We start from the raw sequence: 72,089 nt of genomic DNA, 5'->3' as shown, positions 1-72,089 counted from the left end.
AGAATAAAACTGATTTTCTTTGCAACGAGAATATATTTTTGACGAGCCGAAGGCGTACAATCGCTGGGTTAGAGTTATATGGTATGGTTAGGGTTAGCATTGGGTGTTTATAAAAGCATAATTAATACATAAAATGACAATTTTATCTGAGATGAGGGATTTTAGATCATGAAATCATGAGGACAAAAAAAGTTGGTCGAGCTGTCCCCCGAGGCACCCCACCCTGGACAACTCGATCGACCTGGTCGAGTTGTCCAGGGCTTAATTTGGGTCGGGTTGTGTAGAATTCCAAAATACTCCACATAGACATTACACTTAAACAAAAAATAGGATTCTCAAATCACATCTTGTCGTTAGAATATCGCCATGATCCCAACATCTGATTTAAACAAAGTTGTGACCTTAAGTGTAGAGAATTTTCTCAACGACAACATATTCGAAGCTGGCAAAAAATCGAGAAAAAATATTCAAGATATTGCTCAAACAAGACTGGAATGTAGAATGCAGATTTCAGAAAAAGTCACCTCCCATAGGCATAACTCACAAATTAAGAAAATTCTGACATGTCGCATCTAGTCAAAATTTGCACTATGATGACGTCATAAAAATGAAAAATGGTGAGATTTTGAGAAGGAGAGAGGGAGACGGGTAATTGTAGTCATGTAAAAATACATGAGCTGGACGGGGGATGAAAGAGGAATCAAAGAATGCATACACTTGAAAGGAGAGAGGATAGTGGAAACGGTAGGGGTGAAATAAAAAATACAAAGGGCAAAAGAAAGAGCTAGAGGAAATGAACGAACATCCTATAAGCAGGGCTCCCACTTAGCCGTGTTGGAGCCTCGAGTTGTGGCGAGCTGGCGCGAGCTTATATGGCAAGCCGTTTTAGCATTAAAACATATTTCTTGATTTCAAGAATTCAATTCTTGATATCAAGAAATAATTTTGCGTTGTAAAGCAATGGTAATTCTTGATATCAAGAATTTGATTTCGTGATATCAAGAATTGACTAAATCTTGCATATATCAAGAAATATGTTTTAATGATAAAACGGCTTGTCATAGGCTCGCGCCAGCTCGCCACAACTCGAGGCTCCAACACGGCTAAGTGGGAGCCCTGCTTAAGACATACAAAAGGGAGCCAAAGGCGGGAAAAGGAGAGGGTGAGAGCTAGAGTAGAGAAAGAGAGAGGCAGAGACAGAGGGAGACATGCAGAGCATGCAGAAGGAATTAGAGGGAGGCAGCTATATAAAGCAAGAGAGGGAGAGGGTGAAATAGTAGAGAGAGAGAGCTAGAGAGAGAAGTAGTAGTCGAAGAAGATGATACAATCAAATAAGAAACGTAAGCAAATTTTAAAAAAATTGACCCACCATGCAGGAATCGAACCTGGGTCACCGGAATGGAAGTCGAGTGCCTTTAACCAATATACCAAAATATGTCCCATGGAATACATGCAAAGCTGACAAACGGCCTTGGCGTAGTCGCTATTTCAACTTTCAATTGAAAATTTCGACATGATTTCAACATCTGATCAAACAACAAAAGGCTCACTCACGATAGTTCATAGTATCAGCTACAACATACTCAAAGCTCAGCGTAAACACAGATAACACGACGGAGATATTGCTCGCGTAAGACGAGAATATAGAATCCAGTTTTGAGAAAAAGTCATATACCATAGAGAATACACGCAAAATGTAAAAAATTGACATGCCTCCTTTAATCGCAAAAATACGCCATGATGCTTTTGTCAAAATGAAATATCGTGGTGACTGCATTTGTAGAGAATATTCTCAGGTAGAACATATCAAAATTTAAAAGAAAATTGATTAATATTTACAGAGATAAAATCAATTTTCCAAAAATCTGCTGACGTCATAATATGCAAATTGAAATTTTGAGTTCGGAGGCCATTATGATGACGTCATGAGTTAATTGAGGGTCAAATTACACATGAAATCATATCTCCAACTCATGCTTTTTCCAACCATGATATAAAAGTTGGGGTCATTGGACTATCTGAAGAGCTATTTTGATTTTTAAAATGGCATGTTTTTGATCAAATTTGCATTATATTGCCCATAGCAGCACGCGCGGATTTTGAACTTTGACGCGCGCTCACGGCCTTATGAAAGGTCAAGGGTGACTGAAATTAATGTAAATTGTCATTTACGGTAAGAGGAATCTAAATCATGTAAACAAAATTGAATTTGACCTTTTCCGCGCGTTGTGAGCGCGCGCAACGCGCGCGGGGACACGTACGGACGGAAAATTTTGAAATGCTTAAAATTACCTGATTCGTACTCTCATTTAATAGTTAAGTGATTTTGAGCATTTTAAAATTTTGACGCACGCGTACGCGCACGTCATGACCTTTATGTGACCTTTGATGACATGACCTGTTGACCCTTAACCTGAAGTATATGTGATATGAATATGAATGACCTTTGCTTATGCATCTTGAAGATATGATGGATAACGTGATTTCACAAAATGGCGTCTGGATGACGTCACGATAACCTAATGACCTTGAAAATGTTCCTGTCACGTCTCATGACAATGACCTATGACTGTGCCAAAATTAAAAGAAATTGATTCAACTGATCTTCAGTTATCCTCTGAACAAAAAAGGGGGAGAAATAAAAATAAAGAATAAATAAATAATAATAAAGAAGAAAGAAAATTCTGACGAAAACAATAGGTGATCTGTTTTCAACAGACCACCTAAAAAGAAAATCTTGACGAAATCAATAGGTGATACGTAGACTTCGTTACGTATCACCTAATGATACGTATCACTCAATGATTCCTTCAAAATTTGCAATTTCAACTTTCGATTGAAAATTCCGACATGATCCCAACATCTGATTAAAAAACAAAGTACACCGTTTTTATAGCCCATGGTCTCAGCTATAACATACCCCAATTTGGGAGAAAACAGAGCACACATAAGATAGATAGTGCTCATAGATGAATGCCATGTAGATTCATGATGTGAACGAAATTCACCTTCCATAGACATAACACGCAAATGACGAAAATTTTGACATGTGGCCTTTAATTGAATTTTGTACTATGATGACCTCATTAAAATGAAACTTAGTGAAAATTGACCTTGTAGAGAATTGCCTTATCTACAACATATCGACATTTCAAAGAGAATCGATGAATATTGAGAGAAATACACTACATTTTCCACAAATACAATGACGTCATAATATGCAATTTTGTATTTTTGACTTCCAAGGCCATTATGATGCCGTTAACATGTACTTAATGGCCAAATGAGATATGAAATCATACCTCCGACTCATACTCTATCTAAATATGAAAAAAAAAATTGGCAATCCCTATTCATCCCAATGGACTTTTTATAGGCATGTTTTTGCCCATATATGCTATGTATTGCAAAAATCGTGCGTACGGACGGTTATTTTGAACGGACGCTCATTCCGTTATTAATAGTGATCAAGAGATAAAAAGGGTATCAAATTGTTCGGAAAAATATGAGGAATATTCGGTCAAAAGCTTTTGCTGGGGGATTATTTTTCGTTCGGCCGTGACGAACGAAAACGTGCAAAAATGCGTGTTTTGCGTGATTTTTTATGAAATGCTTATAATGGCCTGAAACGTATGCAAAAAAAATTTAAGACGATTTTGAGCAATCTAAAATTTTACGCGCGCATTAACGCGCGCGCCTACGCGTACGCGCAATTTTGCGCGCATTTATTGACCTCAAATTGACCCGACGGATATTGATCTTAATCTTGATAAATATGAATGTAAAATTACTTTCCGTTATGAAGATATGATCATAAGTTGATTTTTACAAAATGGCGCCTGGATGACGTCACGATGACTTTGAGTCTTTGAAAAGTCACGCAGTTCTAAGTTAGACTAAGATCTATCATCATTGAAAGATTCATAACAATGGCTTTATTGAGTCTTGAGATATCCTGCGAACAAATTCGAGGAAGAATAATAATAAAAAACTAGACTTTAATTCGTCACTTAGACGAATTAGGTGATACGTATGATATTGGTTTACATAACAAAGAATGCATTACACGATATCATATTATTTTATAAAATGCTCCTCCCATAATGATCTATCCATATGTCAAGTTTAAATTATGTCGATCCCTTGATCATTATGGATCTAGGGAAGATAGATTGAGACAATATATGACCATTGACTCTGTGCAGTAACCAGTTACACCTTTGACTCTAATTTACATCATGAAGAACGCATTTTGACGATTTTTATCTTATTCATAGAAATGAAAATGTAATTGATAAATAAGAGCTTATGCCTGAATAATTAAAAATGAATAGTGTATGACGTCACGATGTCCCGGCGTAAATGAAAAGTCAAAATAAATGTGAGAATACATTAACGATCATTTTGAGTTGTCGATGTGAGATTCACTAGTTGCTTGAAAATAAAATCTTTAAATATCGGATGGATATATACTGTCACTGTATAAGGAATGTGGATTAGAGGGATATTGATCCGTCAGTCTTTCTTGAAGGCTTGTCAATCAAAGAAATACAAAGATTTGAATGTATTTCGCTCAAGAAATTACATACAGCATTGCCAGTAAATTTCACAGGATCAATGTTAAAATCTCCCATTATATAAACCTGTTTATGTTCAGTATGTGTTTTTTGTAAAACATTTTCAAAGACAGGGATGAAATCATTGATATTTGATTGGGGTTTCCTATATATGACACCTACAATAATATTATTATGTCTCGGCAAATTGCTTTCAATAAACAGTGATTCATAGTTGTATGATGGGTATAATATAAATATATCATTGCGTATTTCATATTCAAAATTGTCAGCGACCAATAGACCAACACCTCTACTCTTTTCTACTTGGCGATTAAAATGTATAAATGAATGACCAGACACATTGAATAATAGTGGCGTACTATCATTAACCCAAGTTTCTATACATAAGTACAGATGAAATTGGATAAAGCATTACAATGTATGTTTAAACTACGCGAATTAAAATGTAAAATACTAAAATGATAGTAAATGTTACTGAATTCAGTCGTAAAATCCTCATCAATATAATATTTACAGTTCAGAAACCTACTGAAATGAAACTCATATTCTTTTTCGGATAAATAGTTTAAATCATTGATATCAGTATAAGTATATGTAGTATTACTACCAAATATTGAATGAAGTTCGTCATTATTCAAGTCTTGAATAGGAAATGAACAATGAGAACAGAGTGGGTTATTAATGTAGCCGAATGCTCATGTTCTCTATAACGCTCATTTTACGTATTTTATTACCAGAGAAAAAAAGATGTCAGTCAGTCACTCAATAGTGTCTGAGAGTAAAGTCTAGAAAGTAAAAGGGTTTCCTTACATAATTTCAATACGAGGACACTGCTAACGTTTAAGTTTCACAAATAGGACATACGTGACATATTCATCATTTCAACATTCAACTGAAAATTGTGATATTATCTCATCATCTGATCAAAAAACTAAAAGCACCGTTTTTATAGCCCATGGTTTCAGCTATAACATACCCCAATTTGGGAGAAAACAGAGCACACATAAGATAGATAGTGCTCATAGATGAATGCCATGTAGATTCATGATGTGAACGAAATTCACCTTCCATAGACATAACACGCAAATGACGAAAATTTTGACATGTGGCCTTTAATTGAATTTTGTACTATGATGACCTCATTAAAATGAAACTTAGTGAAAATTGACCTTGTAGAGAATTGCCTTATCTACAACATATCGACATTTCAAAGAGAATCGATGAATATTGAGAGAAATACACTACATTTTCCACAAATACAATGACGTCATAATATGCAATTTTGTATTTTTGACTTCCAAGGCCATTATGATGCCGTTAACATGTACTTAATGGCCAAATGAGATATGAAATCATACCTCCGACTCATACTCTATCTAAATATGAAAAAAAAAATTGGCAATCCCTATTCATCCCAATGGACTTTTTATAGGCATGTTTTTGCCCATATATGCTATGTATTGCAAAAATCGTGCGTACGGACGGTTATTTTGAACGGACGCTCATTCCGTTATTAATAGTGATCAAGAGATAAAAAGGGTATCAAATTGTTCGGAAAAATATGAGGAATATTCGGTCAAAAGCTTTTGCTGGGGGATTATTTTTCGTTCGGCCGTGACGAACGAAAACGTGCAAAAATGCGTGTTTTGCGTGATTTTTTATGAAATGCTTATAATGGCCTGAAACGTATGCAAAAAAAATTTAAGACGATTTTGAGCAATCTAAAATTTTACGCGCGCATTAACGCGCGCGCCTACGCGTACGCGCAATTTTGCGCGCATTTATTGACCTCAAATTGACCCGACGGATATTGATCTTAATCTTGATAAATATGAATGTAAAATTACTTTCCGTTATGAAGATATGATCATAAGTTGATTTTTACAAAATGGCGCCTGGATGACGTCACGATGACTTTGAGTCTTTGAAAAGTCACGCAGTTCTAAGTTAGACTAAGATCTATCATCATTGAAAGATTCATAACAATGGCTTTATTGAGTCTTGAGATATCCTGCGAACAAATTCGAGGAAGAATAATAATAAAAAACTAGACTTTAATTCGTCACTTAGACGAATTAGGTGATACGTATGATATTGGTTTACATAACAAAGAATGCATTACACGATATCATATTATTTTATAAAATGCTCCTCCCATAATGATCTATCCATATGTCAAGTTTAAATTATGTCGATCCCTTGATCATTATGGATCTAGGGAAGATAGATTGAGACAATATATGACCATTGACTCTGTGCAGTAACCAGTTACACCTTTGACTCTAATTTACATCATGAAGAACGCATTTTGACGATTTTTATCTTATTCATAGAAATGAAAATGTAATTGATAAATAAGAGCTTATGCCTGAATAATTAAAAATGAATAGTGTATGACGTCACGATGTCCCGGCGTAAATGAAAAGTCAAAATAAATGTGAGAATACATTAACGATCATTTTGAGTTGTCGATGTGAGATTCACTAGTTGCTTGAAAATAAAATCTTTAAATATCGGATGGATATATACTGTCACTGTATAAGGAATGTGGATTAGAGGGATATTGATCCGTCAGTCTTTCTTGAAGGCTTGTCAATCAAAGAAATACAAAGATTTGAATGTATTTCGCTCAAGAAATTACATACAGCATTGCCAGTAAATTTCACAGGATCAATGTTAAAATCTCCCATTATATAAACCTGTTTATGTTCAGTATGTGTTTTTTGTAAAACATTTTCAAAGACAGGGATGAAATCATTGATATTTGATTGGGGTTTCCTATATATGACACCTACAATAATATTATTATGTCTCGGCAAATTGCTTTCAATAAACAGTGATTCATAGTTGTATGATGGGTATAATATAAATATATCATTGCGTATTTCATATTCAAAATTGTCAGCGACCAATAGACCAACACCTCTACTCTTTTCTACTTGGCGATTAAAATGTATAAATGAATGACCAGACACATTGAATAATAGTGGCGTACTATCATTAACCCAAGTTTCTATACATAAGTACAGATGAAATTGGATAAAGCATTACAATGTATGTTTAAACTACGCGAATTAAAATGTAAAATACTAAAATGATAGTAAATGTTACTGAATTCAGTCGTAAAATCCTCATCAATATAATATTTACAGTTCAGAAACCTACTGAAATGAAACTCATATTCTTTTTCGGATAAATAGTTTAAATCATTGATATCAGTATAAGTATATGTAGTATTACTACCAAATATTGAATGAAGTTCGTCATTATTCAAGTCTTGAATAGGAAATGAACAATGAGAACAGAGTGGGTTATTAATGTAGCCGAATGCTCATGTTCTCTATAACGCTCATTTTACGTATTTTATTACCAGAGAAAAAAAGATGTCAGTCAGTCACTCAATAGTGTCTGAGAGTAAAGTCTAGAAAGTAAAAGGGTTTCCTTACATAATTTCAATACGAGGACACTGCTAACGTTTAAGTTTCACAAATAGGACATACGTGACATATTCATCATTTCAACATTCAACTGAAAATTGTGATATTATCTCATCATCTGATCAAAAAACTAAAAGCACCGTTTTTATAGCCCATGGTTTCAGCTATAACATACCCCAATTTGGGAGAAAACAGAGCACACATAAGATAGATAGTGCTCATAGATGAATGCCATGTAGATTCATGATGTGAACGAAATTCACCTTCCATAGACATAACACGCAAATGACGAAAATTTTGACATGTGGCCTTTAATTGAATTTTGTACTATGATGACCTCATTAAAATGAAACTTAGTGAAAATTGACCTTGTAGAGAATTGCCTTATCTACAACATATCGACATTTCAAAGAGAATCGATGAATATTGAGAGAAATACACTACATTTTCCACAAATACAATGACGTCATAATATGCAATTTTGTATTTTTGACTTCCAAGGCCATTATGATGCCGTTAACATGTACTTAATGGCCAAATGAGATATGAAATCATACCTCCGACTCATACTCTATCTAAATATGAAAAAAAAAATTGGCAATCCCTATTCATCCCAATGGACTTTTTATAGGCATGTTTTTGCCCATATATGCTATGTATTGCAAAAATCGTGCGTACGGACGGTTATTTTGAACGGACGCTCATTCCGTTATTAATAGTGATCAAGAGATAAAAAGGGTATCAAATTGTTCGGAAAAATATGAGGAATATTCGGTCAAAAGCTTTTGCTGGGGGATTATTTTTCGTTCGGCCGTGACGAACGAAAACGTGCAAAAATGCGTGTTTTGCGTGATTTTTTATGAAATGCTTATAATGGCCTGAAACGTATGCAAAAAAAATTTAAGACGATTTTGAGCAATCTAAAATTTTACGCGCGCATTAACGCGCGCGCCTACGCGTACGCGCAATTTTGCGCGCATTTATTGACCTCAAATTGACCCGACGGATATTGATCTTAATCTTGATAAATATGAATGTAAAATTACTTTCCGTTATGAAGATATGATCATAAGTTGATTTTTACAAAATGGCGCCTGGATGACGTCACGATGACTTTGAGTCTTTGAAAAGTCACGCAGTTCTAAGTTAGACTAAGATCTATCATCATTGAAAGATTCATAACAATGGCTTTATTGAGTCTTGAGATATCCTGCGAACAAATTCGAGGAAGAATAATAATAAAAAACTAGACTTTAATTCGTCACTTAGACGAATTAGGTGATACGTATGATATTGGTTTACATAACAAAGAATGCATTACACGATATCATATTATTTTATAAAATGCTCCTCCCATAATGATCTATCCATATGTCAAGTTTAAATTATGTCGATCCCTTGATCATTATGGATCTAGGGAAGATAGATTGAGACAATATATGACCATTGACTCTGTGCAGTAACCAGTTACACCTTTGACTCTAATTTACATCATGAAGAACGCATTTTGACGATTTTTATCTTATTCATAGAAATGAAAATGTAATTGATAAATAAGAGCTTATGCCTGAATAATTAAAAATGAATAGTGTATGACGTCACGATGTCCCGGCGTAAATGAAAAGTCAAAATAAATGTGAGAATACATTAACGATCATTTTGAGTTGTCGATGTGAGATTCACTAGTTGCTTGAAAATAAAATCTTTAAATATCGGATGGATATATACTGTCACTGTATAAGGAATGTGGATTAGAGGGATATTGATCCGTCAGTCTTTCTTGAAGGCTTGTCAATCAAAGAAATACAAAGATTTGAATGTATTTCGCTCAAGAAATTACATACAGCATTGCCAGTAAATTTCACAGGATCAATGTTAAAATCTCCCATTATATAAACCTGTTTATGTTCAGTATGTGTTTTTTGTAAAACATTTTCAAAGACAGGGATGAAATCATTGATATTTGATTGGGGTTTCCTATATATGACACCTACAATAATATTATTATGTCTCGGCAAATTGCTTTCAATAAACAGTGATTCATAGTTGTATGATGGGTATAATATAAATATATCATTGCGTATTTCATATTCAAAATTGTCAGCGACCAATAGACCAACACCTCTACTCTTTTCTACTTGGCGATTAAAATGTATAAATGAATGACCAGACACATTGAATAATAGTGGCGTACTATCATTAACCCAAGTTTCTATACATAAGTACAGATGAAATTGGATAAAGCATTACAATGTATGTTTAAACTACGCGAATTAAAATGTAAAATACTAAAATGATAGTAAATGTTACTGAATTCAGTCGTAAAATCCTCATCAATATAATATTTACAGTTCAGAAACCTACTGAAATGAAACTCATATTCTTTTTCGGATAAATAGTTTAAATCATTGATATCAGTATAAGTATATGTAGTATTACTACCAAATATTGAATGAAGTTCGTCATTATTCAAGTCTTGAATAGGAAATGAACAATGAGAACAGAGTGGGTTATTAATTTAGCCGAATGCTCATGTTCTCTATAACGCTCATTTTATGTATTTTATTACCAGAGAAAAAAAGATGTCAGTCAGTCACTCAATAGTGTCTGAGAGTAAAGTCTAGAAAGTAGTTTCCTTACATAATTTCAATACGAGGACACTGCTAACGTTTAAGTTTCACAAATAGGACATACGTGACATATTCATCATTTCAACATTCAACTGAAAATTGTGATATTATCTCATCATCTGATCAAAAAACTAAAAGCACCGTTTTTATAGCCCATGGTTTCAGCTATAACATACCCCAATTTGGGAGAAAACAGAGCACACATAAGATAGATAGTGCTCATAGATGAATGCCATGTAGATTCATGATGTGAACGAAATTCACCTTCCATAGACATAACACGCAAATGACGAAAATTTTGACATGTGGCCTTTAATTGAATTTTGTACTATGATGACCTCATTAAAATGAAACTTAGTGAAAATTGACCTTGTAGAGAATTGCCTTATCTACAACATATCGACATTTCAAAGAGAATCGATGAATATTGAGAGAAATACACTACATTTTCCACAAATACAATGACGTCATAATATGCAATTTTGTATTTTTGACTTCCAAGGCCATTATGATGACGTTAAGATGTACTTAATGGCCAAATGAGATATGAAATCATACCTCTGACTCATACTCTATCTAAATATGAAGAAAAAAATTGGCAATCCCTATTCATCCCAATGGACTTTTTATAGGCATGTTTTTGCCCATATATGCAATGTATTACAAAAATCGCGCGTACGGACGGTTATCTTGAACAGACGCTCATTCCGTTTTTAATAGTGATAGAGAGCTAAACATGGTATCAAATTTTCCGGAAAATTATGAGGAATATCGTGTCAAAAGTTTTTGCGGAGGAATTATTTTTCGTTCGGCCGTGACGAACGAAAACGCGCAAAAATGCGTGTTTTGCGCGATTTTTTATGAATGCTTATAATGGCCTGAAACGTATGCAAAAAAAATTTAAGACGATTTTGAGCAATTTAAAATTTTACGCGCGCATTTTTGCGCGCGCCTACGCGTACGCGCATTTTTTGCGCGCATTTATTGAACTCAAATTAACCCGACGGATATTGATCTTAATCTTGATAAATATGAATGTAAAATTACTTTCCGTTATGAAGATATGATCATAAGTTGATTTTTACAAAATGGCGCCTGGATGACGTCACGATGACTTTGAGTCTTTGAAAAGTCACGCAGTTCTAAGTTAGACTAAGATCTATCATCATTGAAAGATTCATAACAATGGCTTCATTCAGTCTTGAGATATCCTGCGAACAAATTCGAGGAAGAATAATAATAAATAATAATAATAATAAATAACTAGACTTTAATTCGTCACTTAGACGAATTAGGTGATACGTATGATAATGGTTTACATAACGAATAATGCATTACACGATATATTATTTTGTAAAATGCTTCTCCCATTCATATGCTTCTCCCATTATGATCTATTCATATGTCAAGATTAAATTGTGTCTCCTTGATCATCATGGATCTAGGGAAGATAGATTGAAACAATATATGACTTTTGAACCAGTGCAGTAACCAGTTACACATTTGACTCTAATTTACATCATGAAGAACACCTTTTGACGATTTTATCTTATTCAAAGAAATGAAAATGTAATTGATAAATGATTATCATCATTATGATAATGATGATCATGAGCGCGATCATGACATCTTATTGTAAAAATGAGGGTTGATTTAGATAGCATATAGTCTCAGCTACAACATACTCAAAAATCAACAAAATCCAAGCCGAAATAACGGCGATATTGCTCGCAAAAGACAGGAATGTAGACTCCAGATTTGAGAAAAAGTCATCTCCCATAGGGATTACACGCAAAAAGTAATGGATTAAGTGAAAATAGGGTAATAATAAAGTAAAAAGGGTTATTTATGACATTATTTGCGAATCTACGTGTTTAAATAATCAAAGGAGATGGTACAGTGAAGGTCAAAAGGAAAAAAAAAGTGAAGCAAAAAATTGTTGGAGACACCCGGACTCGAACCAGTGATCTCGAGGTTGGAAGTCAAGTGCGTTACCGATATACCAAAACATCTCCCATAGCGATTACACGTAAACGGGAAATGGAATTCAGAAATCCTACTTTTCAAGTGAAATATGAGCATAATCCCGGCATCTGATCGAAATATAAAAGGCACACGTGTGATAGCTTATTGTCTCAGCTACAACATATTCGAAGCTCAGCGAAAACAAAGCTAAAATATGGGAGATTTCGCTCGCAAAAGACAGGAGTGTAGAATCCAGTTTTGAGAAAAAGTCATGTCCCATAGAGAATACACGCAAAATGTGAAAAAATGACATGCCTCCTTTAATCGCAAAAGTACGCCTTGATGCCTTAGTCAAAATGAAAAATTGTGGCAACTATACTTGTAGCAAATTGTCTCAGCTAGAACATTTCAAAATTTAAAAGAAAATTGATCAATATTTACAGAGATACAATTAATTTTCCAAAAATATGCTGACGTTATAATATGCAAATTGAAATTTTGAGTTTGGAGGCCATTATGATGACATCATGAGTTAATTGAGGGTCAAATGAGACATGAAATCATATCTCCAACTCATAATCTATCTAAATATGAAAACATATTGGGAGTTCCCATCCATTCTGAACAGTTACAATGAATTTTGTATAGGCATGTTTTTGCCAATGTATGGTGGATAAAGATAACGCAGATCTGCGCGTGCTGTCAACTTTGACGGACGCTCATTGCGTTATTAAAAGGTGAACAAGTTATCAAAATGCTTGGAAAAATGTATCAAATATAATGACAGAAAAAATTCGGCGATTCTATATTGCAAAATGCCAGTACGCGCGAAAATGCGCGCGCATGCGCGTGTGCGTAATTTTTTTATCAAATGCTCCATATGGCCTGAAACGGATGTAAAAAAAAATTGGGATGATTTGGAGCATTTTAATTTTTTTCGCGCGCGTAAACGCGCGGACATAAGCGTACGCGCATTTTTGCGCGCATTTATTGACTTGAAATTGACCGGACGGATATTGAGTTTAATCATGATAAATATGAATGAAAAATGGCTTTCCTTTATGAAGATATGATCATAAGTTGATTTTCACAAAATGGCGCCTGGATGACGTCACGATGACCTTGACTGTCTGAAAAGTCACACAGTTCTAAGTTAGACTAAGATCTATCATCATTGAAAGTTTCATGATAATGGCTTTATTCAGTCTTGAGATATCCTGCGAACAAATTCGAGGAAGAATAATAAAAATAAATAATAATAATAATAATAATAATAAAGAAAAATCTTGACGAAATCAAAAGGTGATACGTTGACTTCGTTACGTATCACCTAAATAACAATCTTGACGAAATCAAAAGGTGATACGTTGACTTCGTTACGTATCACCTAATGATTCCTTCAAAATTTGCAATTTCAACTTTCGATCGAAAATTTTAACATGATCCCAACATCTGATTAAAAAACAAAGTCATCGTTTTTTGTAGCCCATGGTCTCAGCTATAACATACCCCAATTTGGGAGAAAACAGAGCACACATAAGATAGATAGTGCTCATAGATGAATGCCATGTAGATTCATGATGTGAACGAAATTCACCTTCCATAGACATAACACGCAAATGACGAAAATTCTGACATGTGGCCTTTAATTGAATTTTGTACTATGATGACCTCATTAAAATGAAACTTAGTGAAAAGTGATCTTGTAGAGAATTGCCTTATCTACAACATATCGACATTTCAAAGAGAATCGATGAATATTGAGAGAAATACACTACATTTTTCATAAATACAATGACGTCATAATATGCAATTTTGTATTTTTGACTTCCAAGGCCATTATGATGACGTTAAGATGTACTTAATGGCCAAATGAGATATGAAATCATACCTCTGACTCATACTCTATCTAAATATGAAGAAAAAAATTGGCAATCCCTATTCATCCCAATGGACTTTTTATAGGCATGTTTTTGCCCATATATGCAATGTATTACAAAAATCGCGCGTACGGACGGTTATCTTGAACAGACGCTCATTCCGTTTTTAATAGTGATAGAGAGCTAAACATGGTATCAAATTTTCCGGAAAATTATGAGGAATATCGTGTCAAAAGTTTTTGCGGAGGAATTATTTTTCGTTCGGCCGTGACGAACGAAAACGCGCAAAAATGCGTGTTTTGCGCGATTTTTTATGAATGCTTATAATGGCCTGAAACGTATGCAAAAAAAATTTAAGACGATTTTGAGCAATTTAAAATTTTACGCGCGCATTTTTGCGCGCGCCTACGCGTACGCGCATTTTTTGCGCGCATTTATTGAACTCAAATTAACCCGACGGATATTGATCTTAATCTTGATAAATATGAATGTAAAATTACTTTCCGTTATGAAGATATGATCATAAGTTGATTTTTACAAAATGGCGCCTGGATGACGTCACGATGACTTTGAGTCTTTGAAAAGTCACGCAGTTCTAAGTTAGACTAAGATCTATCATCATTGAAAGATTCATAACAATGGCTTCATTCAGTCTTGAGATATCCTGCGAACAAATTCGAGGAAGAATAATAATAAATAATAATAATAATAAATAAATAACAATCTTGACGAAATCAAAAGGTGATACGTTGACTTCGTTACGTATCACCTAATGATTCCTTCAAAATTTGCAATTTCAACTTTCGATCGAAAATTTTAACATGATCCCAACATCTGATTAAAAAACAAAGTCATCGTTTTTTGTAGCCCATGGTCTCAGCTATAACATACCCCAATTTGGGAGAAAACAGAGCACACATAAGATAGATAGTGCTCATAGATGAATGCCATGTAGATTCATGATGTGAACGAAATTCACCTTCCATAGACATAACACGCAAATGACGAAAATTCTGACATGTGGCCTTTAATTGAATTTTGTACTATGATGACCTCATTAAAATGAAACTTAGTGAAAAGTGATCTTGTAGAGAATTGCCTTATCTACAACATATCGACATTTCAAAGAGAATCGATGAATATTGAGAGAAATACACTACATTTTTCATAAATACAATGACGTCATAATATGCAATTTTGTATTTTTGACTTCCAAGGCCATTATGATGACGTTAAGATGTACTTAATGGCCAAATGAGATATGAAATCATACCTCTGACTCATACTCTATCTAAATATGAAGAAAAAAATTGGCAATCCCTATTCATCCCAATGGACTTTTTATAGGCATGTTTTTGCCCATATATGCAATGTATTACAAAAATCGCGCGTACGGACGGTTATCTTGAACAGACGCTCATTCCGTTTTTAATAGTGATAGAGAGCTAAACATGGTATCAAATTTTCCGGAAAATTATGAGGAATATCGTGTCAAAAGTTTTTGCGGAGGAATTATTTTTCGTTCGGCCGTGACGAACGAAAACGCGCAAAAATGCGTGTTTTGCGCGATTTTTTATGAATGCTTATAATGGCCTGAAACGTATGCAAAAAAAATTTAAGACGATTTTGAGCAATTTAAAATTTTACGCGCGCATTTTTGCGCGCGCCTACGCGTACGCGCATTTTTTGCGCGCATTTATTGAACTCAAATTAACCCGACGGATATTGATCTTAATCTTGATAAATATGAATGTAAAATTACTTTCCGTTATGAAGATATGATCATAAGTTGATTTTTACAAAATGGCGCCTGGATGACGTCACGATGACTTTGAGTCTTTGAAAAGTCACGCAGTTCTAAGTTAGACTAAGATCTATCATCATTGAAAGATTCATAACAATGGCTTCATTCAGTCTTGAGATATCCTGCGAACAAATTCGAGGAAGAATAATAATAAATAATAATAATAATAAATAAATAACAATCTTGACGAAATCAAAAGGTGATACGTTGACTTCGTTACGTATCACCTAATGATTCCTTCAAAATTTGCAATTTCAACTTTCGATCGAAAATTTTAACATGATCCCAACATCTGATTAAAAAACAAAGTCATCGTTTTTTGTAGCCCATGGTCTCAGCTATAACATACCCCAATTTGGGAGAAAACAGAGCACACATAAGATAGATAGTGCTCATAGATGAATGCCATGTAGATTCATGATGTGAACGAAATTCACCTTCCATAGACATAACACGCAAATGACGAAAATTCTGACATGTGGCCTTTAATTGAATTTTGTACTATGATGACCTCATTAAAATGAAACTTAGTGAAAAGTGATCTTGTAGAGAATTGCCTTATCTACAACATATCGACATTTCAAAGAGAATCGATGAATATTGAGAGAAATACACTACATTTTTCATAAATACAATGACGTCATAATATGCAATTTTGTATTTTTGACTTCCAAGGCCATTATGATGACGTTAAGATGTACTTAATGGCCAAATGAGATATGAAATCATACCTCTGACTCATACTCTATCTAAATATGAAGAAAAAAATTGGCAATCCCTATTCATCCCAATGGACTTTTTATAGGCATGTTTTTGCCCATATATGCAATGTATTACAAAAATCGCGCGTACGGACGGTTATCTTGAACAGACGCTCATTCCGTTTTTAATAGTGATAGAGAGCTAAACATGGTATCAAATTTTCCGGAAAATTATGAGGAATATCGTGTCAAAAGTTTTTGCGGAGGAATTATTTTTCGTTCGGCCGTGACGAACGAAAACGCGCAAAAATGCGTGTTTTGCGCGATTTTTTATGAATGCTTATAATGGCCTGAAACGTATGCAAAAAAAATTTAAGACGATTTTGAGCAATTTAAAATTTTACGCGCGCATTTTTGCGCGCGCCTACGCGTACGCGCATTTTTTGCGCGCATTTATTGAACTCAAATTAACCCGACGGATATTGATCTTAATCTTGATAAATATGAATGTAAAATTACTTTCCGTTATGAAGATATGATCATAAGTTGATTTTTACAAAATGGCGCCTGGATGACGTCACGATGACTTTGAGTCTTTGAAAAGTCACGCAGTTCTAAGTTAGACTAAGATCTATCATCATTGAAAGATTCATAACAATGGCTTCATTCAGTCTTGAGATATCCTGCGAACAAATTCGAGGAAGAATAATAATAAATAATAATAATAATAAATAAATAACAATCTTGACGAAATCAAAAGGTGATACGTTGACTTCGTTACGTATCACCTAATGATTCCTTCAAAATTTGCAATTTCAACTTTCGATCGAAAATTTTAACATGATCCCAACATCTGATTAAAAAACAAAGTCATCGTTTTTTGTAGCCCATGGTCTCAGCTATAACATACCCCAATTTGGGAGAAAACAGAGCACACATAAGATAGATAGTGCTCATAGATGAATGCCATGTAGATTCATGATGTGAACGAAATTCACCTTCCATAGACATAACACGCAAATGACGAAAATTCTGACATGTGGCCTTTAATTGAATTTTGTACTATGATGACCTCATTAAAATGAAACTTAGTGAAAAGTGATCTTGTAGAGAATTGCCTTATCTACAACATATCGACATTTCAAAGAGAATCGATGAATATTGAGAGAAATACACTACATTTTCCATAAATACAATGACGTCATAATATGCAATTTTGTATTTTTGACTTCCAAGGCCATTATGATGACGTAAAGATGTACTTAATGGCCAAATGAGATATGAAATCATACCTCCGACTCATACTCTATCTAAATATGAAAAAAAAATTGGCAATCCCTATTCATCCCAATGGACTTTTCATAGGCATGTTTTTGCCCATATATGCAATGTATTACAAAAATCGCGCGTACGGACGGTTATCTTGAACAGACGCTCATTCCGTTTTTAATAGTGATAAAGAGATAAACTTGGTATCAAATTGTTCGGAAAATTATGAGGAATATCGTGTCAAAAGTTTTTGCGGAGGAATTATTTTTCGTTCGGCCGTGACGAACGAAAACGCGCAAAAATGCGTGTTTTGCGCGATTTTTTATGAATGCTTATAATGGCCTGAAACGTATGCAAAAAAAATTTAAGACGATTTTGAGCAATTTAAAATTTTACGCGCGCATTTTTGCGCGCGCCTACGCGTACGCGCATTTTTGCGCGCATTTATTGAACTCAAATTAACCCGACGGATATTGATCTTAATCTTGATAAATATGAATGTAAAATTACTTTCCGTTATGAAGATATGATCATAAGTTGATTTTTACAAAATGGCGCCTGGATGACGTCACGATGACTTTGAGTCTTTGAAAAGTCACGCAGTTCTAAGTTAGACTAAGATCTATCATCATTGAAAGATTCATAACAATGGCTTCATTCAGTCTTGAGATATCCTGCGAACAAATTCGAGGAAGAATAATAATAAATAATAACTAGACTTTAATTCGTCACTTAGACGAATTAGGTGATACGTATGATAATGGTTTACATAACGAATAATGCATTACATGATATATTATTTTGCTTCTCCCATTCATATGCTTCTCCCATTATGATCTATTCATATGTCAAGATTAAATTGTGTCTCCTTGATCATCATGGATCTAGGGAAGATAGATTGAAACAATATATGACCTTTGACCCTGTGCAGTAACCAGTTACACATTTGACTCTAATTTACATCATGAAGAACACATTTTGACGATTTTATCTTATTCAAAGAAATGAAAATGTAATTGATAAATGATTAGCATCATTATGATAATGATGATCGTGATGATCATGATCATGATCATGAGCGTAATCATGACGTCTTTTGAAAAAATGAGGGTTGATTTAGATAGCATATAGTCTCAGCTACAACATACTCAAAAATCAACAAAATCCAAGCCGAAATAACGGCGATATTGCTCGCAAAAGACAGGAATGTAGACTCCAGATTTGAGAAAAAGTCATTTCCCATAGGGATTACACGCAAAAAGTAATGGATTAAGTGAAAATAGGGTAATAATAAAGTAAAAAGGGTTATTTATGACATTATTTGCGAATCTTCGTGTTTAAATAATCAAAGGAGATGGTACAGTGAAGGTCAAAAGGAAAAAAAAGTGAAAAAAAAAAGTGTTGGAGACACCCGGACTCGAACCAGGGATCTCGAGGTTGGAAGTCAAGTGCGTTACCGATATACCAAAACATCTCCCATAGCGATTACACGTAAACGGGAAATGGAATTCAGAAATCCTACTTTGCAAGTGAAATATGAGCTTGATCCCGGCATCTAATCGAAAAATAAAAGGCACACTTTTGATAGCTCATTGTCTCAGCTACAACATATCCAAAGCTCAGCGAAAACAAAGCTAAAACAACGAAGATTTTGCTCGCGAAAGACAGGAGTGTAGAATCCAGTTTTGAGAAAAAGTCATGTCCCATAGAGAATACACGCAAAATGTGAAAAATTGACATGCCTCCTTTAATCGCAAAAATACACCTTGATACTTGTGTCAAAAATAAAAATTGTGAATACTACATTTGTAGAAAATTGTCTCAGCTAGAACATATCAAAATTAAAAAGAAAATTGATCCATATTTACAGAGATACAATCAATTTCCCAAAAATATGCTGACGTCATAATATGCAAATTGAAATTTTGAGTTTGGAGGCCATTATGATGACGTCATGAGTTAATTGAGGATAAAATGAGACATAAAATCATATCTCCGACTCATAATCTATCCAAATATGAAAGAATATTAGGAGTTTCTATCTTTTCTAAAGAGTTACAATGAATTTTAAATAGGCATGTTTTTGCCCATGTATTGTGGATAAAGATAACGCAAATCCGCGCGTGCTGTCAACTTTGACGGACGCTCATTGCGTTATTAAAAGGTGAACAAATTATCAAAATGCTGGGAAAAATGTACCGAATATGATAACAGAAAAAAAATCGGCGATTCTATGTTGCAAAATGCCAGTACGCGCGAAAACGCGCGCGCATGCGCGTGTGCGTAATTTTTTTATCAAATGCTCCATATGGCCTGAAACGTATGCAAAAAAAATTTGGGATGATTTAGAGCATGTTTAATTTTTGCGCGCGCGTAAACGCGCGGACGAACGCGCACGCGCGCATTTACGCACTTTTATTGACCCTAACTTGACCGGACGGATATTTATCTTAATCGTGATAATTATGAATAAGAAATAATTTTCCGTTATGAAGATATGATCATTAGTTGATTTTCACAAAATGGCGCCTGGATGACGTCACGATAATTTTGACCCTCTAAAAAGTCACGCAGTTCTAAGTTAGAGTAAGATCTATCATCATGGCAAGTTTCATGATAATGGCTTTAGCCATTCTTGAGATATCCTGCGAACAAAATTGAGGAAGAATAATAATAATTTCTTCTATACAGACACAAAATAAATACTAGACTTTAATTCGTCACTTAGACGAATTAGGTGATACGTATGATAATGGTTTACATAACGAATAATGCATTACACGATATATTATTTTGTAAAATGCTTCTCCCATTTATATGCTTCTCCCATTATGATCTATTCATATGTCAAGATTAAATTGTGTCTCCTTGATCATCATGGATCTAGGGAAGATAGATTGAAACAATATATGACCTTTGACCCTGTGCAGTAACCAGTTACACATTTGACTCTAATTTACATCATGAAGAACACCTTTTGACGATTTTATCTTATTCAAAGAAATGAAAATGTAATTGATAAATGATTATCATCATTATGATAATGATGATCATGATGATAATGATCATGATCATGAGCGCGATCATGACATCTTATTGAAAAAATGAGGGTTGATTTAGATAGCATATAGTCTCAGCTACAACTTACTCAAAAGTCAACAAAATCCAAGCAGAAATAACGGCGATATTGCTCGCAAAAGACAGGAATGTAGACTCCAGATTTGAGAAAAAGTCATCTCCCATAGAGATTACACGCAAAAAGTAAAGGATTAAGTGAAAATAGGGTAATAATAAAGTAAAAAGGGTTGTTTGTGACATTATTTGCGATTCTACGTGTTTTAATAATCAAAGGAGATGGTACAGTGAAGGTCAAAAGGAAAAAAAAGTGAAGAAAAAAATTGTTGGAGACACCCGGACTCGAACCAGGGATCTCGAGATTGGAAGTCAAGTGCGTTACCGATATACCAAAACATTTCCCATAGCGATTACACGTAAACGGGAAATGGAATTCTGAAATCCTACTTTGCAAGTGAAATATGAGCATGATCCTGGCATCTAATCGAAAAATAAAGGGCGCACTTGTGATAGCTCATTGTCTCAGCTACAACATATCCGAAGTTCAGCGAAAACGAAGCTAAAACAACAGAGATTTTGCTCGCGAAAGACAGGAGTGTAGAATCCAGTTTTGAGAAAAAGTCATGTCCCATAGAGAATACACGTAAAATGTGAAAAATTGACATGCCTTCTTTAATTGCAAAAATACGCCATGATGCCTTTGTCAAAATGGAAAATTGTGGATTATTTATTTGTAGAAAATTGTCTCAGGTAGAGCATATCAAAATTTAAAAGAAAATCAATCAATATTTACAGAGATACAATCAATTTTCCAAAATTATGCTGACGTCATAATATGCAAATTGAAATTTTGAGTTTGGAGGCCATTATGATGACGTTATGAGTTAATTGAGGGTCAAATGAGACATGAAATCATATCTCCAACTTATAACCTATCTAAATATGAAAAAATATTGGGAGTTTCTATCTATTCTGAAGAGTTACAAAGAATTTTGTATAGACATGTTTTTGCTCATGTATTGTGGATAAAGATAACGCAGGTCCGCGCGCGCTGTCAACTTTGACGGACGCTCATTGCGTTATTAAAAGGTGAAAAAGTTATCAAAATGCTTGGAAAGATGTACCAAATATGAAGATAGAGAACATTCGGCGATTCTATGTTGCAAAATGCTAGTACGCGCAAAAAACGCGCGCGCATGCGCGTTTGCGTGATTTTTTGTCAAATGCTCCATATGGCCTGAAACGTATGCAAAAAAAATTTGGGATGATTTGGAGCATTTTAATTTTTTTCGCGCGCGTAAACGCGCGTACGAACGCGCACGCGCGCATTTGCGCACGTTTATTGATCTGAAATTGACCGGATGGATATTGATCTTCTTCCTGATAAATATGAATGAAAAATTCCTTTCCGTTATGAAGATATGATCATAAGTTTATTTTCACAAAATGGCGCCTGGATGACGTCACGATAATTTTGAGTCTTTGAAAAGTCACGCAGTTCTAAGTTAGACTAAGATCTATCATCATGGCAAGTTTCATGATAATGGCTTTATTCAGTCTTGAGATATCCTGCGAACAAATTCGAGGAAGAATAATAATAAATAAATAAATAAATAAATAAATAATAAAAATCTTGACGAAATCAAAAGGTGATACGTCTACGTACGTATCACCTAATAATAATAAATAAATAACAATCTTGACGAAATCAAAAGGTGATACGTTGACTTCGTTACGTATCACCTAATGATTCCTTCAAAATTTGCAATTTCAACTTTCGATCGAAAATTTTAACATGATCCCAACATCTGATTAAAAAACAAAGTCATCGTTTTTTGTAGCCCATGGTCTCAGCTATAACATACCCCAATTTGGGAGAAAACAGAGCACACATAAGATAGATAGTGCTCATAGATGAATGCCATGTAGATTCATGATGTGAACGAAATTCACCTTCCATAGACATAACACGCAAATGACGAAAATTCTGACATGTGGCCTTTAATTGAATTTTGTACTATGATGACCTCATTAAAATGAAACTTAGTGAAAAGTGATCTTGTAGAGAATTGCCTTATCTACAACATATCGACATTTCAAAGAGAATCGATGAATATTGAGAGAAATACACTACATTTTCCATAAATACAATGACGTCAAAATATGCAATTTTGTATTTTTGACTTCCAAGGCCATTATGATGACGTAAAGATGTACTTAATGGCCAAATGAGATATGAAATCATACCTCCGACTCATACTCTATCTAAATATGAAAAAAAAATTGGCAATCCCTATTCATCCCAATGGACTTTTCATAGGCATGTTTTTGCCCATATATGCAATGTATTACAAAAATCGCGCGTACGGACGGTTATCTTGAACAGACGCTCATTCCGTTTTTAATAGTGATAAAGAGATAAACTTGGTATCAAATTGTTCGGAAAATTATGAGGAATATCGTGTCAAAAGTTTTTGCGGAGGAATTATTTTTCGTTCGGCCGTGACGAACGAAAACGCGCAAAAATGCGTGTTTTGCGCGATTTTTTATGAATGCTTATAATGGCCTGAAACGTATGCAAAAAAAATTTAAGACGATTTTGAGCAATTTAAAATTTTACGCGCGCATTTTTGCGCGCGCCTACGCGTACGCGCATTTTTGCGCGCATTTATTGAACTCAAATTAACCCGACGGATATTGATCTTAATCTTGATAAATATGAATGTAAAATTACTTTCCGTTATGAAGATATGATCATAAGTTGATTTTTACAAAATGGCGCCTGGATGACGTCACGATGACTTTGAGTCTTTGAAAAGTCACGCAGTTCTAAGTTAGACTAAGATCTATCATCATTGAAAGATTCATAACAATGGCTTCATTCAGTCTTGAGATATCCTGCGAACAAATTCGAGGAAGAATAATAATAAATAATAACTAGAAATTTAATTCGTCATGGAGACGAATTAGGTGGTCTGTCTTCAAGTCTTATGAGAGATTATAATATTTACTATATTGAGAAAGGGAGAAGTTATATATACATGTAAACAATGATGATCATCATCATGATCATGATGATGATGATCTTGATAGTAATGGTGATGACGATGATGATGATGATGATGATGTTGATGATTATCATCAACAGACCACGATGACAGACTGAACAAAATTAGAGAACATTTAGATAGCGTATAGTCTCAGCTACAACCTACTCAAAAATCAACAAAAACCAAGCCGAAATAACGGCGATATTGCTCGCAAAAGACAAGAATGTAGAATCCAGATTTGAGAAAAAGTCATCTCCCATAAGGATTACACGCCAAAAGTAATGGATCTAGTGATAATAGGGTAATAATAAAGTAAATATGGTTGTTTATTACATTATTTGCGATTGTACGTGTTTTAATATTCAAAGGAGATGGTACAGTGAAAGGTCAAAAAGAAAAAAAAAGTGAAGAAAAAAAATTGTTGGAGACGCCCGGACTCGAACCAGGGACCTTGAGGTCGGAAGTCAAGTGCGTTACCGATATACCAAAACATTTCCCATAGAGATTACACGTAAACGGAAAATGGAATTATCAAATCCCACTTTGTAAGTGAAATATGAGCATGATCCCGGCATCTGATCGAAAAATAAAGGACACACTTACGATAGCTTATTTTCTCAGCTACAGCATACTCAAAGCTCAGCGTAAACAAAGATAAAACGACGGAGATATTGCTCGCGAAAGACGAGAATGTAGAATCAAGTTTTGAGAAAAAGTCATGTCCCATAGAGAATACACGCAAAATGTGAAAAATTGACATGCCTCCTTTAATCGCAAAAAACGCCATGATACCTTTGTCAAAATGAAATCTTGTGACGACTGCAATTGTAGATAATATTCTCAGGTAGAACATATCAAAATTTGAAAGAAAATTGATCAATATTTACAGAGATACAATCAATTTTCCAAAAATCTGCTGACGTCATAATATGAAAATTGAAATTTTGAGTTCGGAGGCCATTATGATGACGTCATGAGTCAATTGAGGGTCAAATGAGACATGAAATCATATCTCCAATTCATACTCTATCAACATATGAAAACAAAATTTGGTTCATCTTCCATCCTAAAGCGCTACAATGGATTTTGTATAGGCATGTTTTTGCCCATGTATGCTATGTATTACAAGAGCTCGCACGCACGGACATTATCTTAAACAGACGCTCATTCCGTTATTAATGGGCAGAAAAAGGTGAACAAGGTATCAAAATGCTTGGAAAAATGTGCTAAATATGATGACAGAGAAAATTTTGCGATTTTATGTTGGCAAATACCAGTACGCGCGAAAACGCGCGCGCACGCGCGTGCGAATTTTTTTTGCAAAACGCTTAAAATGGCCTGAAACGTATGCAAAATTAATTTTAAACGATTTGAAGCATTTTTATTTTATGCGCGCGCGCTGACGCGCGGACGTACGCGTGCGCGCGCGTTTTTCGACCTGAAGTTGACCGGACGGATATTGACCTTAATCATGATAAATATGAATGAGAAATGCTTTTCCGTTAAGAAGATATGATCATGAGTAAAAAGTACCAAAAAAAAACACAAAATGGCGCCTGGATGACGTCATGAAAACTTGATGACCTTGAAAATGTTACTCTAACGTCTCATGACAATGACCTATGAATGTGCCAAAATTGAACGAAATTGACTAAACTGATCTTGAGTTATCCTGTTAACAAAAAAGTGTGAAAATAAATAAAAATAAATAATAATAATAATAACTAGAAATTTAATTCGTCACGAAGACGAATAAGGTGGTCTGTCTAAGTCTTATGATAGATTTGAGAATGGGAGAAGTTATATAGACATGTAAACAATGATGATCATGATGAACATGATGATGATCATGATAGTAAAGGTGATGACGATCATGATAATGAAAATGTTATATGATGATAAAAACGATAATGTTAAATATGATGATGATGATAATGATCATGATCATGGTGATGTTGATGATCATCATCTTCAGACCATGATGATGATGATGATAATGATCATGATCATGGTGATGTTGATGATCATCATCTTCAGACCATGATGATGATGATGATGGTGACATTGATGATGATGATGATAATGATGATATTGATGATGATGATGACGATGATGAGAATGAACATGATCCTGACATCTGATTGAAAAAATGAGGAAATATTTAGATAGCAAATAGTCTCAGCTACAACATACTAAAATTTGGGAGAAAACTGTTGAATAATAACCGAGATACTGGTCAAAACACCTTGTCATGCAGATTCATGTTTTGAAAAAAGTGACCTCCCATAGACATAACACGCAAATATGACAAATTATGCATTGTCGCCTTTAATCGAATATTTTACTATGATGACGTCATCCAAACGAAAAATAAGTGTAATATTTCTGGTAGAGAATTAGCTCAGCTACAACATATCGAAATCTGGGAGAAAATTGATCACTGATAAGCGAGATAACCTCAATTAAACAAAGACAAAAATGACGTCATCAACAAAATATATTTTCTTTAGTTTAGATGCCAATATGATGACTTTATTTCACTTTGTACGAGTCAGGGTGGTATGAAATCATATCTCCAACTCATGCTTTCTCCAACCATGATATAAAAAATGGGGGTCAATGGACTATCTGAAAAGCTATATCGATTTTTAAAATGGCATGTTTTTGATGAAATTTGCATTATATTGCCCATAGCAGCACGCGCGGATTTTGAACTTTGACGCACGCTCACGGCCTTATGAAATATGAAGAGTGACTGAAATTAATGTAAATTGTTAATTACATTAAGAGGAATCCAAATCATGTAAACATTTTGAATTTGACCTTTTTCGCGCGCTGTGAGCGCGCACACCGCGCGCGGGGACACAAACGGACGGAAAATGTTGAAATGCTTAAAATGACCTGATTCGTACTCTCGTTTAATAGTTAAGTGAATTTGAGCAATTTAAAATTTTGACGCGCACATACGCGCGCGTCATGACCTTTATGTGACCTTTGATGACATGACCTGTTGACCCTGGACCTAAAGTATATGTGATATGAATATGAATGACCTTTGCTGGTGCATCATGAAGATATGATGGATAACGTGATTTCACAAAATGGCGCCTGGATGACGTCACGATAACCTAATGACCTTGAAAATGTTCCTGTCACGTCTCATTACAATGACCTATAATTGTGCCGAAATTTAATGAAATTAACTAAACCAAACTTGAGTTATCCGGGCCACAAAAAACGGGGAGAAATAAAAATAAAGAATAATAATAATAATAATAATAATAATAATAATAAAGAAAATTCTGACGAAATCAATAGGTGGTCTGTTGATAACAGACCACCTAATAAAGAAAGAAAATTCTGACGAAAACAATAGGTGGTCTGTTGATAACAGACCACCTAATAAATAAAGAAAGAAAATTCTGACGAAATTAATAGGTGGTCTGTTGACAACAGACCACCTAACTAGATTTGTAATACTTGTTTGGAACAAGTATAGGTGGGCTGATCCAACAAAAAATTGAGACAAAATAAAGGGTACATTTAAGATAGCTTTTTGTCTCAGCTACAACATACTCGAAGTTCAGCGTAAATGAAGCTAAAACGACGTAGATATTGCTCGCGAAAGACGGGAATGTAGAATCGAGTTTTGAGAAAAAATCATGTCCCATAGAGAATACACGCAAAATGTGAAAATTGACATGCCTCCTTTAATCACAAAAATACGCCATGATGCTTTTGTCAAAATTAACAATTGTTATGACTTCATTTGTAGGAAATTGTCTCAGCTAGAACATTTCAAAATTTAGAAGAAAATCAATCACTATTTACAGAGATACAATCAATTTTCCATAAATATGCTGACGTCATAATATGCAAATTGAAATTTTGAGTTCGGAGGCCATTATAATGACGTCATGAGTTAATTGAAGGTCAAATGTGACATGAAACAATATCTCCGAATCATACTCTATCAAAATATGAAAACAAATTGGGGTCACCTTGCATCCTAAAGAGCTACAATGGATTTTGTATAGGCATGTTTTTGCCCATATATGCTATGTATTACAAGAGCTCGCGCGCACCGAGATTTATGTTAAACGGTCGATCATTCCGTTATTAATAGTCATAAAGAGACAAACATGGTATCAATTTGTTTTTAAATATATGTGGAATATTATAAAAGAAAAAAAATGGTGATTCTATGTTATGTAATAGTTTTACGCGCGAAAACGCGCGCGCATGGGCGTGTGCGCGATTTTTTATAAAATGCTTAGAATGGCCTAAAACGTATGCAAAATGATTTTGAGTTGATTTTGAGCATTTTAAAATTTTGCGCGCGCATTGACGCGCGGACGTACGCGCACGCGCGCATTATTTGAGCTGAAATTAACCGGACGGATATTGACCTTAATCATGATAAATATGAATGAGAATTACTTTTTGGTTATGAAGATATGATCATGAGTTGATTTTCGTAAAATTTTACAAAATGGCGCCTAGATGACGTCATCAGTGAAGGTCAATGTTGAAAACGTTATTGTGCTTCGTACATATGCCTATACATATGTGTGCCAAATTTCAAGGCATTTGATTGAGCCATTTTCGTGTTATTTTGTTCACAAAAAAGTGGTTAGAAATAAGAAAAATATTTAATAACTAGATTTGTAATACTTGTTTGGTACAAGTATAGGTGGGCTGGTCCAGCTAAAATTTTAGACAAAATGAAGGGCACATTTGAGATAGTTAATTGTCTCAGCTACATCATACTCAAAGTTCAGCGTAAACGAAGCTAAAACGACGGAGATATTGCTCGCGAAAGACGGGAATGTAGAATCCAGTTTTGAGAAAAAGTCATGTCCCATAGAGAATACACGCAAAATGTGAAAAATTGACATGCCTCCTTTAATCGCAAAAAATACGCCATGATGACTATGCCAAAATGAAGGATCGTAGTCACTTTATTTGTAGAGAATTGTCTCAGCTACAACATATACAAATTTTAAAGAAAATCGATCAATATCTACAGAGAAACAATCAATTTTCCGTAAATATGCTGACGTCATAATATGCAAATTGGAATGTTGAGTTCGGAGGCCATTATGATGACGTCATGAGTTAATTGAGGGTCAAATGAGACATGAAAAAATATCTCCGAATCATACTCTATCAAAATATGAAAACAAATTGGGGTCACCTTGCATCCTAAAGGGCTACAATGGATTTTGTATGGGCATGTTTTTGCCCATATATGCTATGTATTACAAGAGCTCGCGCGCACGGAAATTTATGTTAAACGGTCGATCATTCCGTTATTAATAGTCATAAAGAGACAAACATGGTATCAATTTGTTCTTAAAAATATGTGGAATATTATGAAAGAAAAAAAAGGAGATTCTATGTTTTGTAATAGTTTTACGCGCGAAAACGCGCACGCAACGCGCGCGCATGTGCGTGTGCGCGATTTTTTATCAAATGCTTAGAATGGCCTAAACCGTATGCAAAATGATTTTGAGACGATTTTGAGCATTTAAAAATTTTGCGCGTGCATTGACGCGCGGACGTACTCGCACGCGCGCGTTATTTGACCTGAAATTGACCGGACGGATATTGACCTTGATCATGATAAATATGAATGAGAAATACCTTTGGGTTATGAAGATATGATCATGAGTTGATTTTTCGTAAAATTTTACAAAATGGCGCCTAGATGACGTCATCAGTAAAGATCAATGTTGAAAACGTTACTGTGCTTTGTACACATGCCTATACATATGTGTGCCAAATTTCGAGGCATTTGATTGAGCCATTTTTGTGTTATCTTGTTCACAAAAAAGTGGTTAGAAATAGGAAAAATATTTAACTAGATTTGTAATACTTGTTTGGTACAAGTATAGGTGGGCTGGTCCAGCTAACATTTTAGACAAAATGAAGGGCACATTTGAGATAGCTAATTGTCTCAGCTACATCATACTCGAAGTTCAGCGTAAATGAAGCTAAAATGACGTAGATGTTGCCCGCGAAAGACGGGAATGTAGAATCGAGTTTTGAGAAAAAGTCATGTCCCATAGAGAATACACGCAAAATGTGAAAAATTGACATGCCTCCTTTAATCGCAAAAATACGCCATGATACCTTAGTCAAAATGAAGAATAGTACCAACTGCATTTGTAGAAATTTGTCTCAGCTAGAACATATTAAAATTTGGAAGAAAATTGATCAATATTTACAGAGATACAATAAATTTTCCATAAATATGCTGACGTCATAATATGCAAATTGGAATTTTGAGTTCGGAGGCCATTATGATGACGTCATGAGTTAATTGAGGGTCAAATGAGACATGAAACAATATTTCCGAATCATACTCTTTAAAAATATGAAAACAAATTGGGGTCACCTTGCATCCTAAAGAGCTACAATGGATTTTGTATAGGCGTGTTTTTGCCCATATATGCTATGTATTACAAGAGCTCGCGCGCATGGAGATTTATGTTAAACGGTCGATCATTCCGTTATTAATAGTCATAAAGAGACAAACATGGTATCAATATGTTTGTAAATATATGTGGTATATTATGAAAGAAAAAAAAAAAGGCAATTCAATGTTGTGCAAAAGTTTTACGCGCGAAAACGCGCGCGCATGCTCGTACGCGCGATTTTTTATAAAATGCTTAGAATGGCCTAAAACGTATGCAAAATGATTTTCAGACGATTTTGAGCATTTCAAAATTTTGCGCGCGCATTGACGCGCGGACGTACGCGCACGCGCGCGTTATTTGACCTTTTATTGACCGGACGGATATTGACCTTGATCATGATAAATATGAACGAGAAATACCTTTTGGTTATGAAGATATGATCATGAGTTGATTTTCGTAAAATTTTACAAAATGGCGCCTAGATGACGTCATCAGTGAAGGTCAATGTTGAAAACGTTATTGTGCTTTGTACATATGTCTATACATAAGTGTGCCAATTTTCTAGGCATTTGATTGAGCCATTTCCAAGTTATCTTGTTCACAAAAAAGTGGTTAGAAATAAGAAAAATATATAAACTAGAAATTTAATTCGTCATGGGGACGAATTAGGTGGTCTGTCTTCAATTCTTTTGATCATGCTCATCTTTAATTCAATTACCCAATAAAATGATGTTAATGTAAAATGATGTATTGAGATATGAATTGATGAATGAAGTACTAATGAACTGATGAAGTGATAGATTGAACTGTCGTGAAATGAACTGAATTGATAAGCTAAACGGATGAACTGATGAACTGAACTAAACTGATGAGCTGAACTGATGAACGAAATATTGAGAAATTATCATGATTCATAATGATCATGATCAAATTTAATGCAAACAAATATTAAAATACGTAGGCCTAATGAATATGACACAAAGTATTGAAAATAAACTACTTAATCATGATTATCATTAGTGTCATGATGACGATAATGATAATCATGATGATGATAATCATGATCATGATGATGTTGATGAGGATGATTATCATCATTATGATAATGATGATGATAATGGTGATGATGATGACGATGATAATAATGATAATGATGATGATAATCATGATTATGAAGATTTTGATGGGGATGATTATCATCATTATGATGATGACCATGATCATAAGCGTGATCCTGACATCTGATTGAAAAAAGTGAGGAAATATTTATATAGCATTAAGTCTCAACTACAATATACTCAAAAATCAACAAAAACCAAGCGCAAACAACGGCGATATTGCTCGCAAAAGACAGGAATGTAGAATCCAGATTTGAGAAAAAGCCATGTCCCATAGAGAATACACGCAAAATGTGAAAAATTGACATGCCTCCTTTAATCGCAAAAATACGCCATGATGCTTTTGTCAAAATGAAAAATCGTGTCGACGGCATTTGTTGAAAATTGTCTCAGCTAAAACATATCAAAATTTGGAAGAAAATTGATCAACATTTACAGAGATACACTGCAAACAGTATGCCTAGGGTGTGATTGTTACGTCACAATGGATTTCGGGCATAGTGCGCATTTTGTTATATGCGTAATGGTCACCAGCAGCTGGTGCGCGATGAAATGTACAACTGGCTCGATTATTGCTCACTACTTTCCCACGCATTTTGCCGTTGACTTTTCAGATCGAGCAATAATATTTGTTCTATACGGTTAATAATGTATTTCGTATAGGCATGTTTTTGCCCATATGCTATGTATTAAAAGAGCTCGCACGCACAGACATTTACCTTGAACGGACGCCCATTTCGTTATTAATGGTCATAAAGAGATAAACATGGTATCAAATTGTTCGGGAAAAAATGGGCAATACTATGTAAGACAACAAATGGCGTTTTTAGGTTGCGTTCGACCATTACGAACAAAAACGTGCGCGCAAATTTATGCGCGCGGAAAGGTGTGCGCACGCAAAATTCTCGAAATGCTTGAAATGGCCTAAAACGTACTCTAATTTGATCAAAAAGTGATTATGAGCATTTTTTATTTTTGCGCGCACCGACGCGCGGACGGACGCGTACGCGCGCGTTTATTGACCTTAAGTTGACCGGACGGATATTGACCATGATCGTTAAAAATATGAATGAGATATGATTTACGGTTATGAAGATATGATCATGAGTTGATTCTCAGAGCACTTCACAAAATGGCGCGTGGATGACGTCACGATATTTGATGAACTTGAAAATGTTCCTGTCACGTCTTAAAATGATGACCTCTGACTGTGTCAAATTTGAAAGAAATTGGACGCTTCAATTTTGAGTAATCGTGCACACAAAATAGTGGTCACAAATTTATTTTAATTGAATTGTGTTTTTGTACAAATTCAATTAAAATACTAGACTTGAATTCGTCACGAAGACGAATAAGGTGGTCTGTCTAAGTCTTATGATAGATTTGAGAATGGGATAAGTTATATAGACATGTAAACAATGATGATGATGATGATGATGATCTTGATAGTAATGGTGATGACGATGATGACGATGATAATGATAATGTTGATGATGACGATGATGATGTTGATGATCATGATCATGATCATGATCGTGAGCATGATCCTGACATCTAATTGAAAAAATGAGGGAGATGTAGATAGCATATAGTCTCAGCTACATTATACTCAAAAATCAACAAAAAACAAGCGGAAATAACGGCGATATTGCTCGCAAAAGACAGGAATGTAGAATCCAGATTTAAGAAAAAGTCATCTCCCATAAGTATTACAAGCAAAAAGTAATGGATCAAGTGATAATAGGGTAATAATAAATTAAATATAGTTGTTTATTACATTTGTTGCGATTCTACGTGTTTTAATATTCAAATGAGATGGTACAGTGAAAGGTCAAAAAGAAAAAAAAGTGAAGAAAAAAAATTGTTGGAGACGCCCGGACTCGAACCAGGGACCTCGATGTCGGAAGTCAAGTGCGTTACCGATATACCAAAACATTTCACATAGAGATTACACGTAAACGGAAAATGGAATTCTCAAATCCCACTTTGTAAGTGAAATATGAGCATGATCCCGGCATCTGATCGAAAAATAAAGGGCACACCTGTGATAGCTTATTGTCTCAGCTACAACATACTCAAAGCTCAGCGTAAACAAAGATAAAACGACGGAGATATTGCTCGCGAAAGACGAGAATGTAGAATCCAGTTTTGAGAAAAAGTCATGTCCCATAGAGAATACACGCAAAATGTGACAAATTGACATGCCTCCTTTAATCTTAAAAATACGCCATGATGCTTTTGTCAAAATGAAATATTGTGGACACTGCATTTGTAGAAAATATTCTCAGGTAGAACATATCAAAATTTGAAAGAAAATTGATGAATATTTACAGAGATACAATCAATTTTCCAAAAATCTGCTGACGTCATAATATGAAAATTAAAATTTTGAGTTTGGAGGCCATTATGATGACGTCATGAGTTAATTGAGGGTCAAATGAGACATGAAATCATATCTCCAACTCATGCTTTTTCCAACCATGATATAAAAGTTGGGGTCAATTGACTATCTGAAGAGCTATTTTGATTTTTAAAATGTCGTGTTTTTGATCAAATTTGCATTATATTGCCCATAGCAGTACGCGCGGATTTTGAACTTTGACGCGCGCTCACAGCCTTATGAAAGGTCAAGAGTGACTGAAATTAATGTAAATTGTCATTTACGGTAAGAGGAATCTAAATCATGTACAAAATTTGAATTTGACGTTTTCTGCGCGCTGTGCGCGCGCGCAACGCGCGCGGGGAACACGTACGGACGGAAAAATTTGAAATGCTTAAAATGACCTGATTCGTACTCTCGTTCAATAGTTAAGTAATTTTGAGCATTTTAAAATTTTGACGTGCGCGTACGTGCGCGTCATGACCTTTATGTGACCTTTGATGACATGCGTTGTTGACTCTTGACCTGAAGTGTATGTGATATGAATATGAATGACCTTTGCTCATGCGTCATGAAGATATGATGGATAACGTGATTTCACAAAATGGCGCCTGGATGACGTCACGATGACTTGATGACCTTGAAAATGTTTCTGTCACGTCTCATGACAATGACCTATGACTGTGCCAAAGTTGAACGAAATTGATCAAACTGATCTTGAGTTATCTTGTCCACAAAAAAGTGAATAAATAAATAAATAAATAAAGAAAGAAAATTCTGACGAAAACAATAGGTGATCTGTCGTTGACAGACCACCTAACAAGAGGGTGGTATGTGATACATACCACCTAATTATCGGTGGTATGTACTGTAATGTGAAATGTGAAAAATGACATCCTTTTAATTGCAAATTTAGACCATGATGCCGTGACCTAAATCAAAAATAAAATACACAACTTTCGTATAAAATCGTCTCAGCTATACCATCTCCAAAATTGATAGAAAACAACCAATATGCACTGACATACATGTTCATGTACACTCAATTTTGTACAAAAGTTATGACGTCATTAAGTAAAAATTAGTATTTTTAAGTTCTTAGGCCGTTATGATGACGTCATGATATACTTTTGGACAAAAAAAGACATGAAATCATATTCCCGACTCATATTCTATCCAAATATGAAGAAAAAAAATGGGGGCTCCCGTTCATCCTGAAGAGTTATAATGGATTTTGTGTACATGTAGGCATATTTTTGGCCATGTTATGTATTGAGAAAACTCGCGCGCACGTACGTCCATCTTGAACGGACGCTCATTCCGTTATCAATGGTCATGAAATGCTTTACATGGTATCAAATTGTTGGGGAAATTATGAAGATTACTATGTTTCAAATAACAGCGCACACAATATTCCACTTATAGACCGACTTTCTATAGGCATATGCCACGGTCTGAAGTTAATGTTAAGTTTTCTCGAGAACAAAACACGAGTGTTGTTTGGTTTGTGGAACAAGCTAGCAATGTGCTGGTTGCACGTCGTGTATGTGATGACAACACCCAGGTACTTGCGAGATGTCATAGACCCTAATAACACACCTACTTTCACACAATTCCTATAGATGGAACGTTTCTTTGTTGTCATATAGAATAATGTTCCCATAAATTACTGTTTTTATCAGTATGAACATTATAGAGCCACTAGGGCAATATGATGACATCAAATCGGTTAAATAGCATCATATTCAGATTCACTGACCCATATAACCCCAGATTAGTATCAATTTGTGCTATTTTAGCCCTTTTTTAAAATAGAAAGTACAGTCGACATCTCACTAAGATAGCGGCCATTTTGGTTTGACCATTACAGCGGCCCGAGGGGACGTCCTTCTCGGGTGCCAACCAAAAATCGAAATAGTATGGTATGGGCAACCCATGTGCCAAATTTGGTGCTTTTGGAAGAATGTGAACCAAAATATCCCTAACAACCCCCACTAGAAGTGTAAGAAATACACCGAGAGAGAGAGAGAGAGAGAGGGGGGGGAAAGGAAAAATAATAGGACAGGCTGAGAACGTGTGTTAGAGATTTAAAGAAGAGAGACAGAAAGAGAGCGTGAAAACTGGAAAACAACAACAATATGCACGTCAGTGAATCAGATTTCATATAGTGTTGTAAATAAAATACTGCACAATACATTCCATTACAGTTACTGCTTTGTTCTGTGGGGAGGAGCAATGTCTTCCTCTATGTTTTTTTTTTTTCTTTCTTTTTTTATGTGACGTTATTTAATTATGCAAAATTCATGCGGCGTCTTGTCCAGTAATATGCCTATATTTAGGGTACCGTGTTATAGACGTGTCCATTTAGGATGGGGGGGGGGGGGGATTATGAAAACTCATGTGATTTCATCTTACTTGGTGTTGTTAGACCTATTTAACTTTTAACGTACGATCATTAAAATCAAATGTATTGCTGGAATTCATAGTCTTTGGTTAGGATTTTTTATTATTTATTTTAAAGCAAGGTTATTTTATTAGCTCCTCTAGGCTACTCGTACATTGTATATCCCAAAATTTTCCATCAAATAATGCTGACACATGGCTTTTATAAATTGGTATTATAGATGTGACCGGTGCATGGCGCGCTGAGGTTCGTCAGCAGATGATATAGAATTAGCTGCGCTGGTAGTACCGACCGGTATTGTTGCGTGATAATTAAGATGTCGAGCATTACCAAACTTCTGTTGGTTGGAAATTTCATTGTCAAGAACTCGAGAAGTGGACGTGCGTTTATGCAAGGCAAAGTGGGGGTGGAAGGGCATCCCGAGGAATTATTTGACATATTTGTCAACGATCTAATTGGGATGCAAGCTGTGGTACGGAAATTGGAAGCTCTTGAGGTGCTTACATCATTTGGAGCCAAGAATATTGTTATAGACAGAATCGCTAAGAAGGCACTGGTCAACCATAACACCAAGGTTGGTAGATCTAGACAGAGTAGTACCCCTATCTGTATTTAACTATAACCTTAATTTTTAAGGATGTCTTAATGCAAGAAATTACAATAATTTGGTATTGGTAACTAACTTATTGTGCCTAGGCCAGATCTAGAGAATGCAGGCAGCTTTGCTGCCTGCGTTTTAGGCTCATCTATCCAAAATAAGTGAGTCATTTTTTCATGCCATCCTAGGGCAAAAATCTGAAAATATTTTAATTTTTTTTTTAGCTACCTGGCATCTTTGTTCTTTCCTTAACTGTGACGGGCTATTTAATTTTTTTTCCCAAGATCATTTCTGTGCCAAAATCCGTGATTTAGACGGGTCGTTCACTTTTTCCCCGTGTTATAATTATAATAATTCCACTGCCATTTTGAAACTTCGCAAACGGTACCCAGCGACGCTTAATGCCGGCATGGCGCGCGTGCGCGGTATCGTTTGCGATGTTTCAAAACAGTCACAGTGGGAATATAACATGCGAAAAAATGAACGACCCGTCTAAATCACGGAATTTGGCACAACAATGATCTTGGGGAAAAAAAGTAAATGGCCCGTCACTGTTAAAGAAGGAACAAAGATGCCAGGTAGGTATAATTTAAAAAAATATATTTTCAGATTTTTGCCCTAGGCTATGAGGATGGCATGAAAATATTACTCACTTATTTTGGATGAGCCTAAAAAGTTAGAACCTGCGTTCTTGCTGCCTGCAAAGCTGCCTGCGTTCCTAGGGCTAATAGAATACCAACTTATAGGTCTAGCAAAACCAAAAGCATGATTGAAACCCAGTTTCATCTAAATCCAAGACCAAGGCAAAAATCAATAATAAAATTTAAAAAAACAAGTAGATCTAGCAAACTTTGATCTAGACCCTAGACCCTTGGGGGGGGGGGGGGTCAGGCCTGAAAAATTATTCTTCTTCTTCCAGTTGACCAGTGTTGTTCGAGATGGATCAGCAATAGGTGTTGCTAAAAACAAATATCGGGTTAAATTGAATGTATAAATAATGAAATGGGCCTAGATCCTTTTGAACACTCAACAAATAAGTGGTTGGAGTCTATAATTTGAGGGTATCTATTTGTGATATGATTGGAAAGCTGATTTTAATTGAAATTTATGAATTTTCTTTTCATTTTTATTTCAGTTCTTCTACAAGATTGCAGGTTTTGATTTTCCGGATGAAATCGTACAGAACTACCTAAGCCCACCTGTTCTTAACATTGCACAAGTAAAAGCGTCGCCGACGAAGAAGCGTGTTAGCGTAATGGCGAATGTGGAAGAGGTAAGTGTTTTTTTTTTTTTTTTTTTGCAACATTTTAGTGACCACTTACTCGTACGCACGCATTGACTTCTGTACAAATTAAGTCTGTGGACGGAGGTGGAAAAAAGAGACCGCAGCAATGTACATGTATGCCAAGCTTTGTCAGTTGTATGATAATTATTTGTATTTGTGTATTAATTTTACCCTCGATCTGTACGATGTTCTGGGGGCTTTGCTTCCACACCCTCGCCCATAATGGAAGTTTCCCTGATCTGCAAATGTCGAAACATGTTTTTTCGATTTAAGGTTCCAGGGGCTCTTTTGGTAATTGTTGGACTTAAAGTTTGAGCCCATCACCCAAATAGGGATGGATTTTCTGCAAACTGCTATGGAATCTTGCATTTACGATATTGTTTGCTACGATAATCTTATTTCTTGAACCTGGCAATGCTTTTGCAATGAGATTCATTTGAAATGGAAATATAAAGAGTGGCCCTGTAATTTTTGGGTACGGCCTACATTGTATATTTTAGGTTTATAAGTTTTTATTTATTAGTATATTTGAACTATGGGTGAGTTTTGTAGTTCATATTTTGTATTTGTGTAGGTTGGAGAAGTCCGTAATGTCGCAGGAGGGAAGAGAATACGCACAGTCTCGTTAAATGACGGAGAGGAGTCCATTCGGCTTAGCCTCTGGGAAGAACATACGGACATTCCCATTCACATAAATGATCGACTCAAAATCGAGTGTGTGGAGGTTTCGGAATGGAACAACGTAAAACAATTGGATTCGACGTCAGCCATGCGTGTTGAGGTTTGTATGCATACAATAGTTGAAAAGTTGAAAGTGGGTTTGATCCCCGGCACTTATTTCCTTGGGCAAGGCATTTTACTTACATTAGCTTCACTCCATCCAGGTGTAGATGCATACCTGGGAGGATGATATACACGCCTATAAAATGTTAAATGGCAGCTGGAATTGAATTCAAGGAACGGGGTAATAATATAGCGATTTTAGAGCCTTTATATGGGAAAAGTGCATTATAAATATTAATATAGTAATATTATTAATAGCTTTATCATGGATATATGATATCAAAGGCACTGAATTTTCACAAAAGAATTATGATTAAGTTGGTTTAGTTTTTATTATACTGGTATGTTCCAAGAAACGTTTTGATTAGAAGCCCCCGGTAAATATGATATGTAATGCATGACAGAGTTATGTTTTTGAGCAGTGTCACCACAAAGTTTTGATAAATGTCTGGGAAAAAGAAATTGTGCTTTTAGATTTATGCCAACAATAACAATTGATTCAATAAAATCCATATTTGTTCTTGGATACATGACATACATGGTATAAATGAAGAATTGGAGATTGTTACAATACTAGCTGTTATTGTATAGTGCCATCTGTTGTTGAGTAAAGGTCAAAGAATAAAGCCCCTATTTTGACTTTAAGAATAATCAGACAGGTTGATCAATGGGTATACATGTAGGCAATTGCAAAATGTGCATTCTGCATCTTATTGCAGTCAAAGCATTAGCGGAGATGTTAAGCAGGAAGAGTTGGAAAAGCATACAATAAACACCATTTTGGGGTTGTAAGTTTATATTACATGGCATTATGCTATTTTTTCTGTGAAATGTGGATTGTTATTCTATGAATTATTTTGAAATGAATTGGGTTTTAATTTACTATGTTAATTTCATATTTATTTTGTTGTTGCACATATGTGCTATATATCTTTATGTTTGTTTTATTGCAGCCAGTGGTAATGAATGATGAGGATAAGACTGGCCAAGTTATTGCTCTTACGAGTGACAAGTAAGTTTGTTTGAATTTAAATATATTTTTTGTTTCAACATTTTGTCTACCAGAGGTAAAAAAGGGTAATTTTGTTGGGTTGACGTGTGTTGGTCTGTTTGTGTTTGTCATTCTTGTGGTATTGCAGGAACTATGTATCTTTGGCGTTCATTGAAACTGTTGTATCAGTTGGTTGGGGTCAAATATCAATTTTGAGATTTTGTGGAAAAGGGAAGTGGAAGTCCTCTATACAGTGCGTGTCAATGAAAACTATACATTTTCAAAATGTCTACCAAATAAAAACTAAATGGTTCTTGGGGGAAATGTTTATATACTATGTAGAAAAAGTTCATATATCCTCAAATATTATCATGACACAAAAAGTCTAAAAATAATGCATGCTTCAGTGAGCAATGTCCATTTTTGTAAAGGACACAAAAAAGAGGCTGTGCAGGAATTAGCTATTCATTTATGACAGGCGTATGGGTTGCCATGGGGATCAAAATTAATAATGTAATAAATCAGCTAACATAGTCATAATTAAACTACAAGTTAAAAATAGACAATCAATATTTAAATGTAAAAATGTAATGGTTAACGGTTTGTTTTCATACATGTATTATTAATGTTTAATTGTTTTGACTTTTAGTTTGCTTTTGTCTTCGTTAGTTGATTTATGCCGTTATTGATTTTGACCCATATGGCGGCACATAAGCATGTTAAATGAATAATGAATTCCTGCGCAGCCTTGTTTTGTGTCCTTTATAAAAGTGGGAATTGCTCATTGAAGTATGTGTTATTTTCGGCTTTTTTTGTGTCATAATGATTATAGTTGATCATAAGGTCATGTGTCACATTGGGGTATAGTAAGAGGGTGGAGGCGTTACATTTTGGAGGAAAAATTATCACATTTTTTCACATAGCATGAAAACAATGTACAGTCATGAGCTGTACAATGTCTCATATTGTAGATAAATTATCAGGTTACATGTCTGTGAAGTTTCAGCTTTGTCGTCCTAGTTTTTATACAAAGATAATTTGAGTGAGTATAGGGTAGAGAGTGGAGGATCCTACATGTATGGTGGAGGATCCTACGTACGGTGGAGGCATATGTGTTAAAGTATAGGGAATTCCAATTTTTGTTATTTTCTTATTCTTTGTTGCGTTATATTTTTGCATCCACTCAGTCATATAGGTTGAGTGATACTCGGTGAGTAAATGGGCAATTCCAAGCTGAAGTGCATGCATGGAGCTGAAACTTTAATGTGGTACTGTGCCTTAATTTGTAAATGCAAATTAGGATCTGAAATTAACACAAAGGCCTCTTTACAACCAATCATTTAAAGGCATTGGCTAACGTCTTTAGGATTTTAAAAAAGCTTGTTTTACTACTTGAAAATGATTTAAACGTACATGAGTTATAGTTTAAAAACACCAATCTGAAAGTGTCATATGAAAATATCTACAGGAATTTTTTTTCAAATAGCGAAAATGTGATACAATATGTTTGGAAACGATATCAATCTTTTTTTAACGGTTGGTTCTTGCAATTTTCTTGTTAAATTTCTTTTAAATCTAATTTTGTTCCTTGAAAATGGTATAAACGTATGAGTTAATTAGGAAGACCAATCGGAATGTCTCAAATCGTAATATCTATGGGAAGTATTTTTAAATATTGAAAATCTGAAGCAATGTTTGAAAATGATATTTAACGATATCTAGTGATCGATTCTTGTAACGGCCGTTGTAATTTTTCTCGCGGCGAGAATAAATACTCAAAATCTGTGTTTTAGACGTATACTTATCTAAAGCGTTTCATTCCAAATTTTTGATGCTTTTGGGGTTTTTGAGTTGACATAAAGCTATCCATACATATTCCTCTTGATTTTGATATTTTTTAAATTATATGCCTACAACGTTAGCCTATGTCTTTAAGTTCAAACATTATGAGATTCAGTTTTCTTACGCTGAATAATTGATCAAACCCAAATTTGCACATATGGGACTATGGTGCTTTAAATATCTAGTTGCTTTTCTCTGATTTTTTTGGCTTAAAGTAATTATCATGGACTATACTCTAACAAACTTTTGTCTTTACAAGCATTTCTTCTCACAAAATACCCCAAAATACACAGGGAAACCAGATACCACTCCGTATCACAAAATAATCAACCAATTTTCTTATGAAAGACACCAAGAACACCATATCCAATCAATAACTCAAACTTGTGATATCTATTTAAAGTTCACCCAGTTTAAGCAAAATGTTTTCTGCTCAAATATGCATGTCCATTTTGCGTCACTCCGTAACCATGCAAGCTTATGAATATTTATATCTCATTAATTAAGTGGATCACTACAACAAATATTATTATTTTGAAAAGTGCATGGGTACCAACAACTATTGTCGTGTACCATTTCTTTGTACTGGTAAATAAAGATTAAAGTATGGATGATAAATTTGTTTGGATGCTGAAATTTGTTTCTGAATAACGCCGTACCCTTGGAACTGCCCAAATACAACTTGTATCAATGGAAAGCTAAGTAGGAAAATAATATAAATATACAAAACTAAATCTTAATTTTCATATTGGTATACATGATTGTACCTCAACTAGGCTATTCTCTCCCCCCGGTCCCCAGTACTTGAAAATGACTTTTAATTGTATAGTGCAGGGGAGTGACGTCAAATGATGTGCATGGAATATGCTATAGCTGTCCGGTAGACAGGCACGATTATGGGTTTGCCCTTCAGGGAAAAAAAACCAAACCATTCCATAACTGTGGACCTGTGTGTGTTGAGGGTCTATTATGAAATGAAAGGGCAAACACAATCATTCCTGGCTGCTAGACGTCTATATGCACATTCTTTGATGTTACTCACCAATGTAGCAATAATTCAGGCCACTTTGTAATTGAAGTATAAAGTACCAATTTTGAAGCTGCCAATTTTTGAGTGTTTTGGAAGGAATCACTTTCTAGCTACAGTGTAGATGGCCAATGAAAAACGCTTAAATTTGGTTTTGTTGTCTTGTAGCTTATTAGCTTATTTTTGATGTGTAATTTAGTTATTTCATTTTCTGGTCCAGTCAGGGTCTAACTTTATTTTTGCATCCTTTATCAGTGGGTAATACAACATGTTTGTTGATGAGGGTAAAGGTCATTGAGGGGTCAAAAGGTCATATTGCATGTTTTTATTGATCGTAAAATCAGGCAAGTCTGTATCAGCTGGTACATGTACAAGTACATGTATGTAACTTACCAGCTATACTAATGAATTTATTTAAAGTGTTCTCCTTTTGTGAGTTATGGTTTGTAGATCTATACAAGAACATATATTCAGTGGAAATAATTTTGATAAAGACATGAAGAACAGAGAATCTACTGCACAGCTTGTAGTGTGAAAAAAATTATATTCATTTGATTTAGACATAATATAATATTTAACTATAGTTTAGTAAAATAGTCCAGTGGCAAAGATTACTTTTCAAATGCCTTCCTACATACTCATATTATGACAGATAAAAAAAATGAAATATCTATTGGAAACATGTAGGCCTAGTCTCAATATATGCATTTATTTGTGGGTTGGATGTGATTCTTAGCAGAATATTGTAAAAAAAAGAAATTCAAAAAAATATTTCAAATCCACCTACAGACTGATTTTTTTTTCACAATTCATTGTCATGACCACAACACTATGCCATCAGTTTTTGACCAATTAAAGCAATTTAAAGCAATTTCATATCAATATCATTTTGGCAATTCCAAAGCATCAAAAACCACAACAATTATTAGGTGAACTAGCTGTTACCATCTTTCAGATGCATCTATAGACAGATTTTTTTCTCCACAATTCATTGTCGTGACCACAACCCTATATGCCTTCATTTTTTGACCAATTAAAGCAATAATTTCATTGTAAGAAATATTCAGAACTGTCAGTATTATTAATTTGATTTTTCTCTTGGTGTATAGAATCATCTTTTTTAAAATCATGAAGTGATATAGGTTTGGAGAAGAAAGCCTTTTGTGCCATTTATACACAGGAGTAGGATCAAAGCGTGTTTGGAAGAACACTTGTCATAATATTGTTTGGTTTGGGGATTATTTGAATATTCATCTAATATTGTGTTTGTCTGTTTCCTTACAGCCTGGAATTACCATATGAATTGATTTTCGAATGTGATGGAACAGAATACGAGGTCACCGTCAATGGTCAATCCAATATTGAAGTAAACCTGCACCATCTGCCCACAAGGGGGATCTTGAGCATCCGGCAGGAGGGGATGGTCATGGTGTGCGTCAGGTTGAGACAGGATGATGTTTAAGTTTATGTAAGACTTTACCTTAGGATGTATAGGTTTTAGCAGAGCCATCAATAAACAAAGTTCGGCCAACCCGGCTCGTTTAGGTTATAACATGGCGCATATTGCTTTGTTAGGCAAGCACAATACAAAAGAAAATGCGCCATGTTGTTACCCAAATGTAACCGAGTTGGCCAAACTCTGTTTACTAATGGCTCTGGGTTTTAGTTGAAGGTATAAAGTACATGTTCATGTTAATATTATTTTGATTTGGATATAATTGGTGATGTACATTGCCTGTATTTTCCTTTAGTTTTATTATTATTTTTGCTTTTGGTAACTTTCAAGAAACTTCTTTCATACATCTAAGATAATAAAAATAAAAGGTATACACTCAATAGAGCTTTCATTTTTGTGATCTTGCTTGAAAAAATATGGGTTATCAAAAATAATGCAAATTACAGGCAGTGCCACTAATTATTTTAGATATGTAACATTTGACTTACATTGAATCAATGTAAGTATTATCAATTATGTTGTGCAGAAAGTATGATTATTTAATTGTTTTCCAGATGAGCATGATGCTAATGAAACTATTTTTGATACTGTTATATTGGTAAACAAACCCAAATACCTAGACATGCATACTTTAGTTAGAAATATAGTATTATTATGTTTTTCCTATGTAAACATGTATTAAATTTTCACTAAACAGAAAAACCTCCAAAAAATTATGTTACCAAATATATGCAAAACTCCATTTTTATTAAAAAAATGAAGTTTATTTTTGTTATTGTGGTAAAAATGTTTGTTTTATATTTTCTATGATATGTAAACTTTTGACCCCAATCGTACATTTAAATGTGATTTTGTTGTTTTGGATATGGTTATACATAGTTGTTGGTTTTAACTGTTGGAATACAGAGGTTAAAGGTCAAGGGCCACAGATGTCACCCTTTTTTGAAATAATTTGTTTGAAGGGGGAGGCATATTAGACGTAGTTGTATAAATTGTCTGGTTTATATTTTTGTTAGCAATTTATACTATATACATGTAATTTTAAAGGTGAATTTTAAGTGTTAGTTTTGGAGCCTGACAACCTTTTTTTTGGGGGGGGGGGGGAGTATTGAGAATATTCTCCATAATGTTGGTTATAATTGTTCTATTTTATCAACTTCCGTCACATTGTTTGCGTTTTGTTTGAAACTGTTGGGTTTGAAAGTTCGATCCTGTAAGATATGTTACAATTTTCTTGTGCATTATAGATATTTCTGTTCATGGTCAAGTATTAAGTTGCATTTGAATCATTGCTTTCTTAAAATGTGTTAATTGTATGACAGAGAGTAAGTAAAAAAATATGATTACAGAGATTTTACGTTCCGTATGAAAGTTATATCGATCCGGTAATATTCCTGTGCCGTATGGATATTAATAGGTCAAGTGTAAAGATGTATATGAATGATTGCTTTCCTAAAATGTGTTAATTGTAGGTCAGAAAGTAAGATAATAAAAATAAAAGGTATACACTCAATAGAGCTTTCATTTTTGTGATCTTGCTTGAAAAAATATGGATAATCAAAAATAATGCAAATTACAGGCAGTGCCACTAATTATTTTAGATATGTAACATTTGACCTAGATTGAATCAATGTAAGTATTATCAATTATGTTGTGCAGAAAGTATGATTATTTAATTGTTTTCCAGATGAGCATGATGCTAATGAAACTATTTTTGATACTGTTATATTGGTAAACAAACCCAAATACCTAGACATGCATACTTTAGTTAGAAATATAGTATTATTATGTTTTTCCTATGTAAACATGTATTAAATTTTCACTAAACAGAAAAACCTCCAAAAAATTATGTTACCAAATATATGCAAAACTCCATTTTTATTAAAAAAATGAAGTTTATTTTTGTTATTGTGGTAAAAATGTTTGTTTTATATTTTCTATGATATGTAAACTTTTGACCCCAATCGTACATTTAAATGTGATTTTGTTGTTTTGGATATGGTTATACATAGTTGTTGGTTTTAACTGTTGGAATACAGAGGTTAAAGGTCAAGGGCCACAGATGTCACCCTTTTTTGAAATAATTTGTTTTAAGGGGGAGGCATATTAGACGTAGTTGTATAAATTGTCTTGTTTATATTTTTGTTAGCAATTTATACTATATACATGTAATTTTAAAGGTGAATTTTAAGTGTTAGTTTTGGAGCCTGACAACCTTTTTTTTTTGGGGGGGGGGGAGTATTGAGAATATTCTCCATAATGTTGGTTATAATTGTTCTATTTTATCAACTTCCGTCACATTGTTTGCGTTTTGTTTGAAACTGTTGGGTTTGAAAGTTCGATCCTGTAAGATATGTTACAATTTTCTTGTGCATTATAGATATTTCTGTTCATGGTCAAGTATTAAGTTGCATTTGAATGATTGCTTTCTTAAAATGTGTTAATTGTATGACAGAGAGTAAGTAAAAAAAAATATGATTACAGAGATTATACGTTCCGTATGAAAGTTATATCGATCCGGTAATATTCCTGTGCCGTATGGATATTAATAGGTCAAGTGTAAAGATGTATATGAATGATTGCTTTCCTAAAATGTGTTAATTGTACGTCAGAAAGTAAGGAAATATTTGAAAAAATGTTATTTACTAAGTTTAGATTGTTGCAAGAAATTAACATTTGAAATGTTTCACAATAGGAGCAAAGTATACACATCTGGGGTAGATTTAATTTGTAATGTTTTATTTGTTGTGAAGATTTTAGTAGTTATTAGCACAGTTTAAAACAAAATATGTTATAGTGCATCCCATAAAAAAGTACCCTGTACTCTTATTTCCTCATAAGGTATAACTTACCATGAAAGTAATTAAGTTCTGTATTATTGAAGAGAATATAAGTTAATCTTTAACATGAAATAAAACAAGGTCATACAATTTATACATATATATATGATGCTTTTAAATTTGGGTATACTATTTTTTTCTGTGATGCATGTGTAGTGTTTAACATATACAATTGGATCAACAATACAATGATACAGATGAAAAGTTGCATAAAGTTGCTTCTATTAGTGTTTATATTTGTATTAAAGTATTTTTTAATATAGTTTCATGAATAACTGTTTAAATTTATTTATGTGATTGAAATACTAATCAGGGGATGGTGTTGTCCATGAATGAATTGTAGAGATGAATTCTATGTGCCATGTACAGTGTATGTGCATTGTTATACAATGATTCTTATTTCTTTGAGGAGTGAGTGAATAGGTTTCAAGTTGTAATAGTGTTATCATATTAGATTACAGTATTCCTGTTATATCGAGTTTAGATACAATGCATGTTATGCACTTTTCCAAATGTCGTTATAACAGGAGTGGACTGTATTGGATTGTGCTTCAAGTGGTCTTAGAAAAGTGTTAGATATGGACTGAGGTGGCCTGTGGAGGTGGCACAATGTATGTGTAGATGATGCCATTTGAAAACTGGATTGAGTTTGCATAAAGATTTTAAACCGGTCTCGGTTGGTCCTGGAATTGATGTGTGAAGCACCAAAGTGGACTCGGGTTGGCTTATAATGGAACTGACATAATTATCTGAAAGATTTTATTTTTTGTTTTTTTAATTTATAAGCCAACTCGAGTCCATTTTTGTGTTTATGACAATTATGTTGTTGATGAAGATATTGATGATATGATGTTGATAATGATGATGGTGCATGATGATGATTATGATGATAATGATGTATATGGAGATGAAGATGATTATGGTCATCATAAGGGTGATCCTTGGTAGGATTGTTGTGATGATCATTGTGATTGTGACAAGATAATGCAGTGGCGGATCTAGGATTTAAAAGGGGGATCCGAAAATGGGGGGGGGGGGGGTGCACCCAAATTTTTATGATTTTAACATGCAGTCAATGAGTGGTTTTCACAAAAATAGGGGGCGTCGATTGTGTCCACCCCCATCCCCCCGGATCCACCACTGATGATGATGGATCTCTTACATTTAAGACTTGGCAGTTAAGTTGAAAACCAAAATTCATTTGGGACATGGCTTTACTGGACAAAGACCAAAGTGTTGCCTATTATGATTATTTAAACTGAAAATGAGATTTTCATATCAATATTCAAGTGAAATAAATATGGGCATTTATGATTTGATTTGAAAGAAAGAATAAGAATGTTAGCCTACAGAATTTTTTAAAAATGATCAAGCACAAGGAAAACCCAGAGCTTTATAAATGTATTATGTATAATTATTTGTTTAGATGCCTCAGTTTTAATTGCAAGAGTAGTCTACGATATCTTTTTACAATAAAAATATCAATCAATTTGTAGATAACATAGACTTGGTGAATTACCTGATGAATTTAATTTTGCAAGATTTCTTTCTTTTCAATTTTTATTTTTGTTTTAGAGAATACCGTAATGCCTTTTTTTTAATACATTTATGTATTGTGTGTATGTGAAATAACAAATAATCTGCACGTACTGTTAAAAAACACTAACAAAGCACATGAATGTTTTGCTTACAATATTATTTTTCGATACTATCTTAAAAGATAGATAAATATAAAACGAAATAAATATATTTTTAAAAAATACAAAAATGAGAGATATAACGCGTGCCGTAAAGTATTTTGGTGACAATAGTCAAATTACTGACTAATCGCCATTAAACCAAAACACAACAACAACATTTGTCGTCGCGAGAGCATCGTCACTTTGTGGTTTGTCTCTTGGACAAAATCTTGCCTTGTGAAGCCGAATCTTGACCTTAGTTGTACACGTCGTTTAGGTAAGTTGATTATTCGAGATTTCCTTCTCATTATGCTGCATGGAAAGTCATGTTTGCAGCCACACGTTAGTCAAAACACACCCCTGTACCGCTTACCGTACAGAGCAGTCAGAGGTTTATAATTGTTGCTGCGGCGTTGTGTATAGATAGGGAGGCCGGCGCGCGAATTTTTTTCCGTACTCGAGAGAGCAAAAATCCCATGTGCGCATGCGCGTGGACTTATGATTTCTCTGCTACTTCCCATACGAAATGTACATGTATTCGCATGTACTGTGCACGATTCGCGTTTACGAGTAAACGATGGCATAGTAGTCTTCAAACACAGACTCTGATTTGCCAGTTTGACAAATCAATATGCGTATGTGTCGCGATGTGCTTATTCAAGTCTGTGTAGTTGTATGATTCAGACCCAGTAGTGCATATGGAAATACATTGCAACTTGTATAGAATGGTATAGTAGTCTGCAAGCACAGACGCTAATCTGACAGTTTGACAACATACTAGTAGTGTGCTGAGAAGTACTTTATTCAAGTCGCCAACTTGTATAGAATGGTATAGTAGTCTGCAAGCACAGACGCTAATCTGACAGTTTGACAACATACTAGTAGTGTGCTGAGAAGTACTTTATTCAAGTCTGCGTAGATGTATGATTCAGACCCTACTGGTGCGTGCAAACTACTCAGACTTGAATAACACTATTTTGTCAAACTGTCAGATTAGCGTCTGTGCTTGCAGACTACTATGCCACTCTGCAAGTTGAGATGCCTTTCCAATACACGCACCAGTAGGGTCTGAATCATAAAACTACACATATTTGAATATAAAGCACTACTCAAGACACTATGTTGTCAAACTGTCCGATTAGCGTCTGTGCTTGCAGACTACTATACCATGCTATTCAATTTGGGATGCATTTCTGTAAGCACTAAAATGTCTGAATCATACAACTACTCAGACTTGAATACTAGTACTATTGCTACGCACGATATATGCGTAATTGTTTTGTCAAACTGGCAAATCAGAGTCTGTGTTTGAAGACTACTATGCCATCGTTTACTCGTAGAACGCGAATCGTGCACAGTAGATGCGAATACATGTACATTTCGTATGGGAAGTAGCAGAGAAATCACAAGTCCACGCGCATGCGCACATGGGGTATTTGCCCTCTCGAGTACGGAAAAAAAATTCGCGGCCGGCGCTAGTGTAGTTCCGTGTCCATTTTTTTTAGCAGTTTCATATCCATTCTTAGCAAAGGAAATTTAGCCCAATTTTTTACTAATTTTAATTCATAGCCATAGGTCTAAAAGTTTGATCTAGACCTAGACATAGACTAGTTTGGATCACATCCGACATCAGGAAACCTCCGTTTAAACTTTAAGGCTTCGATGTTGATGTTGTCGCTCAGTACCGTCTCTATAGCTTTGCAACTCAAACTGAAGCTATCAGTCCAAAATTATGCAAACTTCTCGTATGGTTTATGGTATCGTGCATGCGAGAAATGTGCATAATTTTGGACTGATAGCTTCAGTTTGAGGTGCAGAGCTATAGCGTAGAGATGGTACTGAGCAACGACGTCGACATCAAAGCCCTAAACGGAGGTTTCCCGATGTCGGATGTGATCCAAATTCAGGTGGAAAATGCAATAGGCCCTAGACCTCTATATCATGATTATGATTCAAATTAGTAACAAATTGGGCTAAAATTCCTTTGCTAAGCCTAAGAATGGATTATTAAACTGCTAAAAAAATGGATACGGAACTACTCTAGCGCCGGGAGGCCAATGCCCAAATCTAACTTTTTAATTACTACTTTGTTTATAATAAAACTAAGATTAAAAGAAAGCATTTACTTTCACTAAGACAACTCACCCATCTGCCGACTCCAGAATGTCCATAAAATAGGAGATATCCAGCTCATAATTATACATTTCCTTCTACGCGCGCGCCTGGCCGTCCGTAAGACGAGCCTTGAAACAATCAATTTCAATTACGTTGAGAATTAGACAGGCCCGAGGGAATGGGCGTGTCATCATGGTCATTGCCCGGACAACAAGTTCAAAACTTCGCGCGAAAGTACATTCATTCAGGTACGGTAATTGCATGCAAACCGCAATCGAGCCATGCTAGCCATGGCATGGAGGGTCAAAACATGATAGAGAGAAAGCTCGAAAGCCACTCATTGTAAATTAAGAAAGTAATTGAAATAAATAAATAGATCTAGGCCTAGAGGTCTACCTTAGTTTTGCGATGTATTCCAATTACTATTTCCTCATGAGTAAAGATCTGACACTGCATTATCATCGATCGATAAATCCAACTTGCACTTGTAGCGATCACAATACGGAATCAAACATGACTGCACGCATTGATAGACGTGTACTACTTACGGAGATATTTCTCTCCCTCTCTCTCTCTCTCACTAACCATATGATGATATCATACACTAAAACACACACGTTCAAATCATGGCATTCATTACACTTCTCAATTGGAGTATAGACTGCTCACATAGACTTTTTTTTTTTTACTGAAATGTCTTTTGTTACACTTCTCATACATTACTGCACGACACTGGTGTCTAGTGCTGAGAATAAGGTACTATGTGTGAGACTACGTCAAATTTGTTTTGCGCGCGATGAGACCGGAGCTCATACATATTCATATAATGATGTCGCAAGACTTCTATTTGGGGCTGGAACAATGAGGTCTCTGTTCACAGTTTTTCTTCTCAATTTGAGATGGCTCTAGCTATGGGGCTCAAACCGACGCAAGATTGACAAAAACATCGTACTCTATCTACCTTCGAATGTGCAGTTTGTAAAAATCTGCAATTAAAAAGATATAATCTTTTTTCTTTATATTTTCTAGTTGTTAAAAGTGACATTTGTGCACATCTGATATGTTAATCTCTATCAAAAGTTCTTTGATATTAAATTGATTCCATATTTTTAGGCTTTACCTTCAGTCATTGAGAAGGATTTTAGTGAGCTAACCTCATCGCCCTCTAGGACCCTTCTAGTTTCTCTTGTGCGTCCGTTATTTTCGTCTGCTAGCCCAATTAATGGATTAAAATATGTCAAAATCTGGAAGATCGTCAATAAATGGTGAAAGACCGTTACAGATCCGAGATTATAGGTATGTTGTGGAGTGTGTAATTGTGTATTTGTTATACATTTTATTCCATAGATATTTTTTTTCTTTTTTTTCCCCCTTTTTTTTCTTCTGGTAATTTTCTGACTTGGACGACGAGCGCACAAATCGTAGGCGTAGAAGCCTTACGCCCGGGCATTGGCCTCCCTACTAAGACCTTGCAGGCTTACCAAAAAGTCAATGGGATTCATTGCCTTGATTAAAAATAAAATCCATACAGTGGGTCTAGAGACGAGTCCACATCAGACAGCTGAAATTCCTGGCTTCATTATAAAATCCAAAAGTCAAAACAGGCCTAAATCCAAGGCAAAAGTAAAATAAAGGGGGGGGGGGAAATTGCGCCCTAATTTTTTTTTTTTTTTAATATATTTTTTTAAAATTCTGTGTGTGTGCCATTACTAATGGCAAAATGCCCATTCTGACCTCTAAAGTATCCTACAAGCATCTCACATCGGCCATTTGGGGATGTTCATTGGTTCATTGAACACACCAGTCGTGACAAAATCATGCATATTCAGCCAATGATCCATAACAAATTTTCTTCCTGTTTGTAGGAACTGTAAGAGGCATTGATCCATCATGTCACAGTCCGTGTTTATTTTTAAGAATATAACTTTTGTCAGTAAAATACAACTTTTGGGATTAAAGAATACAGTTTTTGAACTCTTGAGGTTGGCAGGTCTGAGTACGTACAGTACATATGTACTACGTACACAGTACATGCAGTCTAGTCATTACGTCACGATCACATCACCATGGTACCAGCACGCACACAGCTAGCTGTGCGCGTTAATTTATTTATCCGGTGCGCGCATGCATGCGCATTGGGTCTATCGTCAGAATTAACGCCTATTGGCCATGCGCAGAAGTCATGACTAAAAGTTAAACACGACTTGCGCAGAACTTAAACAGTTTAGTTAAACACGACTTAGACAGGACTTAAACAGTTGTTTAGTTAGACAAGACTTAGACACTACTTCAGAATACAAAATTTAGTTAAACAGGACTTAGACACGACCTCGCGTTAAAGTCGTGTCTAACTAAACAGTCGTTTAACTTAAGACATGACTAAGTTAGACACAACTTCAGAATACGGGCCGTTGTATTTATGTAATTCAGCATTATGAATGAGGCCTCATTATTTCCATTTGTATTTATTTTTGTGATATGTTCATTTCTGGAATTTTATGCAATGTAATTGTTTTTTTTTTTTTTTCTATTTGTATTTCAGTTTTGACTGTTCTTTAGAGACTTGGTTAGTACCGGTAAGTTGATATTAGTTGTTAATAGAGAGTAAGTTGATCTGCTTAAGAAGGCTGAAGTCAAGTAGTTTTTAAATTAAAGCTACGATGGAATGAAACAGATCTGCATAATTGGGAACATAATTGAACGCGGAATAGGAAAGCTATGGCTTAATGAAATTTTCTATATAACATTTTTGACACTTTCGTAAGTATGTAACATCATTTTGTGGACAATTCTCAATACTCTTTCATTGGGTGTTGCCAAAATTTGAAGAGAATCCATGAATTATGTAAGGAGTTGATAAAGAAGAACAAGTTTGTTTGTTTTTAAACACCTAGTGCAAATGATAGATGTATTTTGATTTTAGTCCAATGCAATACATATAGTACAGCTGACCTTGCCTTAGTCGAACTTGGATAAGTCAAAAATTGCTATGGTTGAAAGTCTACACGTAGCCCAACCTGTTTTGTCCTATTATTTTATGATCGTCCTAAATCAAAATTTGTCTAAGTTAAAGCTATTTTATGGGTCCCAAAAGATTTGAGTTAGGCCATTAATTTTTTTTTACATGTTTAGCGTCCCCGCCCGCTTCATTTTGGGGGGGGGGGGCCTCCTTTCTTTTCTTTTTTTTCTTCTTTTTTTTAATACAATTTTGATGATGGCTAGGTGGCTTCCAAAAGAATGAATGGAATCTTGATACATATTTGTACTGCCCTCATGCTATCTGAAAGAAACCTATCAGGATGGATAATTAATGTAGGTGACCTTTGGGGAAAAATCAATTGTAGCATGTTAATTTAGCATCAAAAGTACATACGGTAGGTAGTGTTTTGTCAAGTCCAGGGCCCTGTGGTATAAAACTATTGTATCTTTACAATTAATGGTATCTCTGCAAACACTGCTTAGCTAATAAAAATCAAGAAATCAATGGTATTTACCATAGTTTGTAGAGATATCATTAATTGTAAAGATACGATAGTTTTATGCAATGGGGCCATGACATACTGAATTGTTATAATGAGGTTGGACTGTATTATGAAATGTTTGAGTGACATCAAAGTATGCAAATTAGTTGTTACCAAAGTTGAATTTGTGATGCAATCTAACTTGGTTTATTTAATTGTTTGTTTTTTATATTTTTGTCATGTTTTACTTGTACTTTTTATTTTTTGTTTTGATGACAGGTGCTTTGGACTTTGACAGGGGCTTTGGACTTTGACGGAAGAAAGTTTTTGGAGTGTAGGTATACCGAGTGTCTAAAAAAATCAAAGTTGAAACTTTTAAATATTCTGCCAAATAAATAAAAAATGTGAAACATTCTCGGGAAATTGTCATATGTATGGATGGGTGAAGCTCTTGTCTATCATATGATGCCAACACATGTGATAATAATTCATACTTGGATGAGCACTGGCCACTTTTGTACAGGGTATGAAAATTAGATTGTGCAAGATTTGGCTGTTCAATTTGGCTGAGCGAGAAGTCCCCAAGCATAACAATTGTTAATGATCTGATGAATTTATGATTAATTACGATGGATATGGGTTTGTGCTGTGTGTGATGTGTCCCACCTCTTGCCCCACCCCACCCAACTTCATTTAAAGGAGAATGAAACCCTGATTGTTATGCCTCCGTTACGAAGTAGCCGGAGGCATTATGTTTTCGGGTTGTCCGTCCGTCTGTATGTACGTACGTACGTCCCGTTTTCGTGATCGCGTTATCTGAAGAACCGATTGATGGATTTGTGCCAAACTTTGGTCATGTATGTATCTTGCAGAGCCGATGAACTGATTAGATTTTGGGATTACGAGGTCAAAGGTCACAGGGCTCATTATGTATGCAAAAACAGCTCGTGATCGCGTTATCTGAAGAACCGATTGATGGATTGCTGCCAAACTTAGGTCATGTATGTTACTTGCAGAGTCGATGAATTGATTAAATTTTGGGGTCAAAGGTCAAAGGCCACAGCGCACATTATGTATGCAAAAACAGCTTGTGATCGCGTTATCTCAAGAACCAACCGATGGATTCCTGACAAAATTAGGTCATGTATGTTACTTGCAGAGCCAATGAACTGAGTAAATTCTTGGTTCATAAGGTCAAAGGTCATGGGCTCATTATGTATGCAAAATATTAGAACTGACAGATCTATTTAACTCAGGACATGAACTGAGTAGATTTTAGGGTCATGAGGTCAAAGATCAGTATATGAGAAATTGCTTGTAATCACGATATTCTGAGAACCTGTTAATGGATTACAATTGAATTTGAATTCGAAAAATTTCTTCTGTCTTGGTTTGTAAAATTGCTTTATGACGGAGGCATCATTTTCGACTGCACGCAGTCGAATTCCATCTAGTTAAAATATAGATTCGGCCTGGATAGATATCACATAGTCCCATATACATCTTTCTGTGTACAGTGCTTTTAATTTACCAAAACTGGGCAAAATTTTGTATCATTTTGATGATTCCAGAACCTTGCAGTACACACCAATACTTATAGATGATCAACTTTTCTGATCGATTCCACAACGTTTCTTTTCACAATGCAATTGAATTGCATGACCAGAACTGGTCTATACCTTTAATAATATAATTTTAATTATTATACAAATACGATACAGTGGATTCTAACTAGACATACAATGTTTGTTACAGGTGGATTTGGTGGATGAGGAGGAGGACGCTGTTTCGGTGGACGAGGCGGCGGTGGACGCGGAAGGGGAGAATTCGGCGGAGGAAGGGGACGAGGAGGTATGTCTTGTTTATTTTCACCATCTTTGGAACGGTAGTTACTAAGGACTTTGATGGATGAAAATTATCATCACAATATGATTGATTTCAATCCAAACAGATAAGATCATTCTCGATTTTCATGCCTCCACTACAAAGTAGCCAGAGGCATTACTCTCAAACTGAAATAGCTTGTAATCAAAATATTCTGAGAACCTGATAATGGATTACAATCAAACTTGATAATGGATTACAATCAAACTTGAATATTAAAAATTGCTTCCGATTTGGTTTGTAAAATCGCTCTATAGCGGAGGCATCATTTTCGACTGCACGCAGTCTAAGTTCCATCTAGTTAGTCTTATTGTGTTAATCAAAAGTTAAATAATTATTATTCTGTGTGTGTCGCGTAGTCCCACATACATCTTTCTGTGTACAGTGCTTGTAACTTTACCAAGACTGGGTCAAATCTCATCATTTTGATGATCCAGATCACACCAATACTTATATGCTAGCTGAGCAACCTTTTCTGATCGATTCCACAACGTTTTTTTCACAATGCAATCGCATGACCAAAACTGGTCTTTGCCTTCAAAGGTACTATGTCCCATTTGCAGGCCAACAAAATGAAAAGGTTAAATTTCAACAGCATTTGAAAGATAATACTAATTTAGAACTTCCCTAAAAAAAGGGGGGCTTGAAAATGTCTTTAAGTTGGAAAATAACGACTATTAGTTGTCAAATCGACTTAAGAGCTATAGAGCCAGTAAGTAATGGTCTGATTTTCAGACCATTGTACCGAATGGTCGTACATTTTATGCTGCGCAAAGATTCAATCAGTTTAATTTTGGCCATTACAAGCAGAAGTGGGATATTGATGTTGACAAATGCTCATATACCCTTTACAGCTCATTTTATGTACATGTATGTTATTTTCAAAGAAGAAAAAAGCTAGTGAGTCACTCAATAGTGTCTGACAGTGAAGCTAATGTAGCAAGTAAACGGGTTTCTTTGCATAATTTGAATATTAGGACACTGCTAACGTTTAAACTTCACAGATAGGACATACATGACATATTCATAATTCCTATAAAGTTCTACAGAATTTGATTGTGGCTGCAAAAGGGACATAGTATCTTTAAGCATTGAATGAGGGCTCACTATTTGTATTTATTTTTGTAATATAATCATATTGGTATTTTATGAAATGCAATTGTTTTTTTTCTTTTCTTTTTTTCTTTCAGGTTATTGACTGTTTTCAAGATTGCTGAGAGTTGCAGAGAGTAAGTTGATCTGCTTAAGAAGGCTAAAGTCAAGTAGTTTTTAAAATAAAGCTACAATGGAATGAAACAGATCTCCATAATTGGGAACATAATTGAACGCGGAATAGGAAAGCTATGGCTTAATGAAATTTTCTATGACACTTCCGTAGGTATGTAACATAATTTTGTGGACAATTCTCAATACTCTTCCATTGGGTGTTGCCAAAATTTGAAGAGAATCCTTGAATTATGTAAGGAGTTGATAAAGAAGAACAAGTTTGTTTGTTTTTAAACACCTAGTGCAAATGATAGATTGTTGGAGAAGTCGAGCAGGCTGTAGAGCCCCAGCGATGCCTGGGCGGTGACCTGTCGATTTCCCGTCGGTGGCCGGTCGATTTTAGGTAAAAACTGGGCGAATTCGCGGAGCTTTTTCGCGCGGTGTCCCGGCAGTGACCGACCGATGACCCTCCGATTGCCGGGCGGTCTCCCACCAGCCACCGGCTGATTTTAAAGAAATTGCCTGGCGGCCGGCCAGTGATCGGCGGGGCTCCAAAATACGCTCGGTGCCTGGCCGTTCGCCGCCCGGGCACCGAAATAATCGAGCGTTCGCCGCCGAGCAATTTAGGTCAAAAATCGAAGGCGCTAGGGTCAAAGGCTGCCGACCTATTTTGGACTCGCCGCCAGGTGACCGACTGATCTCCCAGCGGCGACCGGGCGGCGACTGCTCGACAGCCTTTGACCTAGGGGCTTCGATTTTTGACCTAAATCGCTCGACGGTGAACGCTCGATTAGGCCGGCGTCCGGGCGGCGACCGGTCGCCGAGCGATTTTAGTTAAAAACTGGGCGAAATCGCGGAGCTTTTTCGCGCGATGTCCCGGCAGTGACCGACCGGTGACCCTCCGATTGCCGGGCGGTCTCCCACCAGCCACCGGCTGATTTTAAAGAAATTGCCCGGCGGCCGGCCAGTGATCGGCGGAGCTCCAAAATACGCTGGGTGCCTGGCCGTTCGCCGCCCGGGCACCGAACTAATCGAGCGTTCGCCGCCGAGCAATTTAGGTCAAAAATCGAAGGCGCTAGGTCAAAGGCTGCCGACCTATTTTGGACTCGCCGCCCAGTGACCGACTCATCTTCCAGCGGCGACCGGGCGGCGACTGCTCGACAGCCTTTGACCTAGGGGCTTCGATTTTTGACCTTAATTGCTCGACGGTGCACGCTCGATTAGGCCGGCGTCCGGGCGGCGACCGGTCGCCGAGCGATTTTAGGTAAAAACTGGGCGAAATCGCGGAGCTTTTTCGCGCGGTGTCCTGGCAGTGACCGACCGGTGACCCTCCGATTGCCGGGCGGTCTCCCACCAGCCCCCGGCTGATTTTAAAGAAATTGCCCGGCGGCCGGCCAGTGATCGGCGGAGCTCCAAAATACGCTCGGTGCCTGGCCGTTCGCCGCCCGGGCACCGAACTAATCGAGCGTTCGCCGCCGAGCAATTTAGGTCAAAAATCGAAGGCGCTAGGTCAAAGGCTGCCGACCTATTTTGGACTCGCCGCCCAGTGACCGACTAATCTTCCAGCGGCGACCGGGCGGCGACTGCTCGACAGCCTTTGACCTAGGGGCTTCGATTGTTGACCTAAATCGCTCGACGGTGCACGCTCGATTAGGCCGGCGTCCGGGCGGCGACCACCCGGTCGCCGAGCGTAGTCTGGGCGGCGAGTGAAAGTGAGCAGGCGCCGCCCGAATTTTAACTCCGCGCTAAAACTTCAGCAGCGACCGAGCGATGCCTTAAAAACGAGCGGTGACCGGGCAAAATTGGCTAAAAACTCGCCGCTCGGCCGCCGAGCAGGCTAATTTTGGGTAATGTGACTACCGTATTTGCCGGCGTAAAAGCCGCAGTATTATTGGAAGAGAAAATATCAAAAAGTCGGGGTGCGGCCTATGCGGCGAAAGAGTAATTTTTTTTTTTTTTTTTTTTTTTAGTTTCGATTTATGGCGCTATGCCTGGCAATGTCTCCCAGCTCAGTAATCAGTGTGTTGACTCACCACTCGGAAACTACAACAACAACACTAAAATTTGTCTGTCATTTTGGTTTGAAAGTAATCTTTCTAATAGATCTCAATATGTAGTTTATAATAATAATTCCTCAATTTTTTTGTCTATAACAAATGGTGTACCACAAGGTTCTATCCTACGAGCTCCTTGATGATTTCTCAAGAATTGCCCAGACGTGTCTATTGAATTTAATTAATTTTTTTTTCTATTCCTTTCTGTCTTTTGCAGGACCGAGGGTGGTACACTCCAAAGAACTCTCCAAAGAACTCTCCAAAGAACTCTCCAAAGAACTCTCCAAAGAACTCTCCAAAGAACTCTCCAAAGAACTCTCCAAAGAACTCTCCAAAGAACTGTCCAAAGAACTCTCCAAAGAACTCTCCAAAGAACTCTCCAAAGAACTTGCACTTAAACTTGCACTTGAACTTACACTTGCACTTGAACTTACACTTGCACTTGAACTTACACTTGAACTAGCACTTGCACTTGAACTAGCACTTGAACTTGAACTTGCACTTGAACTATCTTGAACTATCTTGAACTATTTTGAACTATCTTGAACTATTTTGAACTATCTTGAACTCTCCAAAGAACTTGCACTTGAACTTGCTCTTGAACTTACACTTGAACTAGCACTTGAACTTGAACTATCTTGAACCTTGAATCTGAAACATACTGAATGAAACTTGAATCTGGAAATCTTGAATCGAATCAAAACTGGAACAGAATATTTCTAAAGATTGTATTGCCATTTTTAGAAGACATAATTATTGTCAATTATAAAGAAATTATTGGCAGTTTCTAGAAGGAATTAAAAGTAAACTGAAATAAAAAGAAGAACAGTAGAGGGAAAGGAATCTAACTCTAATTCCTGGAACTTGATAAGACCATACTTACAGTTGAAAGCAGTAATATTGTAAATCTTGGGAAAGAAAAAAAGAGGTATACATTTTAAAGAGTAAAGTAGATTGGAAAAGTAGTCGTTCAAGATAAATATTGACTGTATTGCCATTTTAGAAGACATAATTATTGTCAATTACAAAGAAATTATTAGCAGTTTCTAGAAGGAATTAAAAGTAAACTGAAATAATAAAAGAAGAATAATAGAGGAACAGGAATTTAATTCTAATTCCTGGAACTTGATAAGACCATAATTACAGTTGAAAGCAGTAATATTGTAAATCTTGGGAAAGAAAAAAAGAGGTATACATTTTAAAGAGTAAAGTAGATTGGAAAGTAGTCGTTGAAGATAATATTGGAAGTTTTAAGGACTGTATTACGATTTTAGAAGACAAAATTGCTGTCAATTAGAAACAAAATCTTGGCAGTTTCTAGAAGGAATTAAAAGCAAAGTGAAATAAAAAGAAGAACAATAGAGAAAAAGCAATCTAATTCTAATTCCTAGAACTTGATAAGACCTCTATTAGAATTCAAAACAGTAGTATTAGTAATCTTGGGAAAGTAAAAAGAGCGTATACACAGCAAAGAATAAAGAAGATTGAACAAAATAGTGTGAAGAAGGCAATATTGCAAGTTTGAAAGACTGTATTGCCATTTTAGAAGACATAATTACTGTAAATTAGAAAGAAATTATTGGCAGTTTCTAAAAGGAATTAAAAGCAAACTGAAATAAAAAGAAGAACAACAGCGAGAAAGCAATTTAATTCTAATTCCTAGAACTTGATAAGACCATAATCACAAAAAATTTGTGTCAATATATAGAGTCCTAGAAAAGTGAGCGTGGTTGATTGTAAAGAGAAAAGGAAAGAAATCCTTCGATATATAGTGTTCAGAATTTTAAAAATAAAAGTAAGCTTGATTGCAGAGAGAGTAAGAAAGAAGATTGGGTCAGGATATATATATAGTTTTAAAAATATAAGTGAGGTTGATTGATTTGAGAGAGAATAAGAAAGATATTTTGGTCAGGATATAAAGTGAACCTGTTTGCAGAGAGAGAGTAACAAAGAAATTAGCAATTTGGGAACTTATATAGGCCTACAATACATTTAGGCTATTAATGACCTACTCATAATTTTAATAAAAAACGCCATCTTGAGACAAAAACATTATAGCTCCTTAACACAGTACAAGCTAGTGTATATAAAGCTAGGCTATTGAAATACCATAGAGTTTAATATCAGTAAGGATTAGTTTTTCATAATTCACAATAGGAATATTTAAATAAAAGACTATTGGAGTAAGGAATATATACAGAACATTATATATCAAAGTTACAGAACCGTTAATTGTAGACTTGTAATTATTAACCAGAACTGTTGCAAGTATATAAGCAAAATTTACCATGATGGATACAATTGAATTTAAGAAAACACTTGATGAAATCATGAATATACTGACTAGTTGTGCATTGGTGACCAACCCAAAGCTTAATGAATGCTGTATCTGTAACAATGAAATCAAAGAAAATGAAAGTGATGCAAGATGTGACTGTTGTAGTAAGCATTTTCATGTGACATGTATGGGATTCCCTTGTGAAGACAGACTGAGTGACCTGACATTGATCTGGATTTGTTCATTTTGTGGAAATAACAACATGGCTCATCGCATGTTTGATCAAGTATGCATCCCTTCTCATTTCAATAGATACGAACTTCTTGGTGATCATGATGAACACTGTTACTTGGATTTGAACCAATCAAGGACCCTATCAAGTACGACCAACAAAAGAAAATGTGGCAGATCAAAGAAGAGGTATGGTAAAAAGGGAAAGAAAACCAATCGATTGAGAGGAACACAACATCATATAACTGACAGGAAAACAAATGAGTCTGATAGACATAATCCTTTGGCTATGGAAAATTCATCCCAAATAGAACACGAAGAGATGCAAAATGAAAAATTTGAGGATGACTGGGTAATTGTGAAATCAAGGAAGACGAAATGGGTGGAGAAACTAAAATCAAGAAAATTGTATCCCAAATCAATAGATGATCATCAAACAGACAGGAAAATCAGAAGAAAATCGGTGAATGGCAAAGTCTTAGAACCTGGTGTAACTTACATCGGCAAAGCAATGAAGACATTCTATGAAAGCCATAGCAGAAAAAAAAAGGAAGACCGAAAGAAAGTTGATTGTAAAGAAAAGAAGGTGAAATCCGAGAAAAAAGATATCAGTGTTCAATCTTACACAGAAACTCTTTTAGGTTTATATGCCTACAGTGTGCAGTCCCCACATGCAATGAAGTTGTATAATGACATGTGTGTGCAAAGTGAAACAGCACAAACACGATCCTGGGCAGACATAGCAAGCAATTTGCCAACTCAATCTAGAACAGATACATGTGTTGATATCGATGTATGTACTTGTAATCTTTTTGAACAGATCAAGGATTTGCGAAAGTACAGAGTTCATGCTGGTGGCAAGAAAAAAGAAGCAAAGAACAAGAAAGGTCGAGCAAGGAACAAGAAAGGTCAGTCTTCCAAAGGGAAAAAAGGTACTGATGGAAATCACTCTTCTGATAAATCGGAGATTAGATTTGACAAAGATGAAGGAATAGAATTAGCAGTAAAGAATGAGAAGCAGGATACAAAGATATCGATGAATGCAGGTGACCAAGGACTTGATACAAATACATGTAAAAATGATACACACTCAGACCAGCATATTTGCAATATGAAAGACAACAAAGGTTCAGATGGAGTTGTGCAGGACGATTCAAAGAATAATCTGTTGAAATCAAATTTTGATGAAAATGGGGAAATTGAAACGGACGATGATAGTGGCAGTGATGTTCATATACCAGTGAAACGTTCGTGTGCAAGAAATTGTATAGAATCTGATAGTGATACAGACACAAGTCCTGGATGTGATTTATTCGATAGAAGTGTTTTACCAGAACGCAATATGCCTTTGAATGTTTGTGATAGACCAAAAGATATGCCCATAAATGAACCAGTAGACAATGTCTGTGAATCGGTATTGGAAAATGATGATATGATGAAAAATGATTTTTCAGATGTTTCAGATGGTGTACAAGAAGATGCAGTGTTTGACAATGACCTGGAGAATAGAAGCTTTGATACAGTAAAAGATGGTACAGACAATGATACTGATATGTCATTTAATGATCATGCTCATTCAAGGAATCCTTTAGAATCTTCTTCAGATTCAAATATCAAAGATGAAGACATTGAAAAGGCAATAGATGCTAATATGTACACATGTACTGATGAAACAGAAAAAGAAGTTGAATTTGTAGCAGATCTTGGATTACGTGACAGACCTGATAAAGATTTCAAATTTGTACCCCTCCAGAATAATGACAAACGGAACATTTGTTCAAAACTGAATATCAGATATATAGGCAAAGGCTGTGATTCAAGGTTAGATAGAAATAGCTGTATTGGAGTTCCTTTACAGAGTAAACAAATTACTGGTGATGGCAATTGTTTCTTTCGTGCAATTTCCTATGTAATTTCTGGAACTGAGCGTAATCATGCAATTCTAAGAAATGCCACTGTGAAACATTTATTGCAAACCAAGGACATGTTTAGTAATACATTGAGGCAAGAATATAGAACAGTCAGAGAATATGTTTTGAAACGTAGAATAAAGGAAGACGGAACGTGGGCTACAGACACTGAAATTAGCGCTTTAGCAAATTTAATCGATACTGATATTTATTCATACAATGACCAAGTACCATGTTGGCAATTGTTCTCTGCAAAGAAACCTGGAAGAATAAATATTGTAACATCTGATAAGGGAATTTATATACTGTACACAGGAAATGTTCATTTTAATGTTGTTGAATCTGTAGATTTTGGCAATTTCAATTCATTGGAACAGACAAGAACAACTAAAGAAGATAGAACGTCAAAGAGAACTCTGCCATGTCCATCAATTCAGGCTGATGTTAAAGTAAAGCATGTGTTGAAGAAGTGTAGATCCAAGTCGCAGATAGAGGAAGAAATTGATGAAGTAGTGGATAAGTCTCCTGAAACATTTCAAAACCATGTTGATCCAAAGGGAAAAAAACGTAGGCTCACGTTGGAGACTGGTACGATAAATCACGATGAGAGGAAAGGTACTGCAAATCTTTTGGACATGACATATGAACAGTGTGCAAGTAATCAGTCTGAATCAGTCGTTCACAACGAACGTAACACCAAGGACGAAACCCTTGAAAGTGATCACAAAGACAAATGCACGAGAGTCGATACACAAATAACGCTTGTTGCCCAAGGGACATTCAATCAAGGTGATACAAGATTTGGTGACTTAAGTGGAAAGCAGTGTGTTACCAATTCACTTTCTGCACTGTTGTATAGCAAGGTAAAAAATGCCAATGATTGGAAAAGTACAGATCTAGACAGGATTTTGAATAACGGTAATGAATTATACTGTTACATACGGCGATCCACTTCACTCGACAACCAATACTTATTGATATCTGATCTATTTGAATATTTGGATGCGTACAATGAATTGTTTAACATAGTACGCCGTGAACCAGTCACTGGATTGTTAGATGGAGATGAATTGATATTGGCCCAGTCTCTTTCGATGACATTGAAGCAAGCACTCGAAAAAGAACTCTGTACTGATTCTGATGCATGTTTTGTGACATTTGCTAGAAGTACTTTCATTGTATTATCTGGTCAAGATGGTTTCTTTATATTTGATTCACATTCCAGAAGCAGTCGAGGTTTCCTGAGTTGTAACGGACACAGTGTTGTACTTCGTACTCAAAGCTGGCAAGGTGTGTACAAGCATTGCATGAGGTTAGCAAAATCAATGGGATGCCCCCTGCACACCGAATATGAAGTAACTAGTGTATGTGCTAAAGCAACTTCCGGTAAGAATGAAACCTTGAAAGGCTATCCACAGTTACAGGATTTTGTTTGTAATCCAATTCCTTCGTCAAATACGCACAGTGAAAGTCAGTCTGGAAGCTCTGGATGTTCCATACATTGTGAAAGCTTTGATGAAGTTCAAATATTGGATGAGAGTGTTTCCCCACAAAAGATGATTGATAACCCAAATGTATTTGTCTTCCCTGAAGAAGCAAATGAAACGATCATTCATGATGTACATTATAACGGTCAGGAATTAAAACTGAAGAGTGTGACAATTACCTTAACCAAACTAAAAGAACCACAGCTGAATAATAGTTGTCTTCTGAAAGGAAATGACTCCATAAAAACAGAATATGAAAATGAACATAAGGGAGACTCAAAAAATTGTACTAAATGTGAAAATGACTCTGATAGATTGAATTTAGTGACGAAAGTTCAGAATTCCAACTCTATCTTAAGCAGAAAACGAAAATGGAGTAATCTCGAAAGCGATGCAAAAGTTGATGTTGACCTTGGCAAGGAAATTCGAAAATCCAAATGGGTGAAAATGAATGAGAACGACAGCTTAAGAATTGATGCAAGCAAATGTGCTGATAGTAATGACGAATTAATAATAATTGGAGAAGTTCATGTTAGAAATGTAGACCCAGGAAAAAAAAAACGTAAAAACAGAGAAAGTTCTAATCAAATTAGGAAGCGCAAGAGACAGCAAATGAGAGAAAAACGAGCCCTGGCCAAAGATGAAATCATTAAGAAAAAGGAAAAGTGTCTACACAATGCGCAAATGAGGAAAAATAAGTCGAAGAATAAATATCGAAATGATTTAACCTACAAAATCAAAAAAATAAATGAAGTAAAACAAAGACAAAAAGAGAATTACAACACTGATTTATCACACAAAATAAAGCAAGGAGCTTATGTCAAACAAAGGCAAAAAGAAATGTATAAAGAGGATTCAAATTTCAGGAACATACAGCTAAATATTATGAAAACCAAATATCATTCTGATTTACATTATAAAAAGAAAATTTTGTATAGAAATAAACAGAAATATTTGATAAATGAAGGATTCAAAGAAAATGTTAAAACAGTTATGAGGACTAAAATGAAAAATAAATATTGGAACAATGAACATTTCAGACGAATGCATAAAAGTAAAATAAGAAGTAAATATTTGAACAATGAACATTTCAGACAAATGCATAAAAACAAAATAAGAAGTAAATATTTGAACAATGAACATTTCAGACGAATGCATAAAAGTAAAATAAGAAGTAAATATTCGAACAATGAACATTTCAGACAAATGCATAAAAACAAAATAAGAAGTAAATATTCGAACAATGAACATTTCAGACAAATGCATAAAAACAAAATAAGAAGTAAATATTCAAACAATGAAAATTTCAAGGAAAAACAACAAGATACCATGAAAATATTGTCAAAAATTAGATACAAAGGTAAAGAATTTAAGGAAAAGAAATTGATGAGCTTAAAAATGAAATATAAAAGAATTGAAAAATATAGGCAAAATGTAATAAAACAAAATCGAAAAAGGTTTGCACTTCGAACAGTAAAATTGTCAGAGTTTGATATTGTACTTGAAGAATTTAGAAAGATAATTTCTCATGGCCCAGAATATGTGTGCTGTGTATGCTTAAAACTTCTCTTTGAGAACCAAGTATTGAAATGTAAAAAGAGTAATTATAAAATTCAGACATGCATAAGTGAAGAATATTTGCATGTTTGCAATTCAGAATGCCGGTCAAAATGTTTAATAGGCCAGTCAGCCCGATCGTCACTATGGATATGCTTCACCTGTCATAGAAAATTGAAAGCTGGAAAAGTACCTCCAGAAGCAAATATGAACAATTTACAATTACATGAAGTTCCAGAAGAGCTTGCCAATCTGAACAATTTAGAACAGCATTTGATTGCATTGAATATCCCTTTCATGAAGTTAATGGCGTTGCCTAAAGGTGGTCAAAATGGAGTCCATGGCCCAGTCGTGTGCGTGCCTTCAAACACTTATGAAACAGTAGATATGTTGCCAAGACCACAGACTGAAGATCAATTGATCCGTGTTAAACTCAAACGAAAATTGTCGTACAAAAGCTATTATGAGTACAAATTTGTAGATAAATCTAACTTGCTTAATGCTCTGCAGTATTTAAAAGCAAATAATAAGTGGTATTTCGATGTTACAGTAAATGATAAATGGGAAAACTCACTTGAACGAAATGAACAGGATAATGAAAAGGAAGAAGCAGTGGAAATCGGTGGTAAAGCTCGTTTAGCAAAATATTGGAAGGAAATGGAAGAACAAATTGATTACATTTTGTCCAAAGACAAAAATGCTAATGAAAACATGCAAGACAACAGTAAACTACAACAAAAAATAGATGACAACGACACTGAAGACGATATGGAAGAACGCTTACGCGGTATTCAGTTAGACTCGTGTCTCCAGCCAGTAGATATTGGACAGGAAATATTAGATCAGTATTTTGAAGACATAATATGTTGTGCTCCTTGTGAAGGAAGAAGCCCGGTATCAATTCTACAAGATGAAAGCAATGAGGCCAAATGTTTCCCAGTGTTATTTCCTAAAGGTCAACCAACATTCCATGATAGAAGAGATGAAAAAATAACATTAGGACGTTATCTGCATAACCGACTGATGCACGTGGACAATAGATTTGCTCAGAATACAGATTACATCTTTTATGCACAATATATTTATGAAATTCAACAGGTTATATCACAAGTTTCTATCGCTTTAAGGCAAAGTCCAAACAAAAAAGATGATTCGTCTTCAATAACTGCCTCAGATTTGAAAGATGCAGAGAAAGTTAAAAAAATACTAAAATCAGACAAGGGCTATAAATTTTTAAAGCAAATTCGTGGAACACCTCCATTCTGGCAAAAGACACAAAAAGATGTTCTCGCAATGGTAAGACAGCTTGGAAAGCCCACATGGTTTGCTTCTTTCTCATCTGCCGATATGAGATGGCCAGAATTAATGAATACATTGCTTAGACAAAAAGGAGACACCAGGGAATCGAGTGAATTAGACTACACAGAAAAATGTAATCTTTTAAGATCAAATCCAGTAACAGTTGCCAGAATGTTTGATAAAAGATTTCACACTTTTATGAAGAGAGTTATTTTATCTCCCGCTGCACCGATTGGTAAAGTAGTTGATTCATTTTGGAGAGTAGAGTATCAAGCTCGTGGTTCCCCTCACATTCATGCCTTGTTCTGGGTTCAAAATGCTCCACAGTTGGGTATCGATAAAGATGATGATGTCGTACAATTCGTAGATAAATACATTTCTTGCCAGAAACCGGATGAAAAGGAAGATCGAGAACTGCATGAAATAGTAAGCAAGGTCCAACAACACAGTAAGAAACATTCTAAATCTTGCACAAAAACAGGAAAGGCGTGTAGATTTAATTTCCCGAGACCACCATCTGGAAAAACATTCATTGTAACACCTGTTGAAGAGATTCCAGCTAAAGATTGTGGGAAAGTGCAAAATAAGGGAAAGGACAATGATCAAGTTAAAGCTTCTGAAAAGACTAAAGATGATGCAGAGAAATTGTTGAAGTCAGTTAAAGATGCATTATCCAATGGAATCGAGTACAACAGTGTAAACCATCTCTTTGAAAAGCTTGGCATTACACAAAATCAATTTGAGAATGCACATAATGAATTAGCATCACAACAAAGTATAATCATCAAAAGAGAAATACAAGATGTATGGGTGAATCAGTTTAATCCAAGTCTACTAAGAAGCTGGAATGCCAACATGGATTTGCAGTTCGTAACAAATGTATTTGCATGCGTGGCTTATATTGTATCCTACATGTCAAAAGCTGAACGAGAAATCGGAATGCTATTGAGTCATACACTATCAGAAATGAAAGAGGGAAATGAAAACGCAAAGGAAAGCATGAAAAAACTTGGCCAGGTGTACATGCAAAATCGTGAAGTGTCTGCTCAAGAAAGCGTCTATCGTGTTTGCAGTCTCAGATTGAAAGAATGTTCTAGGAAAGTGGAATTCATTCCTGTTGGACCCAACCCTGTCAGAATGAGTTTACCATTAAGCGTTATAAAAAGCAGACCAGATAACGATAATGATGATGATGAGAATGTTTGGATGCCTAGCAAGCTCGACAGATACAAAGCTCGACCTAAAAACGCAGAATTCAGTGATATGTGTCTTGCAACGTTTTGTTCTCAGTATAGAATCTTAACTGCATCCCAAAAGCCAAGTACAAGAAGTAAAAATGTCTTTAAATTAGATAACGATCTGGGATATATTCAGAAGCGTACTCGTACGGGAGATGCAGTTGTAAGATATCCCCGATTCTCACCCATCATCTCACCCGAAAAATATTATTTGAGCATTTTGCAACTGTTTCTGCCATATTTTGAAGATGGACAATTAAAGCCCCCAACATTTGAAACACATGAAGAGTTCTACGAGACAGGTTCTGTGAAAATATGTGGACGTGAATTGGAGAAAGTCTGGTCAATTGTCTGTACTAACCGAAAGAAGTTTGAAATGAATGCCGATGCAATTGATCATGCACAGGAGCATCTTGACAAATTTGGTCCACACGAAGATGCATGGGGTCTTTTATGTCCGGAAAAGGAAGTAGAGCGACTTGAACATCCCAAAGAAAATGTAGATGTCGAAGATTGTGATGGAGATCTTGATATCCCAGATTTAAAGAATGAACCGAAAAAAGATGACTATAGCATCGAACTACGTTCAGTAAAAATTTCCAAACAAGATGGACATTCTTTGATGAGGTCTTTGAATGAGAAGCAACAGAGTGTTTTTTACAAAATACGACAGTGGTGTTTAGATAGAGTAAATGGAAAATCGGTCGAACCGTTTCATATGTTTCTAACTGGAGGTGCTGGCACTGGAAAGAGTCATTTGATCAAATGTCTTTACTATGAAGCAACACGTATACTAGCCCGAATGTTGCCACATCCTGATGATGTCTCAGTATTGAAAATGGCTCCAACCGGAGTAGCTGCATACAATATCAATGGCAATACTATACATAGTATTCTTTCTATTCCAATCAATGCACAAAGACTGTATCAACCGCTGAGTGATAACAAAATAAGTGTCCTTCGAAATAAGCTGGCTGAATTGCAAATTTTAATCATAGATGAAGTATCAATGGTAGATCAAAAGATGATGTCTTACATTCACGGCCGCCTACGACAAATAAAACAATCACGCGATCAAACTGCTTTTGCTGGTGTTTCAGTTATTGCTGTGGGAGACATGTATCAGTTACCTCCAGTCTTAGGAACTCCTTTATATAAAGACACACTCAATGGTGCATTGTGGAATGCTAATTTCAAGAAAGTAGAACTTGAAGACATTATGAGACAAAAAGACGATACCCAATTCGCTTTTCTCTTAAATAGATTACGTGTAAAAGAAGGGGATGAAATTCTCTGTGATGAAGACCTAGCAATGCTCAAGTCCTGTGAAACTGGCGAAGAATGTGAAAATGCTCTGCATATCTATGCATGTAACAATGAAGTAGATGCTTGGAACAAGAAATTATTGCATACAAAATGTGGAGATGTGATATGCGTAAAAGCACAAGACATGGACAAAGATGTTAAAAAAGGAAATCAAATACTGGAAAAACCTTATACAAAGATGAAAACCCAGTTGCCTCCTTATCTGTGGATTGCAGTTAATGCTAGAGTGATGTTGCTCAAAAACATTGATGTTAGTAAAGGCCTGACAAATGGATGTTTCGGAAATGTAACAGAAATAATAACGGATCATACAAATTTGAATCCAGTTTGCATCAAAGTTAATTTTGAGAAGGCCGATATTGGTATTCATTCAATCGAAATGTCTGAAGAATCCATTGGTAAGAAATATGTGAGAAAACAATTTCCACTTAAGCTTGCTTATGCTTGCACAATTCATAAAGTACAAGGTTCGACATTAGACAAAGCTGTTGTATCATTAAAAAATGTATTTCAATCTGGACAGGCATATGTTGGGCTTAGTCGCGTTACTTCGTTATCTGGACTTGTGATAGAACATTTCGATCCTAAACGTATATATTGTAATCCAGAAATTAAAGAACGCATTGAGATTATGAAGCCGTTTATCGAGAATGAAACTTCTGAAGATATTCACGATTATAACTTTTCTTTGGTAATGCAAAATGTACAAGGATTAAAACAGCATTTTACTGATTTCAAATCCCAGTGCCAATTTGTGAATGTAGATTTTATTTGCTTGACCGAAACATGGATTAATGATGATGATCTCTGTGACGTTATTTTAGATA

At 35.4% G+C, this 72,089-nt stretch overlaps 1 protein-coding gene and 1 long non-coding RNA gene across 3 annotated transcripts; both read left to right on the top strand.

Moving 5' to 3' along the window:
- Positions 1-37,818: 37,818 nt before the first annotated feature.
- Positions 37,819-47,799, top strand: LOC115927454. Of its 2 annotated transcripts, XM_030993361.1 has the most exons (5): positions 37,819-37,891; positions 38,449-38,586; positions 39,173-39,379; positions 40,335-40,393; positions 44,526-47,799. In XM_030993361.1, the coding sequence occupies exons 2-5, from the start codon at positions 38,569-38,571 to the stop codon at positions 44,701-44,703; spliced, it is 462 nt and encodes a 153-aa protein (XP_030849221.1). In that variant the 5' UTR covers positions 37,819-37,891; positions 38,449-38,568; the 3' UTR covers positions 44,704-47,799. The 2 variants fall into 2 exon arrangements, with proteins under 2 accessions (XP_030849221.1, XP_030849220.1); XM_030993360.1 differs by lacking the exon at positions 37,819-37,891 and having other exon boundaries at positions 38,278-38,586.
- A 1,546-nt stretch (positions 47,800-49,345) lies between these two features.
- On the top strand, positions 49,346-60,226 carry LOC115927453. Its single transcript, XR_004065650.1, has 6 exons — positions 49,346-49,493; positions 53,874-53,907; positions 55,072-55,126; positions 56,548-56,643; positions 57,867-57,905; positions 60,154-60,226. It is a non-coding gene; the product is annotated as an uncharacterized LOC115927453 (long non-coding RNA).
- The last annotated feature ends 11,863 nt before the right edge of the window (positions 60,227-72,089 follow it).

Source organism: Strongylocentrotus purpuratus, unplaced genomic scaffold, assembly GCF_000002235.5.
Source record: "Strongylocentrotus purpuratus isolate Spur 01 unplaced genomic scaffold, Spur_5.0 spur5_scaffold_20, whole genome shotgun sequence".
NCBI classification, from domain to species: Eukaryota; Metazoa; Echinodermata; class Echinoidea; order Camarodonta; family Strongylocentrotidae; genus Strongylocentrotus; species Strongylocentrotus purpuratus.
Note: the sequence above shows the minus strand (reverse complement) of the source record. Positions and strands in the feature narration are given on the sequence as shown.

What these genes read in the sequence shown, in the direction of transcription:
- LOC115927454 (XM_030993361.1), top strand. An exon ending in CGTCAGCCATGCGTGTTGAG is followed by an intron (nt 39,380 to 40,334) that starts GTTTGTATGCAT and finishes GTTTTATTGCAG; the next exon opens with CCAGTGGTAATGAATGATGA. An exon ending in ATTGCTCTTACGAGTGACAA is followed by an intron (nt 40,394 to 44,525) that starts GTAAGTTTGTTT and finishes GTTTCCTTACAG; the next exon opens with CCTGGAATTACCATATGAAT.